General features: G+C 36.2%; 3 protein-coding genes and 2 long non-coding RNA genes across 7 annotated transcripts; all 5 read right to left on the bottom strand.

Moving 5' to 3' along the window:
* Positions 1-17,124: 17,124 nt before the first annotated feature.
* Positions 17,125-45,318, bottom strand: LOC106164169 (uncharacterized). 3 transcript variants are annotated; one of them, XM_086995404.1, is made up of 19 exons: positions 44,169-45,317; positions 40,964-41,212; positions 40,669-40,749; positions 40,390-40,455; positions 39,757-39,813; positions 39,272-39,346; positions 38,085-38,384; positions 28,591-28,730; positions 27,208-28,428; positions 27,013-27,061; positions 25,521-26,206; positions 24,967-25,143; positions 24,334-24,522; positions 23,427-23,774; positions 21,067-21,251; positions 20,757-20,859; positions 20,432-20,590; positions 19,279-20,271; positions 17,128-18,975 (listed from the first exon to the last, which is right to left on the bottom strand). In XM_086995404.1, exons 1-19 carry the CDS (start codon positions 45,100-45,102, stop codon positions 18,550-18,552), a joined length of 6,438 nt encoding a protein of 2,145 aa, XP_086851530.1. In that variant the 5' UTR covers positions 45,103-45,317; the 3' UTR covers positions 17,128-18,549. The 3 variants fall into 3 exon arrangements, with proteins under 3 accessions (XP_086851532.1, XP_086851531.1, XP_086851530.1); XM_086995406.1 differs by lacking the exon at positions 39,272-39,346 and having other exon boundaries at positions 17,125-18,975; positions 44,169-45,318; XM_086995405.1 differs by lacking the exon at positions 39,757-39,813 and having other exon boundaries at positions 17,125-18,975; positions 44,169-45,318.
* LOC106154455 (zinc finger protein 862-like) lies at positions 29,801-32,397 on the bottom strand. The gene is made up of 2 exons (XM_013528803.2): positions 31,474-32,397; positions 29,801-31,137 (listed from the first exon to the last, which is right to left on the bottom strand). Exons 1-2 carry the CDS (start codon positions 32,131-32,133, stop codon positions 29,920-29,922), a joined length of 1,878 nt encoding a protein of 625 aa, XP_013384257.2. The 5' UTR covers positions 32,134-32,397; the 3' UTR covers positions 29,801-29,919.
* A 923-nt stretch (positions 45,319-46,241) lies between the features above and the next one.
* Positions 46,242-46,904, bottom strand: LOC147760038 (uncharacterized). The gene is made up of 2 exons (XM_086994923.1): positions 46,660-46,904; positions 46,242-46,442 (listed from the first exon to the last, which is right to left on the bottom strand). The coding sequence occupies exons 1-2, from the start codon at positions 46,880-46,882 to the stop codon at positions 46,303-46,305; spliced, it is 363 nt and encodes a 120-aa protein (XP_086851049.1). The 5' UTR covers positions 46,883-46,904; the 3' UTR covers positions 46,242-46,302.
* An 18,666-nt stretch (positions 46,905-65,570) lies between these two features.
* On the bottom strand, positions 65,571-67,174 carry LOC147760037 (uncharacterized). Its single transcript, XR_015331143.1, has 2 exons — positions 67,068-67,174; positions 65,571-66,000 (listed from the first exon to the last, which is right to left on the bottom strand). It is a non-coding gene; the product is annotated as an uncharacterized LOC147760037 (long non-coding RNA).
* A 474-nt stretch (positions 67,175-67,648) lies between these two features.
* Positions 67,649-70,226, bottom strand: LOC147760036 (uncharacterized). Its single transcript, XR_015331136.1, has 2 exons — positions 69,116-70,226; positions 67,649-68,048 (listed from the first exon to the last, which is right to left on the bottom strand). It is a non-coding gene; the product is annotated as an uncharacterized LOC147760036 (long non-coding RNA).
* Positions 70,227-72,089: the final 1,863 nt, after the last annotated feature.

Raw genomic sequence — 72,089 nt, 5'->3', positions numbered from 1 at the left:
TATAATAAAAAAACCAATGTGTTAATATAACTTTTACCTTCTCGGATGTCTTAATTCAAAATGACGATTTTTATCATTATCGCACCTGCAGTTCTGCGCTGTCGTTGAGAGTTCTTCACGAAATTTGTCGTCATACAGCAGTCTGCACAATTTTGAATGAAAAATCGACTTAGCATCAGAGTATCCAGTTTGTTCACCATTACGCACTAGGTCTCAAACTCTGTAGTTTATTTCCGTTATCAAATTTCAACAAACAAAACGACTTCAGAATTTAGCACTGCACGCGTCTTTGACACATTAATTTCCACTTGGTGTAGGGGAGTTCAGTTTGTAGCAGATACTTGGCATGACTTTTAATGGGAAAGGATCACTTAAAGTTGCATGAAAAGTAAACGATGTAAATCTTGATATTTTTTTGCAAATACTCAATAGATTTAAAATCGTATTTGAAATTATTTATAAAAAAAATTCTCAGTACATGTTATTGAGCTGTCCCCCTCAATTCTTTCTTCTACAAAAATGGACTGAGCCGCACACATTTGGAATTTGGCACTGGTATCTTTGATACAATTTGGATACTTTTTGGAGATTTGCACATGGGTCAACCAAGTACGCTTTCCATGGGAAACAAATTTTTCACTGCATGGAATGAACAGTGCACGTTCTGGCAATGACACTTTATTTGTATCAGGACACATATATAACTCAAACATATTTCCATTAGTAAAAGTGTCGTGAGACTAGTGATCGTGGAATCCACTTATATTATTTTTCTAACAATTCCATATTTTTAAGCTTGTATATTTTTTAATTTACTACATGTATTTGATGCTGGTCAAAGGAGAAACTATAAAGGGCAAAGATACACTTACAATCTGAAATTGGCGAGTTACACTCATGATAAAAACTATCAAAAATTGAATGTAAAGTTCAATTTCAGTTAAACAAAACTCAGAAATGCATAAATCTAAAGTCCTTTTTAATATAGTCTATCGCTTTCAGGCTTCTATTTGTATGTGTAACAAAAAAGTATCACTAATTTAATTGTGGTTTGATCATTGTTGAGAAGCTTGCAGTACAAATAAAATAAGAAAACTGTTTTCTCTCATCCAATCTGCCATGAACAGGTTATAAGTATGCCAGAAAACATATTGGCACATACAGGCAGAAAAGTTCTTCATCTGTGAATTCTGAAATAATGAGAAATAAAGAAGTTGGCAATAATTGTAATGGAAAAAATAACAATAAATAAAGAGCTAACAGAGCAATTTTAGAATACGCTATAAGGTACGTAGAGTGGTACGTATACTAGGGGAGAGCGGGGTTGGTTGGAACAGTTTTCACCTTTTTTGCGATATCTCAGCAGTCAAAGCTTTGGGGACAAAAATAAAAAATCTGATAGGGGAAAATTATATGCCGCACTCACCTATGAAATAAAACATCAAGTAGGTCTTTTTATTTTAGAGTAATAAATGCTCAAAGTTGCCTCCTAAAACGTTCCATCTCACCCCACCCGCGGGGTAAGTTGGAACAGGCAGTGGGGTGAGTTGGAACAAGAGGGCGAGTTGGAACGCTTGCATATAAATTCAAAGTATAATTCATTTTAAGAGTAGGTTTATCTATATTAATTTCCCAACAAGTGCGTGTTACTTTGTATTCGTATCTCCATAGTTTGTAAGCATTTTTTACAACTGGCCCCATGGCCCCATGTCAAATGTTCCGACCAGCCCCCATGACGTCATGGCCTACTTATGACACTGTATTTCTTTAACACGTGGGAAGTGATTAAAAAAAAACAGCTTTTTGAACATCAAGGTGGTCCTAAACGCTTTGCACAATTTCAGTGATATAATCCTTATACTTTAGTTTACAGCACGATGAATGTCAAAAATATGAAAACTTACTTCGAGTAGCGAAAATAAGTTTTTTTCGAATAAAACTTTTAATGCATTTTCGAAACTTCCACAAGTTTACCAGATGAATGACCATGCCACGTGACATTTTTATGCTGAAGGAGCACATGATCAGTCTTGTGATTTAAGAAATAAAGCCAATGTTCCAACTTACCCGCGTTCCAACCCACCCCGCTCTCCCCTACATATCATACTGGTACATGGTAAACCCATATGGCATTCAATGAAAGTTAAACTAAACATCATGAATTGCGTTTTACTTTAGAAGGCCTGCTTTACAAACGTTATCATAAACCAGAATTACCTTTGTTAAATGTTTGTCATCCTTTACAGTTCTAGAGTTCAGCTACAACCCGCAACAGATCCACATTTATCCGCCTCTCTCACTTCTTTACACGTGTTCACTCCAATTTGTTTACGCAAACTCTTAATACATATGTACTGTAGGTCATATAATCTCCTGCATAAATGATATTAGATTACGTAAATTCAAACCCTTTTCCTAAGGTAAGGCCCTTCAAAAATGATAAATTCTCATTAATAAAATCATACAAAAGTGGCCCAATATTCCAAATGCATATCCACAAGCACAAGTTTGCCTTTTGCGTATCACGCATCAAGAATAGGTGAAGGTCGTTCATAAAAATACTCACTGAAACTAGTTCATGTCAAATAAAGACGAACACGCTAATTCACACGTGTCTTTTTATTCTCATACATCTGTAACTACTCACAGGTGGCGCTTTAGGCCAAGACGTATATGACATCTTCCCCCCAAAGATAACAACTAATAAAGTGTGGAATTAAATGTCTCTAAACCTTTAAACATCAAGCTATTACATTTAACATACAATCAACATTTTTTTTTCAATAAAGTTCATAAAGTTCACTTGCATTAAGCATGCTTATATGTAACAAACAGTATACAGAAAATCTACAAGTCTAAACATTCAACAGGTTTTACAATTCTACCCGATCTTGTTTGCAATACATTACTTGCACTTTCAGTTGTGTGAATGTTGTTGCTAACACCGTGCATACCACTTTCATTGCTTGTACTGCCACTACATTCAACAGACTTACTAGCATGTACAGGAGTGGTAACATGCTTTTCAGCTAGTTCTGGCATAACACTTAAATGTCTCCGATTTCTACGGAGTTCTGCACCCTCACTCGTTTTCACCACATATGACCTGATATGGAGTATCTGTTTTTCCCACAACCTGAGCAGGAACCTCACTCCACAGCTTTTCTTTGTCAGTTTTAATTCTAACAAAATCTCCTGACTTTAACTCAGGAGCTCTAACTACCCCATGCCTATCATTATAATGTATCTGATGATAACTCTTTGCTAACTCGTCTTTGAACCTGACTTGTTCACTATTAGGCCATTTCGGTTCTAGTATCTTCGGAAGACAGGGAACAGTATTTCTCAGATTTCTTCCCATCAACAATTGAGCTGGTGAATACCCAGTTGCTGAATGTGGAGTTGACCTATATGCTAATAAACCTAACATTGGATCTGACTGACTAAGAATCTTTTTACAAACTTGTACCGCCCTTTCTACATGCCCATTAGCCTGTGGGTAATGCGGGCTTGAAGTTGTATGAGTGAATCCATACTCTTGAGAAAACTCACTAAATTTCTCAGGAACAAATTGTGGTCCATTATCAGTAATGAACACCTCAGGTATACCAAACCTGGCAAAGATATTCTTCAACTTTGCAATCACTGCAAAACTAGTGGTGCTTGACAAATGCACTAGTTCAATGTATCTCGAATAATAATCACTCACAACTAAGAAACTCTTTCCTTTGTGATCCATCAAATCTGCCCCTAACATTTGCCATGGCCTATCGGGGAGAGGAGTTGATTTCATTGGTTCTTTTCGAGCTGACGGCTTGTGAATCTGACAATGTTCACACTTACTGACTTAACTATCAATATCTCGACTAATACCAGGCCACCATATACTACTTTGTGCTCTCTGCCTACACTTTGTAAGACCTTGGTGACCACTATGAAGCCTTTCCAACATATCTGACCTCATTTTTCTTGGTATGACAATACGGTCATCATAAACTAACAATCCATCATGCACTGACAAATGTGCTCTGGCACTGTAAAATTTCTGTGCGACTGGATTTACTGAATCTACATACTTGGGCCATCCATTCAATGTGTATTGATAAACAGTAGATATTTCATCATCAACAGATGAAACATTTCTAATCTCTGATAATTTCTCATCAGAAGCTGGCCAGCATGACTCTACATTATTGATATAAGCATCAATATCTTGTGGTATCAACATTGTTTTGTCTGATGTGTCACTGGAACTTGGAGCACGTGACAAAGTATCAGCTATTAACAACTGTTTCCCAGGGACATACACTGCTTTGGGTGAATACCTCATCAATCGCATTAGCAGTCTCTGACAACGTAAGGGAACTTTGTCAAGATCACGAACATTGATCAAGGGAACTAATGGTTTGTGATCGGTGAACAGTTCATACTCCATGCCTCGCAAATAGCGATCAAATTTCTCTGATACCCAAACTACAGCTAAACATTCTTTTTCAATTTGGGCATAACCACGTTCGGCTTCAGAAAGTATTCGCGAACAGTATGCTACTGGCTTAAGTACACTACCATGATACTGCATGAGTGCACCACCTAATCCATAACTACTGGCATCTGCTGAAACCACTGTAGGTAAGGATGGATCATAAAATGCAAGGACTGGGGCTGAGGAAACTAACCGCTTTACCTCCTTAAAAGCACTATCCTGATCGGAACCCCAGTGCCACTGAACATCTGAACGTAAAAGTTCATTCAAGGGATGAAGTTTCTCAGAAAGCTCACTCAGGTGACTCCCCAGGTAATTAACCATTCCTAGGACACGCTTGAGCTCTAACACATTACTTGGTACTTCCAAGTTTTGTATTGACTGCACTCGAGACTTATCAATACCAATACCAGACGCACTGATATTTTGGCCAAGGAAATTCAACTCTGATTTTCGCAACTTACATTTCTGCATGTTGAGTTTCAGACCCTTCTCGTCCAGTCTGTTTAAGACTTTAGGAAGTCTTTTGTCATGTTCCTCTACACTCTTGCCAAAGACTAAAATGTCATCTAGATACACTACAACACCATCTAGACCCTCAAGTATTTCACACATTTTCCGATGAAATATTTCTGGAGCTGAAGTCACCCCAAATGGTAGTCTTTTGAAACAAAACCGTCCCTTCGGTGAGAGAAATGTAGTAAGTTTACTACTATCACTATCCAACTCACACTGATAGAAACCACTTGCAGCATCTAGACTACTAAAAAATGATGCACCTGCAAGTTGACTAAGTACTTCCTCTTTAGTAGGGATCAAGTATTTCTCTCGTACAACTGACTCATTCAAACGCCTCAAATCTACACATACCGTACTAGGATTAAGAATGTGTACATTTACCCCGTGGACCATTTGAAGATTACACTGCAATTAATGCGGTGGAAAATACAATAGAGAGAGTGTATAATGATAGGGTCGCTAAACAATTGTTGACGGCATATAGTGACTAGCCTAATTCCCTGGTCGCCTGGGTAGCCACGCCCCCTTAGAGTACTTCTGTAAACAAACGGTCTCCCGTAGCGAACTATCCTTTTGTTCAACAGCTTCGCCCGTGCAGCTGATAATGTATGTAGTGACACTATAGCTAACTGCATATACATTTGTGCTAGCTGTTATTTGATTCATTCTGCTGTGTCGGATGTTGTGGATCAGCCCACTGGTCCGTTGACTTATGTTTTTCTGAAGATTGGTGGTGCAGATTTTGAGTGCTTAATTATTTACCCTCCTCTAACAAGAGAAAGGGGAAGGGAGATAAAAAGAGAGAGTGTCAAATGAAACGGGTAATGAGTAATACAATACATTAAATAAAGGGACTCGCGGTGGAAGAAACGATAGACTGTTTTGCATCAAGGTATGCCATTATAATCCGACATGGCCCATAACATGATCCATAACATGACTCATTGTTGTGTGCCTTATATTTGTGCCGACTTATATTTTACTCTCGTTCATTTCGTGAAACTATTTCCTTGAATAAATTTTGCCTGTATAAATTAACTTTGTGACATGAAGTAATTAATAAAACGCGCCTGTTGAAAAGGGGGCTTTTCGTAACTAATAAAGGTTCACTATTCAGAAAAATATCGTCGCCGTTCGGCGCCGCTACCTTCAGGAAAGCTTACCCTCCGCGTGGATCACCGGCATTTTTGATTATCTGACAAATTAGGGCAATTTACGTTTTAGCTAATAATTCTGAATTTACTAATATTTTGGACTAAATTCGATGTCAGATTCATAGCAATAACGGAGAGCCGCTAGAGTAACTGTTTAATTTTCTAAACTAATCAAACTAGAACGCGTGGCGATAAAATGTGTAGCTAGATCTTGTAAACACTCAGCGAAATGCACCTAGTGACTATATTCAATGTGCCGTCACTTAATTGCTTTCTCGATTTCATTAATTGACGATAGTAATTGCAGATAACAAGGAAGAGGAAATGCTGAAGACAAAACAACGTCGGGTCTTTGTGTGACTTTCTCCCTAAACACTTTTTATGTTGCTGTTAAAGAAAAAGGAGTCTAGATAGCGATTATTTAAACCACTGCTGCTGCTTTTGCAGGTAGACTTCCTCGTTTATCATTTAAATGCTCCCCTCCCCCAGCAGACCCAACTTGATGCATGTACGTCTTGGTAGCTATAGTACAGATCTTGGTTCAAGTAATGAAAGGTTTAAGCACAAAACGATAATTTGAGGCTATTTTTTCATTCAAGACAAAATAAAGTATCTATGGTGTGTGACAATAGGGACTTTACAAAGCTTAATTTGTCCTTAAATATATATTCCAGTAGCATAGGCGAGCGACGTAATTGTAACCTCAACTTGAGGTATCCTCGATGAAAGCGGAGTACAAAAATTAACTTTTTTTTAAAATATCGATTACAACATGCTGTACAATATTATTGAGACTAAAGGGTTTAATGGACTTCTTTGCCTTAAAAGCAATTCATTTCAAAATTAAAAGAAACAGTTTTTTCGGGGAGCGCGGGTAGACAGTTTACGTCAGGTGATTCGTTAAAGTCGAGGAGTGTTTCACTATCAAATGTGTAAATCATATATGTCATAAAACACTATAAGAAAGTTTTTTGTTACGATCTGCAACATTTGTTCATTTATATAGCAGGGCGAAGTTAAAGCCAGAGGTAAATAGAACCTAATACCGTAATCCTCCTCGTCCATTTATTTAAATCGTATCAAAACGTTTGATACACAATGTTCATTAAATTCATAATTTTGGCGATTTATTAAAACCATATTGGTACATAAAAGTTTAAGATTAGCATAAGTTAAGCAACAACCAGTATGAAGAACAACACCCTTTTTAAATGAGGCAAGACACCCTCTTCACACTGATTATAACCTTGAGAAAGACATTATGCAACTTAAGGCAAAGGAGTTATGCAAAGTTCTTTCAACTCGTGTGTGAATACAACACATTCTTTGTCATTTTTACAAGACAATGGAGGCGAGCAAGTAGAGTAATTACAATATACAATAAAAAGGACATTAGTATAGAAAGCTTACTCCGGGTCAGCCCTTTGCTTGTTCGAATGAAAGAGATAGATATCGCGCCGCGACTCCCTTTATTAAACCTTCGTGTGTTTGTGTAAAAGTGTGAAAGACAGGCAACGGTCTTTAGTCGCTGTTGATATTGTTCGCGATTAATATTGAAGTATAACTCCTTCACCTGCATGTAAACGTGTTACTTTTCCTCATGTTCTCTATATTTCTTTTAGGTGGTTGAGACAATGGGATGAGATCGATAAAAGTAAAGGTTAATCTAAACAATTAGATGCGATTTTTGTGAAATGACTTATTAAGTGATGTGCATGTACCTAGCATGTTTAAATTCTTGAATTTCTAATTTGTTAAATCTTTCATACACGGCCTAATATATGTATTACTCTCAGGCCTTCGATATTATTGTGTTACACGGGACTCCTGGAAACCTGAAGCACAGGTCTACGGAGTCTTGTTATCCTTCATGCAGTTTTATGGCTGGGATGAACACTGCGAAGTAGAAACAGGCTTTACTTAGCTTTACTTGATGCACGACAGTTTAAACAAAACCAGTCTGCAAGGCTTGCTTTGATTTGGCGTTAACCTTACACTGGTTCTAAAAGAACAAATATAAAAATGTTCGATGGATTAAATGCCGGCTTCGTTATATTTTAACTAAATGCGTTCATTTGCACAGTTACACAGATAATATTTTTAAGTTGTCTGTCGTTCAGCACGCATTATAGGCGAGTAGCTAAATAGTGACGGTGATCAATCCAAGCTCAATCTTGGCAAGTATCGTTTACAAAATAGATCATGTTGAATAAACTTAATTACGCTTTAATAAATAATCAACACACGGTTCGGTTATTGTCACTTGAAAGCTTTCGATCAAAGACGTTCAATGAAATCACAAATCATTTGACGATTAAAAAATGGACATGTTCAAGGGGCAGTTTTTGTTTCAGCTAAAGGGACTTCAGGTTCAGGTAGAGGGTTTAGTTACGTGTTTCATCGGATGATAGCATCACGCCCTAGGTCTAAGCAGATGAATAGAAGCTTTTTTATCCAAACATCCTATTCCTAACTACTGAGTTAGGACAAAGGTCTAGTAACATGCACTGTAATTACTATTAATGGATCAGATGCATACTTGATTGTTTTTCCTCTGGTGTCGCACGTATGCATCCTTTCTTGAGTGATCTAAAACAAGTCGCTAGTGTACCATGTTTCTCACTGTAGCAAAATATGTTCGACATGGTGTTTCTGAACGGCATCCGGAGACACAGTAATTGTAAAGGCATGCTTTAAGCTTGTTCGAGAGATAATGACAGTCGGGTTTAACAATAGATAGCGAGCTATAGTAAGACCCCCTCCTCTTTAACTGATGATTTACACTTTTAATTGACCGTACTTTCGTATATTGTATGACCATACAGCCAGACTTCCCCCTGTTGCACGTTGTAGTTGGATTGTCATTGCGCCTATGTCAATGCACCTCATTTAATTTCAATATTATAATATAAGCATAATATAAGTAATATGTTATTTCCTTATTCCTCTTTCATTATCATTCATGTTTTATAAATACTTGAACGCTTGAATGCAGATATTTCAAATTAAAACGTAAGTACATAAATAAATTATACATTTATAAATTAATGCAATAGGAATTTTTTGAGACAGATTGATGCTGACGCTCATGCATTTCAACCAAACAAACAATAATTAGTTCAATTTTTGACTGCGGAAATTTCATATAGGATGAAATAACTGACAACAAATTTAACTAGCAGTTTGTTAGCAACACTAAAAACCAGCTGCGCGTGCCAAACTAGTGAACAAAAGGACAGTTCGCTTCGCGTGGCACACCTTAGCATGGGTTTAGCCTCTTCAAGCTATAATCCTATCGCCGCAACAAACAATAGGGACCTTCTGGCTGATGTATCCTGCTGTTAATTACACCTAGTTACAGCGGATTGTCACGCTCGCGCTGGGCCACAGATACCGGCGTCATGGGGTTCACTCGTATTAAGTATTGTGTTATTCCACCTAAGCTATTGTGTTTGTGCGTTCGAATTTTGAAGGGATTTATACGGCCCTCCATTGTTTGTCCGCCCCCTTCTATTCACAAGATAGGGATTAAAACATTTCGAACGTTGTTACACCGGTGTACAACGGAAACAAAATTATTCCGACCACTGTATGCGCACATCACCATTAGGTTTCACAACTGGAACCATGGGTGCACACCACTCAACCGGGTCAGTTACTTTCTCAATAACACCTGCCTTTTCCATACGTTCTAGTTCTGCATTGACTTTTGGTAACAATGGAATTGGGACTCGTCTGGTTGCACTAACACTATATGCATGGTTTTGCACTATCTTTCAACTTAATATGTACTGGGTCACTCTTAAGTGTACCAACTGAATCTGCCTGTAACACTCTAGTTACTAAACCCATGTCAACACAAGCACTTCTTCCAAGCAAGTTACTCACATTCTCTCTGACAACATGTACAGTAAATGTATACATTTTTTTCTTTAAATTTTGTTTTTGCTACAAACTTGCCAATGTTGGTTAATTTTCCACCTGGACTATTCAACACTACTGTGGTGGGAGAGAGTGTGGGACTTGGCTTTAGACTTTCATACATTGCCTTACTAATTACACTGGTATCTGCCCCTGTATCTATTTTGAAATCTACAGACTGACCATTCATGTCTAGTTTAACATTCCATTCTGAATCATTACTACTATTCTCTGTAAACAATGATCCAAGGAAACATTCTACATCATCAATGTCATCTGCAATAACTTCATGAACACTACCCATTTGTTTACTAGCACTGCTTTTAAAAGTACGAGACACACGACACCAAAGTGTCCAATTCTATGGCATTTATTACACTTTTTGTTTTGTGCTGGGCATGATGCATGTCTGTGGTCTAGTATATGATTACATTGTCCACATCGTCTGGGCTGACCTCTTTGTTGGCTGTTTTGACCTCTGGGTTTACCTCTGGCTTGTCTATTTCCTTTCTCCACTTCACTCACGTTTGCAACACTTGGATTAGTACTGTTTTGTAATTTGATCAGTTCCATACTGCGAACAATCTCTAATGCTGTTTTCAGGGTCAAGTCGGCTTTTAATTGGAGTTTTAATGAGCAATTTCTGTCGGCGATTCCAATTACAATAGCATCTCTTATCTCTTCCTCCTTGTTGGTGAATTCACAATTTTCTGAAAGTTCCACTAAGTTTCTATAAAAAGTCTCAACTGATTCTCCAGGTATCTGTCGGCGTTGACGGAATCTTGCCCTTTCATGAATAATATTCCTTCGTGGAATGAAATACTCGTCAAACTTAGCAATAACAACGTCAAAATTCTCTGCCTCGGGCTCACCTTCTGAATTTTCTGCCGTAGCATCTGCTGTGGATAGCTTAAAGGTAGAAAATATTTGTTCTGCATCCTTTCCCATAGCATAAATCAGAGCAGATACTTGAATTCCCCCTGCCTCCGAGTCCAGTTTAGTGGCCTGCCTATATCGGATGAAGCGTTGGCGCCATTCCGGCCACTCGTTTGGCGCGTGAAACCTAAAGTTCTCCGGAGGATGGAATTTAGCCATTACGTCAATGGATTTGAGTTTCCTCTCTCTCTCTAGTACCCCTAGAGATAGTTCAGTCCGATTTTTCACGGCACTTCTGATCCCACTTCTGACACCATGTCAAATAAAGACGAACACGCTAATTCACACGTGTCTTTTTATTCTCATACTTCTGTAACTACTCACAGGTGGCGCTTTAGGCCAAGACGTATATGACAGTTCAAACTGGATGTATGCGATTCAGCATCGATTTCAGGTTAGTTTCAATTAAATGTGAATAAAATGTGTAACCTTTAACGGTTTTTAGATAGAAAAAATTCATAGTTTGGCAGAGGTATCGAGAAGCGCCATTTTTTTTTCAAGATTTTTAGTTGAATATTGGATTAGGGAACCGTGTGACCATACTAGAGAGTGTGCAAACTATTCCCTTCAAAATCTTAAACTTTGGATGATATTTTAACTCATATCTAAAAATGAAAAAATTCAGGCTGGCAACTTTTTTCTCGCAATATAGTCCCACCCCCTACGAGAGTCATTTATAAACCGATTTTTTTTCATAAATTCAAAATCGTGAACATATTTCATTTTAATTTGTGGATGTTTCAGTAATCCTTTGAAATCTTGAGTAATAACATGAACTTTTCTTATTATCTTTACAAAATCACAACTCAAAACGCCCTGGTTTGTTATTAAAAGGATTTTATTTGCAAGGTACGGTTTTTCACGTCAGCCATCGCAGATGTCCAGAAACGGCGCTACTTCGTGACGCGGACTCACTGAAAAGTTTCAAATAACCGCCATGACGTTACGTTTTTCAGCCAGTTGCCATATGACTGTTTTAGGCTCTTTATTTTCTACAGATCATCAAATGTGTATTTTTTATTTATGCGAGTATTATGTTTGTTTTTTTATTATTATTTTATATAAATTCCCCGTATCTGTGTTGTTTACAGGAAACTAAAATTTGAAGAAGTTAAAATAAGAGGTTTCAGTGTTTATAAAGCAGAGGTAAACGCTCTACTCTCTCTCTGAAGATATCTGGGAATTGAGGCTACTTTAGATATTGGGCAAATGACACATTGGTACCCAGATATAGAGTTTATTGGAATAAGATATTCTCTTAGACTGCATTTGAATTACCTTTTATAGCAACTGTATCACGGTGAACATATGCTTTGCTTTTGGAGGCTAGTGGTCTCTCTGAGGATTGTTTTCTATCAAAATACGTTTTAGCACTGTGATCTGGGCAGCAATTTTGACTATTATGTTGTATTGAAGTGTTATCATTTTCAGTGGCTGACATCTGCAACCCTCCCTTTCTTTAAATAAATAAATTTGCTTTTATAAAGTATCATAAAAGAAAGGCGATATAAAGGCCTATATTTTAAAGATACAAGTAAGACAACTTGAATTAGAAATTAGTTTATTTGCAAGGTCCATATTGTGGTAATTTTGCAAAAGCCACATAATTAACCTAAAACTGATAAATGAAGTCGTATACACACCCGTACAATAGCTATTAAATTAAAACATCTTTCAATCTAAGTTCTCTGTAAGTGACCTTATAGTATCTTAACATATGCTGGATATTGAACCATCTTTCCGTATATATTTATGGTAAGCCATGAATAATCTAAAACTAATTAATGAACTAATATACATAAATGTACATGTATGTTCATATTAGATCAAATACATTCAATATGTTCCGTATTGTAACATCTTTCCATATACATATATATTTATGCTGTTGACATCTTTGAGGGAATATATAAATATACTGAAGAAAGATATGATATATGATGTTCATATTGTTGACTGAATACATTTACTTAACTTACATATTAAAACTTTTTACACATATACAGTGTTAAAGAATACAAAAAAATTTAAATATTCAAATATCTACAACGGGTAATGTAAAACTAATTGATGAACTTTTATACATAAACAAGCAAGTTAAGATATCTGTCAATCTATACTCTGTGAATGAGAACAAAGTATACTATAATATCATACCTGTACCAGACTCGGCACATGATAGAAACCTGAATTAACCGGTATATCAGACCACACTACCCGTTTTCAAGGTGTGTGTCATATTGCATTTTGGAGTATCATACCCCAGAACAAATTTTGTAGGACGACTGCAGGCTCATCCTGTCAGTGTTCTGACTGATACTCCGAAATGCGATCTGACACACACCTTTGAAAACGGGTAGTGTGGTCCGATATACCGGTTAATTCAGGGGCCGGTTTCACAAAGCAGTAGTTAGTTAGAACAACTAACTACTGAACTACCTCGCTAACGAGCAAACTTAGCGATTTTCGAGGGGTGTTTCACGAAGCAGTAGTTAACTTATCGCTAAGTTCAGTCGTAAAGTTCGGTCGTTAGTTCTCTCGTTACTCACCGTAGTCTCGAAACCGTCTGCCGGAAGTGGAACTCTTGCGTAAAAGTGTTACGAAAGCACTAACTCTCCAATTTTTGGTGGCTGAAAATGCATAAGTACGTCTGCTTTGAGGTCGTCGTAAAGGATCTCCACCACCTTTTTGCCGCTCTTTTTGTCACAGCTAGGCGCAACCTCTCGTAAATTGCATCATCGTGTGTATATTCTAATAGATTCTGCCTTTCATGAAAACGTCGTAGTCTACGTTGCCGTCTGGCGGTACGGATAGCAAGAAAAGTAGCCGCCATATTGGATACAAAGACAAACAACAGACAACGGTAACTAAGCAACCTTTTTATTTCACTCATTACGCATGCGTACGATGAAACTCTAGAGTTAGCGACTGGTCTGACCAGTCGTTAAATATCCAAGGCAACAACGAGACAATAACGAGCGAGAGAACTAGCGACTGCTTCGTGAAACGGCACTATAACTAGCGAGAGGCTAACTACCGATCGCTAACTAACTACTGCTTTGTGAAACCGGCCCCAGGACCCTTATGTGCCGAGTCTGGTAGTTGGGTAGGCCTGATAAATATCTGTGGTGCTGTCTTCTTTGAGGGAATATATATTAACATAAAGTGCTTATCAAAACTTTCTACATATATACAGTGCCCTTGTAAATACTAGAGGATCAGAGAGGCGATACCGCCTCCGAATATTGTACCACCAGCTGGAGCAAGCGCATTCGTATAGACCCCCACATACACAAAGTAAGGGACACAGCCACTAGTCTTGTGCTTGACAAGCTGTAAAAATGCAATCAACAAGAATTTTCAAAATATGCAAAAAATATATATAATTTAAAATGGTACAATCAAAGTAAATTCATCGTAAGGTAGGTCAAAGGTCAATTTCAAGGTCACAGTAAATTGCCAGTATATGATTTCCTTTTCAAGTTTAATAGTAACTATGGACCTATCTCTGCCAGTTTTGGAGATAAAAGGGAAGCAAAATTTGCAAAGTTCAGTTCATGGTGAAAAGTAGGTCAAAGGTCAATTTCAAGGTCACAGTAAGATTGCCAGTATATGACTTCCTATTCAACTTCAATAGTAACTATGGACATATCCCTGCCAGTTTTGGAGATAAAAGGGAAGCAAAATTTGCAAAGTTCAGTTCATGGTGAAAAGTAGGTCAAAGGTCAATTTCAAGGTCACAGTAAGATTGCCAGTATATGACTTCCTATTCAACTTCAATAGTAACTATGGACCTATCTTTGCCAGTTTTGGAGATATAAGGGACTAAATGTTATAATTTTGGAGTTACCATAATGTGCCATAAATTTCGTACAGAAAAAATTAATTAAAATAAAGAAAAGGTAATTTTGGTCAAAATTCTTGAAATGGGAAGTGTCTTGAAGTTCGAGATGTTCAAATTTGATGATATAATGTCATTTTTGACCATGAGTTGTCTGCTTTGCCAAGCCATATGTTTTATTTTTCTGGAGTTCCAAATTTATTATCCATTACCGTACTGCACATTTTGCTTTCACCACCAATATGTACTTTTTGATACAGCGTAACTTTGGAGATAAAAGGGAAGCAAAATTTACAAAGTTCAGTTCATGGTGAAAAGTAGGTCAAAGGTCAATTTTAAGGTCACATTTAGATTGCCAGTATATGACTTCCTATTCAAGTTCAATAGTAACTATGGACCTATCTCTGCCAGTTTTGGAGATAAAAGGGAAGCAAAATTTACAAAGTTCAGTTCATGGTGAAAAGAAGGTCAAAGATAAATTTTAAGGTCACATTTAGATTGCCAGTATATGACTTCCTATTCAACTTCAATAGTAACTATGGACCTATCTCTGCCAGTTTTGGAGATAAAAGGGAAGCAAAATTTGCAAAGTTCAGTTCATGGTGAAAAGTAGGTCAAAGGTCAATTTAAAGGTCACAGTAAGATTGCCAGTATATGATTTCCTATTCAACTTCAATAGTAACTATGGACATATCTCTGCCAGTTTTGGAGATAAAAGGGAAGCAAAATTTGCAAAGTTCAGTTCATAGTGAAAAGTAGGTCAAAGATCAATTTCAAGATCACAGTAAGATTGCCAGTATATGACTTCCTATTCAAGTTCAATAGTAACTATGGACCTATCTCTGCCAGTTTTGGAGATAAAAGGGAAGCAAAATTTGCAAAGTTCAGTTCATGGTGAATAGTAGGTCAAAGGTCAATTTCAAGGTCACATTTAGATTGCCAGTATATGATTTCCTATTCAAGTTCAATAGTAACTATGGACCTATCTCTGCCAGTTTTGGAGATAAAAGGGAAGCAAAATTTGCAAAGTTCAGTTCATGGTGAAAAGTAGGTCAAAGGTCAATTTTAAGGACACATTTAGATTGCCAGTATATGACTTCCTATTCAAGTTCAATAGTAACTATGGACATATCTCTGCCAGTTTTGGAGATAAAAGGGAAGCAAAATTTGCAAAGTTCAGTTCATGGTGAAAAGTAGGTCAAAGGTCAATTTAAAGGTCACAGTAAGATTGCCAGTATATGATTTCCTATTCAACTTCAATAGTAACTATGGACATATCTCTGCCAGTTTTGGAGATAAAAGGGAAGCAAAATTTGCAAAGTTCAGTTCATAGTGAAAAGTAGGTCAAAGATCAATTTCAAGATCACAGTAAGATTGCCAGTATATGACTTCCTATTCAAGTTCAATAGTAACTATGGACCTATCTCTGCCAGTTTTGGAGATAAAAGGGAAGCAAAATTTGCAAAGTTCAGTTCATGGTGAATAGTAGGTCAAAGGTCAATTTCAAGGTCACATTTAGATTGCCAGTATATGATTTCCTATTCAAGTTCAATAGTAACTATGGACCTATCTCTGCCAGTTTTGGAGATAAAAGGGAAGCAAAATTTGCAAAGTTCAGTTCATGGTGAAAAGTAGGTCAAAGGTCAATTTTAAGGACACATTTAGATTGCCAGTATATGACTTCCTATTCAAGTTCAATAGTTACTATGGACATATCTCTGCCAGTTTTGGAGATAAAAGGGAAGCAAAATTTGCAAAGTTCAGTTCATGGTGAAAAGTAGGTCAAAGGTCAATTTCAAGGTCACAGTAAGATTGCCAGTATATGACTTTCTATTCAACTTCAATAGTAACTATGGACCTATCTCTTCCAGTTTTGGAGATATAAGGGACTAAATGTTATAATTTTGGAGTTACCATAATGTGCCATAAATTTCCTACAGAAAAAAATTAATTAAAATAAAGAAAAGGTAATTTTGGTCAAAATTCTTGAAATGGGAGGTGCTCTGAAGTTCCAGAAGTTCAAATTTGATGAAATACTGTTATTTTTGACCATGAGTTGTCTGCTTTGCCAAGCCTTATATATTTTTTTTCTGGAGTTCAAAATTTATTATCCATTACCGTACTGCACATTTTGCTTTCACCACCAATATGTACTTTTTGATACAGCGTAACTCGAAAACCGTATGGAATACAAAAAAACGGAGACCACACTTTGTGTTGGGCTTTACATGCTCTACAAAATGCAAAAAAGAATGGGTCTCTAGCGTTAACGGTTCCTGAATTAGAGACAGTTTTCAGTTTCGGTATCTTATGGCCGCTACTCCCGTGAAAATGCACCGATTGACCCCAAATTCACGGAGATGAAAGATGACCTGAAGGGTAACAACTCCCAATAATATTTTTGGTTAAGTCTGTGTGGTGTCTGAATAACAGGGCAATTAATTTTTTTTCCGTAAAAAATTAATTTTTTTGAAAATTTTGGCCCGTTTGACCTTGAAATAAAGGTCAAAGGTCAAATCCAAGGGCATATTTGAAATCTACACATGTGACTTTTGGAAAGCCGTCTGTAGAAATTTTTCCCATAATTCCTTCCGTAGGGTAGATAATTAGCATTTACTTTTGCCATTTTTAGACAAGGGTGCATTGCAATGAGTGCCACACCTAGACCCCAATACCGACAAAGCCCAAATTTTACGTGGAATTAGTTGAGATTATTGGTGACCTAAATTCAAGAGATGGGTACGGGGGCCCTTACCGTCTAGGAGGAGAAGCGGTAACGGTAGCCGTCCGGCGGAGCCGGCGGAACGATCCGGACGGGACCGAAACCATGTGTACCGCCAGCGCTAACTCTGGTGGTACAATAATTTAATACAATACGTCATATAAAAACATCCACCTTGAATAATATCAAAATAATAAATGGACTTACATGCATACACTAGTAAAATTATCAAACTATACTTTACAAACTATTCTTTTACATATTAAAACACCTTCCCACGTATTTGTAGTGTTGCCATCTTTAAGGGGATATATTTACATAAATTACATGGTGTTGACATTATCAGAATATATTTACATAAAATACATATGGATGCTTTTTAACATATATACAGTGCTTTTTACAAATTTTTGTTTGTGGGAATGAACTAAAGGAGTAATTTATAAGCTAGTTTAAACAGATGGGTATAATAGCATATACAGGATCACATGTGGCAATGTAAAAGGTGCAGTGTACCTGTTTCTACTGGTTTTACATCTTGTACATAAAAAAATGGTCATAAACACTAGTGTGTCTTTGATATCCCTCAATGTTGGTGAGACAATGACTTGTTGGTGGTATTATAAAAGTGGAACATAAACAGAGGTTGTAGGAGCTCTAGATCTACTGTAAGACAAATCAACATTGAAGTCCCCTAACAGTACTGATGGTTTCATGGGCCAATGGGTTTTGCTTAAAATTTCTGTCATCTTCCTGTTAAAAGTTAGGGTCACAGTTGATGCTGAACTGCAAATATAAACGTCTTCCTCACTGTAGTTTAACAGCAAGCTTGTTCAAAATCAGTAAATACAGAGAGTCACTTTATTTGTCTGATGTCAATATATGTGGCAATACACCATAGGTTCTTAGTCCACGGTGACCCAAATAGCATAAACAATCTTGACACATACTGTCAAATACTGTACACATAGTTTTAATGTTCTCCAATAGGGTTTTCACCTGTTGCAGGTGTGGGGGGAGCTGACATTCCTATCGCCAACGGCTCTTCACAAGAAGGTCGGCCACTTCCATGTTTCTGTATTTCATCCTCTACGTCCTGGTAGCTGACTTCTAGTTCATCTGCCAGATACCCAAGACCACAATCCCTGAATGCAGCTTTCAGGTGTTTAATTGGCTCTTTTTTAGGACTGGTCGCAAGGAGTGCTTTAAACAAATTTCTACAAGCTTCTTGTGGATTTCTCTTTGCATCATTTTTAAGCTTTGTTGTCTCCTCATCTGGTATTACACTAAACTGATACAGGTAATCTAAAGTTCTTTCTATATGAATGGAAAGTTCCTCAGCAAAGTCAACCACTTTCTCTCTCAGTCTGTTATACTTCATTTCACTCAGAAGTCCTTTCTAGAAGAGAAATATAGTAAGCCACATTTATTTACAACTTCTGTTCATTCAAACCATGACGTTGTGTAAACAACTTACAATTCACTTAATAATCCCAAACAGCCAACCCATTGTCTCATACATTTAGTTCTAGTTCTTACTCTTTCACTTGGAATATAAAGAAATGAACTATACTACAGAGAAAGAATATGTTGAAAAATGGTTTTGGAGTCAAATATAAAAAAAAAAAAAAACATTGTCATTTTAAAATTTAAAAGACTGGTTACTTTATTTGACTATATTTTAGACCATATTATCAATTACCTTGACTTCATTAATCAAGTCTTGTGGAATGTCTTGCTGCCCTTCTCTGTGGCGTTCTTTTAACTTTAACAACACACTGATGAAAGATGCAATGGAACCATCAACTTGTGACAACAAAGAAGACACAACATCAGGAGGACATGGGGTTTCATCTGAAATGCCATACATCTTCTTTACTTGGTTCCATACATCATTTTGACAAAGTGTCTCATTCAGTCGTTTTCTCACATGTGGAGGAATATGTTTATGAAAAGATGTTGTCACATCGTTCTCTTTCATGTGTGTCATTGTTGCCTTTTCTGAGTTATAATATTGGTTAACCAGTTGCAAATTGAGGGTAACATTTGTGTTGCCTGTGTTAGCAGGGAGCTGTCTTAGAACCCCAGCAATCCCATGTGTCACTGCCGTAGGTAATCTTTCTAACTGATTATCCCCATGGGCCTGGTTAAGAACTTGGCTTCCCTTTGTTCTAATAGTCTGAGGGTCAGTAACAAGCTGGTCTTGATCCTCAGCAGCCACAGGGTCCTGTTGTGGGGGTAAAGATGGGAAGTCATGGCCTGATTTCCTCCTTGTTTGAATGTGGTCACCACCTTGTTCCTCCAGGTGGTGGTCAGTGACTGGCCCCTGAGGTAGCCTGCTATGCTGGGATTGTCCTTGTTGATGATAGGGTATATTTGGTCCTGTTGACTCACCAGGCAGTGTCTGAGATTGGAAATTGCCTTGTTGCAACCATTGGTTGCCAAAGGTAGGTTGTGATGATGATTGGTTTTGTTGGTATTGGTCTGATACAACAGTCTTTCTTGTTGTCTGGGATTGAAAGTCATCCTGCTGGTTGTCAAAGTTGGGTTGTAATGATGTCTCCAATAATGTTGACCTTTGCCACTGGTTGCCCACATCAGCCTGGTTTAGAACTTGCCCTCTCTTTGTTTTGATGCTGTGAGGGTCAGTAACATAAGTAACGCCTTGGTCTCGATCCCCAGCAGCCATGTGGTCCTGTATTGTAAGAAAAACTTGGGATTCACAAACTAAATTAACACAATGTGTCTGTAAACTATAATTAACATCATTAAAAAGTAGCTGTATATACTTCCACCTGCTTTTAAAATTGATATTTAACATTGCTTTGAATACTACTGTAACTTCTCCAACTTACTCCTGATAGCTGGAACCACTGTGGTGAGGTGTCATCGAAGTTCTGTTTATTAAGAGGCAAAACAACATCACCCAGGAGCACATTGTGGCCAAACTTGACACTGTGCCAGACTGACAACCACAGGGTTCTTCTTTCCAGCTCATTCTTAGTGATGGTGTACTGAAACAGGATAGTGGGCGACTGTCAGCAGATAAATCACAACATGTACATTAATTAAAAAGCAATTTATTGATGCACTGAATTGCTCACCATGAATGCTTAGCTCGGTACCAACTCATGAAACAGTATTTTCTTTATTTTCTTTACAGTTTATGCTGAAACTTACATCCAGCGATTCATCAAATGTTGGATTCAATGTATTCTTCTTTATCTTTGTTTTTCTCTTCCCACCTCTTGATTTATCTGGCAACAGGTAGGTCTTGACATAGCTGCAACCCAGAGATATTTCAAAATATTACGATCATAAATTAAACAGTGTAAAAATTAGGTGAATGAGTTAAGTTTGACACATTTGGATAACACCATGAATTTTGTTTTAATTGGAGATAAGCTACAAATGGCATGTTTTGCTTTCACATGGTATTAAGATCTCAAATTATACCGTATCTTGCAAAAAACACAGCAAAAAAACTCACAGATCAGATCTATTCTTCTTCACATCAGCTGGAGCAAGGTCTTGGCATCTGTAAATATGTATAATCAGCCATCCTTTTCTGTAGTCATACTTCATACTGAGCAGGATTTTTCCAAACACAGGGATATTGCTGAAGTGATCCTCTTCTGCAATTCTGCAAGGGCCAGAAAGACTTCCTTGGCTTCTCTTAAAGAAGAGAAATGAAAAGGTTGCTGTCAAATGTGCAAACAAAAAGGAGGAAACAATAGATTTTTTTGAAGCAATAACAGCAAAACCAAAGTTAAATTATGCTCAGTAGGTAATTATAACATGGAGATTTGGAATATGTAACTAGCATAAAGCTTCAGGTCCATGAGTGTTTATATCCACACAATGAAAACACCAGATGAGAAAACAAATTTCACAATGTTGCCATAAATTCATGAAAAACCAGATATGCAGACTTATTATCATAATACCAAGGCCAGTCAATTGTTTTGAGAGCAGGACTTGAATCTCAATATGCCAAGTCTCCACTCTAAGGCCTATAATGGCAATATCACAATTTAAAACATGTACCATTAAATTAGGTCACAAGCTTAGACTCGGAACATGTGTATGAGAACAGCTGGAGGTAATGGTGCATGCATTACATAATAAAAGTTGGTTTGATTCAAAAAAAAAAAAAAAAAAAAACAATTATGGAAGGATTGAAAGGTTGTTGGTGAGGTGGAGCCGGGAAAATTAGGTGGTATTAGGCAGCCAATAAAAAATATCCTGATCAGTGAAGAGTCTGGGAATTTTATTTTCCCAACTAACTGGCTACCCTGTAGTATCATTAAAGGACAGTCAAAAAATAAAATAAAATAAAATAAAATAAAATAAAATAAAATAAAATTCAATCAGTCAAAAACTGGTGATATTTTAATCATACATGCATCTAGGGAGATAAGTCTTTGTACAAACAATGGTATATAAATCATAAAAAAGATGCATTAAAACAGGTCAATGTCAAGCATTCCGTACCATATGGTGCTTAACTTGAATTATGCATGATGAGATGTACAATTATTTCACTATTATTGCAAATTTTAACAGACATTTAAAATTACATTGAAAAATGAAAATACTTGAAATCGTTTACATCTTACCCCTAACGAAAAAGTCCTATATGATCTTATAGGATCCTATAGGACTTTTTAGTAAGGGACCAAATAACTGCCCTCAAGAACCCCCCTTATCTGTCATTTTCAAAGTTGATTCAGCTTCCCCTATTTTTTTGCTTAAAAATTACCCCCCCCCCATTTGCTTCTTGCCATTAAACCATGTGACCTCCAAAGATAGCTACCATTTGTAAAATAGATCTATAAACATTCATATTGTACTCCATATCTTAATACCTTATTTATTTGTATCCTTGTATTCTCAAAAAGTTAAGATTTGCCTGGCTTTTTACCTTAAGGTTGTACTATTTTAATATCTTAACATTTTAACTGTCAATATATTTATTAACATTGTACTCAATATATTTATTAACATTGTACTATATATTTTATATCTTAGTTATTTACTTAATTTATCTTATTCTATTCTGTTACCCCTGTAAACATTTATATGGATATAGACTATAAATAGACATGGTTATTATTATTCACTGTTTTCTAAAGAGAGCCACCTTTGCTCTTACATAACCCTGACTATTAAAGATAGCCAACTGGTTGAGAGGCAGTCACTTGAGGTCAATAATTGTAGTGAGTTTACCTCACTGTTCACCTTGGATCTCCACTGCCACTGTTTGTGTTGATGTCATCAATAAGTTCCTTTATCATTTTAACATTAGAATGTGTCTTCATTAAATTATCATTAAATTTGTGAACATAAAACAAAGGGGTTATAGACTGCATTTTGGTCCTAACTTAAGATCAACCTGAAGCTGGGATAACTGAATGGTGTCAACGCTTAGGGCTGAATCACACAATAGATGTAATAATAGTATAAAGTTTCAGTAACTTTGATAGGAGATATTCCTTAACTTATTATACTCTGCAACAGTCCAACAAAATTCAACAGCAACATACAAGCCTTTTGTTGGTATCAAAACATAAAGAGAGTAATCCAATCTCCACAAATACCCCGGTAAATGCAACAGATATGCTGTCAAAATTACTTTTTGGGCTATGTCTTGAAAATGATAAATTGAAAAGAATGCACATTCCAATTCCAGAAATTAAAAACAACTTAAGACAATACAATGAGCAATAACAACTTTACAGTTTTCAGCTATCACCTACAACATTGAAATTATGTCAGGAATAGTCATAAGTTACACACACACACACACACACACACACACACACACTTGAATAATAATTTAAGCCTCACCTGAAGTTTATCTGGGATGTCAATGACACAAAATTGGTTGCTAAACTCCGATTGTGGAGTTTGCTCATTCTGCTCATTTTGTCCCCGTACAACCACCTTCCTTGCTGTTTGAGATTTTAAGTCATACTGCTGGTTGCCAGTGTTGAATTGAAACCTAGGTTGATTCGGTTGGTATGGGTCTTTTTGGTAATACTGCTGGTTTGGTCTCCACTGAAAGTTGTTGCCACCATGCCTCTGTTCTTCACCAGCTCCTGGCAGTGGGTGTGAACTCCATTGTGGAGCAGATCTTAGGCTTTCTGGACCACCAGAATAACTATCAAAATTGTATAAGTCCATAGGGGGGACAACCTGAAAAATAAACCAGGAAGTAATGATTGCATCAGTGGCCTAGCAGCAGTATTTATTTGAAGTAAATACTCAGAGTTAGTAAGGAGGGGTACTTCTATTCTGGTTCTGTTTATCAACACAACAATGGTAACTGAAAAGAAAACCTTCGATCTTACATACATAACCATGGATTTTAGACTACCATTTAGTTGAGAGGCAGTCACTTGAGGTCAACAATTGTAGTGAGTTTACCTCAGTCTACCCCTTGGATCTCCACTGCTACTGTATGAGACAATGTTATCAATAATTTTTCAAATGTCTTTTAATTATATTATATTTAAATATGTGAACATGAATCAAGGTAGTTACAGACCTGACATTTCTGTGTTCACTTGATAAAATTCCATCCGAACTTGGGATTACTAAACGACATCAAAGCTTCAGTTTAAACCAAGCCTATAGCTGGAACAACTGTATTTTGCTACAGTTACTGTAATATCATACAAAGACAATATAACAGTGAGGATATGGTAATGTCTCATCACATTACAGTTACCCAGTTTCCAGCCTATTAACTTACTGGTAACATCCAGTGGATGTCAAACTCTGTAGATGTCAGCTCTTTGATGTCCTTTTCCTGATCCTCAGATACTTCTTGCTTTACGTGTATCTTGCAGACAAAAACATCAAGTCCCTCTGCCATTTTATGGCTCAGGGAATATGTTACATATTCTTTTTTATTTTTGAGCAATTTCACATAATTTATAACCTAGAATGAAGAAAGGGTATTTTTTTTAGATTTTGTTTATTAGCATTCTCTCTTTACCATTATCTAAGACACCATCTTTGATATTTTTACACCAATCTGCCACGATCATCAAAATACATGATCTTTATGCCTAAAATGACCTTCTTAGGGACCGTTTACATGGAGAGTCTATTTTCTAAAAATCTATTTTCTATTCGCAGTATCTTGTAATCACGGTCCCTGTGCCCTGAATATCCTGAGAATTAATTACAGCTTTGAAAGTAACTGGCTCGCGCCGCCAGTAATTACGCCGCGAAGTTATCAGGGCACAGGGACCGTGATTACAAGATACCGCAAATAGAAAATAGATTTTTAGAAAATAGATTTTCCATGTGAATGGAGTCTTATTATAGTGTCCTTATCTTTGTTGCACCACATTGGGAAATATAACTGATAAAAACCAACCTTTCTAGGACAATCTTCATGTATGCTCCACTTTGTATCAAACCTGTCTAACAAAAGGCTGACATCATAGGACTCCTTGTCTTTGCTCTCACTGTACTCACAAGTTAAGAAATGAAACTGCTTTTCCAGAGCTAACATCTCCATTTGGAGAGATTCCTTAGCATTAGTTCTCACAATCTACAACATTCCAACAAAAATATTTACTTTTCAACAGCAACATACAAGTACAAGCATTTTAGGGGTATCAAAATTTACTTTTCAACAGCAACATACAAGTACAAGCATTTTAGGGTTATCAAAATAACAATCTCCCCAAACAAATGCAACAGATATGATGACAAAATGACTTGTTTGGCCATGTCCTAAAATGAAAGAGTTAAAATAACTAAGGGTATAAAATACAGTGATCAACAACATCTTAAACAGTTATTAGCAGTCATTCACAGCATAGATATTATATTAATATATCAGAAATAGTCATACAAAAAAAAAAAAAATATATATATATATATATATATATATATATATATATATATATATATATAAAGTCTCACCTCAACCTCATCTCTGGTGTCATTGACACAGCACACCATCAGTTTCAGCAAGGGGGCAGGTCGAGGCTGAAATGACCCAAACACCAAGGCAGAAAGACGCTTACTGTCACATGACAAACTGTGTTTGCAGAACTGGTTCACAATTAAGACACATTTGGTGTTTGTCAACACAACAGAATTACTACTCAATACTTTCCACTGACAAGGGGCATTTAAGTGAGTTTTTGACTGCCATACGTAAAATGGATTGTCCAGTCTTGAATTCTGAGTTAGATTTTCAGGACAGATCTTTCCCATCTTTCTTTGGCGTGTTCCCGATATGCAGTGATAAAATGACAGGTACACTGGTGTTCTGAAGGTCAGGGCATGTGGTCCGCAGACAACAACTGGACTTGCTCTAGTCTGACACGGTGGCAGCGGTGGCATGTCTTCTTCTCTCCGACTAGTACCAATGAACATTTCCGTAGTTTCAACCAGAGCTCCCGGAGGCACTAACAGGAGTACTCCAACTTCCTTCAGATGAACATGTCCACCTTCTGGAGTGATGGAGAATCTCCTCAGGAATGTATGTTTGAGATCATCTGTCCCTATCTCCTCACTGCCTTGTGAGGTAGAGTGCCTGGTCTGGGGTGATGCAGGTAATTTGAAAATTCTTTCTTCTTGTAACATACCACCATCTATGTTTCCTATAACAATGTTTTGAAAGAAAATGTCAAATTAATAGAACTGTCTTTTCCTGATCAATGTTTAACTGTAATTTATCTGAACAAAACCTACAGGTTCAATAAATAAAAAAAGGTCAACTTCCTCACTGCTATAGTCTGGGCCAAAAATCAAAAGTTATAATGTGAAAAAAAAAAAATAGAATACATTTGGGGCATTCCCAACACCTGTTCAACAAGTATATTGTAAATCTGAATTACCCCAGCATATCCCTGATGTTAGGTCTATCAGTGTTGAAATGTCTTCACGTCAATGGCATGGGAGAAGTTAGTAGAAATTAAAATGTAAAAATAATTATCCCCCCCCCCCCCCCCCCGGCACAGCAGAGCACAATCCACAGTGGTGCACTAAAATTCCAAAATTCCCATGCACATCATTGATGATCTGTCTATCAAATCCCAAAGTTTTGGAAGAATGATATGATCAAGTCAGTTTTAGAACTGAGCCTTTACTAAAATTCATCAGTTCTCCAGTTTTAAAGACAAAAGTCTACTTGGTTTTCCACTCAGAGTTAAAGAGCATGGCATCAGCCTCAGCATGGGCATTGGCAGAAACAGAGCAGGTGAGGGTTATATGTACAAACACAATGTGTCTGTTCATAAAAAGACTTCAAACTGGAAGCAAAACAACAAACAAATGAAATTGCGCAGTGGAAAATCCAACTGTAATAAAATCAAGGTATCAAAGAATTTTTAAACAACACCAATAACTAAGTAATGCTTTTTAACATTTCTATTTCATAAGTGTATAGAGTTCTAAGATAATTTACCTCCAGTAACACTTGGTAATGTTGTGGCAGGTGGAGTAACACTATCCTCCTGTTGAATAAAAAAGACCAGTGATCAGATACTTAGAGTATTCATTTATTTACAAAACAAATATATTTCACAAAGATACATGTACGTAATATTCATGTACAAGTTATAACTGAGCCACACTTCCATTACATATTTACATGACTTACCTTCTCACTTGAGTCTGGCATAAACCATAGTCTGTACACTGAATCCTCAGGTAGCCCACATGCTGTCAGATCAGTCTCCTTCGGATCTATTGCCATCAGCTCATCTCTGACCTTTGGCTTTCTTGGATTTCTGACACACCATTCTAGATGTAAATGTGGGCAGATTGTCTGCTTAACTTGCTGAATTTGCATCAAAACATGGTTCTTCCACTTAGCATATGCCCCTCGGATTGTTCTGTCAAACTTTGTCGTTGGGGGATATAAGGGAATCAGTTCGATGGAAGAGGATTTCGTTGACTTTCTCAAAGCACAACGAGCTCTTCTGAGTGGATCGATTACATATACAGCATAATCGTAGTACAACTCATTTTGAAAGAGAAAAAAGTCATCTCTTCTTCTTAATCCTTTCCTACCTGAAGATGTGTCATTTTGAACTAATTTCACTGTAAGCCGGTTGAAAAGCACATGTGGCATAAAGTTCTCTTTCCCTTGTATAAATAGTGTTCCTTCACTGCCAACCCCAGATTCTGGATTCTTGCATACCTGAAGTAAGCTGGGCACATAGAACTGTCGAGAAGTAGGCTTTCCTGTTGTACCTGGCTTGACGTCCTGTTGCAAAAGAATGTTGAATTGTATCATAACACCAATTACAATGGACTTCAATTCATGGTCATCTCCCCATAGCTCGTCCATAAGTCTTTCATCTAAGATGCCCCTCTTTAATGCAGACCAATAAGGAGTCCCTCTGGCTTTGACATGGTGTTTATCAACTGCTATAATAGACCTGAATGCGTCTATCAGCCATGTTGGATTCAAAATGACAGTGTCTGAAAGATCATCAGTCTGAAAGTGCATAAGATCTCCAACGTCATGATGGAACTGGAGGAATGACTTCAGCTCAATGGCATCCTGCATTCCAACTTTAAGAGCTAAATTTTGCAGCTCCTCATACCTTATCCACCTTTTTCCTCGTTTCTCGGGTGCCTTTCGCAGCTGAAGATCTTCTTCTAATCTAATCCATCTTATTGGATTCTTCTCTCCCCAAGATTTTTGGCTTTCAGCAATTTTCATAATATATCGACGGAGATCAGATATTTCTTGATCTTCATCTTGACATGTGTTGTCAATTGCAAAGAAACGAGGATCAACATGCACACCACTTCTCTTCTGTTGTATATGCTGCCGCAATCTATCAAAGTATGCATTTATTTCTTCTTCATGCTGTAAGAGAATGGTAGAAACAGTTTATCAACACACTGCAAGCTTCAATCACATATTTTATCAGTCAATTGTCATAACTATTTTTTTAAGAACAAACAGTTTAATTTAATTAATTAATTTATAATTATTATTATTTTTGTTTGTTTCAGTACTAATGCCTACCTTTTCTTTGGGAACATTTTCCAGGTATTTGTCTTTATGTGTGCAAGCAATGATTATTCGGGGGGAAGATACCCCATCTTCACTCATGTTTTGCTGTTGCGCATAAGTATGGATTGCGTCTATCCAATAATTAGTAAAGTCTGGAAATATATCAGACACATTTCAAAATGTACTTTACTATCACTTTTTGCTGTTTGATCTGTTTGAGTATAGAAAGCTGTCTCACTAAAATGATGAAATATGAGTATTCTATGGATAATATATATATATATATATATATATATATATATATACTAGTAATAGTGCTTTGTTCCCAAGCAAGCTCTGAAAATGCTATATGAAAACAACAAATACAAAAGTAGACTAGAGGATCAGAGAGGCGATACCGTCCCCGGATATTATACCACCAGCTGGAGTAAGCGCATTCGTATGGATCCCCCCCCCTCCAAAAAGGAACACCATCACCAGTCTTGTGCTTGACAAGCTCTATATAAGGCAATCAACAAGAGTTCTCAAAATATGCAAAAAAATATAACTAAAAATGGTACAATCAAGCAGATTTTCGAATTGACTTGCATTTTCCTACCCTTGATCACTCCTGTATTCTCTAGACAATAGGCCTATTGGTTTTCCTTGAAATGTGTTGTCAGTGGTGCATATATGCTGACAAAAGAGAAAACCTAGGGGCAACAATGGGCACATCTCTGCTAGTTTTAAAGATATGAGAGACAAGAAAATACTCAGTTCATGGTGAAAAAGTAGGTCAAAGCCAATTTCAGTATCATAGTATATGAATTTCTATTCAAGTTCAATAGCAACCATGGGCCAGAAAACATGCAAATAGCAGTTCATCATAAAAAGTAGGTCAAAGGTCAATTTCAATGTCACAGATTGCTAGTGTATTACTTCCTATTCAAGTTCAATAATAACTATGGGCCTACCTCTGTCAGTTTTGGAGATAAAGGAGATTAAAAATTTGCAAAGTTCAGTTCACGGTAAAAAGTAGGTCAAAGGTCAATTTTAAGGTCACACTTAGATTGCCAGTATCAGTGATACAGAAACCTTATGTGAAAAGAGAGACATGTGTCTCCTGTTTCATAAAAATATGAGACACAAGGTTCAAAACAAGGGACACATCATAAACAACATTTTTTGTTTCCATAAAACAAGTTTTATTCTTTAAAAAAAAAAAAAAAAAACATTTGCTCTTTGAAACACTCTTAGGCATGATTACCAGAAGTGCCATTATTAATGTCATGTCAATGTAGTAATGTCAATAAAGTAATGTCATTACACCACAAATGTCATTATTGTCTCTTACATCAATATTCATGAGAAATGCCTTTGACGTTTTGTTTTAAACACACTTAGAGCACTTCTAAAGTCAAAATCCTGAGAAAGGGGGCCATTAAGTTTTATGGCGATCAACATTTGTAAGTTTTCACTGATCAGTCTGTTTCTAAGGCTAGATTTGATTATATTTTGAGCACTAAAGCCACGTTCTACGTCTGCAGTATGCACTGGGAGGGCAAGTGCTATGCCAGCCAATTTGCACAAGTTAGGGAAATTCTCCTTATGAAATGCGTTGATAATTTCCCAGAGTTCTTTCATACTGTCACAACTGTAAGTGTTTGCCAGGACCAATTCCTTCAGTATTGCCCATTCCTGTTTGACCACATTGCCATCAACATACTTGTCCTCGTAATGTTTAATGACAACGTCCAATTCCTTATTTCCAAAAGCAGCTTGGGCATCCTGATTTTGAAACCTGATGCCTCTGAGACCTAAAACTGATAGGGCAGAAACCACTGACTGGTCATTATCTGGAAACCGCTTATCAAGTTCTTCCAGGAGATTGTTGATAAAGGAAGTTTTCGCAGAGTCTGCACCATTCCTCAGTTGTGTAGTGTCTCTAATTTTCACACCTTTGTAGTAGGACTCTGACTGAGAGGTTTCTCCAAGATCTTCTTTTGTAGCCTGTTCATGAGCTCCAGGTGTCTGTAGCAATTCCTGCAGTTGATTTTTCACACCACGAACAGCTGGGGATACAACAGCCAAATCCAGATTTTCTTTTTGGAATATCATGTTTAGATGTGTAATTATAGGGATGATATCCATAAGACAGCTTGTCACAAGAAGAAACTGTGATGTTGCCATGGTTTTCAAGAAACCTTTAGACTGTGGATTGCCGTTTTCAGCAACCTGTTGCTCAAACAACATTGCCAAAGATTGCCAAGAGCGATACAAAGCATCTAGACTGTTATAAAAGCTAAACCAACGGACAGAATGTACTTCCTTTATCCTGATCTTGGGAGCATCTAATACATCCTGTAGAGAAGCCAGTCCACTAATGCGCTTGGCGGAGTGTTTGAACCAGTAGTAGATATTTGTCATGAACTCCTGGTAGGTCTTCAAATATGGCACTCCATTGGCTGCTTGGCTAGACACGAGTGCAAGTTGGTGAGCAATGCAGTGCAGTTGAATGAGCTGTGGATTTGTTTCTCTTTTTAGTCTTGTACCGACTCCATTGTGTTTTCCGGTCATAACCTGATGAGATAAAGATTGAAATTAATTTTTCCATATCAACATCTGATGAACAAACCAATATTTTAGAAAAAATTGGAACTATTAATATTTTTCATTATTAAAAAGTTTCCAAACTATTTAATATTTTGGAATTTTTCATAAATATAACAGACTGACAGTAATAATTATAATCCTGACTAAATAAAATTAATGAATGAAATTTCAAATATTTATTCTATTTATTGTTTCCTTGTAATATATTATATATCCAGTACATTATTTAATTTATTCTATTTATCAACTTCACACCAGTTGTTTTTTATTTATTGTTTCTTGATAATTTTATGCAATACTGACCGATGCACCGTCACTTCCTAGTCCTACTACCTTATCAGGCGGCACTTCAAACTTTGTCAGGAGATTTTTGACAGATGTTGCAATGGTGTCTGCTTTCCCATCCAGTATTTCACAATTCTCTAAGAAAATGGTCTCTGGTTTACAGCCTGATGATATCCTCGCATACACACTCAGTTTTTTTGTACTAGTAATGTCACATGATTCATCACAAAGCACAGAGATATAGTCTGCATCTGTCAGCTTTTTTCTCATATCTCGGAGAATCACTTCGTATATACTCTCTTGAAAGTCTTTGGTAATAGTGTAGGATTGGTAGCTTTTTGCAATTGGCGCAAGATCACTGCAGCCTTGCTGTATCAAAAAATCAACAAAATCTGGGTACTTGGATGTTGCTATGTCCTGCTTTGCCAAGAAATATATTGTTCGTAGAGCATGGATTATGGCACTGTCGTTCTCACTAAACTGATTTTTTACCATTCTCGATAGAGTTGACCTTGAGATTTCATCTTGTACCGACTGGCGATGGTCAGCTGCTGAAGCATGCCGCTCCAAAGTCGTGGTTCTGAAGTTGCTACAGCCTTCGGTAAAAACGTTCTTTTTTGGCTTTTTACACATAGTGTGCAAAACATATGGTTGTCTTTGTTTTCTAGCCATGTCCATTAGGATTTCCAAGCTTCATTGAACACTCGTTTTACACGTTTCCGAGGCAAACAAGCAGCCGACTGGTCACGAGGTTCAGTTTCACTGTCACTTTGCTCCGCCATGTGCGAGGAGGAAATTTGCGGTGAATGCAAGAAGAAGCATGATTCGCTGAATTCGCAAGCGTTGCTAAGCGCTATAACTGAATTTGAAAGGTGCGATGTGATTGGCTGATGAGTACCACTCAGTTTCAGGTGATATTGCGCACTCACTGAACGACTTTTACTTTGTTAAACTGTTTGGATCATTCCTGATTTTTATTAAATTTGACTACGGTAAAGTGCCATGAATTTCGAACGGCTCTTGAATTTCGAACGATCTTAAATTCGGCCGTCTGGAGTTTTTTCTGGACCATGAATTTCGGCCAGTAAGCACTTTAGCGCGATCTTTATTTCGTGAATTTCGTACACCTTAAAATCGGCCACCGGGCTATTCTCGCGCTTGTAAAGATCTAACAGTCGGCAATGTTGCCCTAGCGTACCTTTACCTGAGTACTACGTGTGCGGCCCAAGGTGCAAGATAACGATCAGTACAGTTAGTTTAGGACGCTAAACAACATCGTCATATGCATTCATTCAGATAACAGGAGAATCTATTAAGAGTTGTACTGTCGGGCTGTTGTTTCTTTACCGCAGTATTCGGTGTGAGATAGCGATCGGTAGTTTTGCTGAGGCGCACAATAGCATTGTTAACAGTAGAGACTTCAGTAACAGAACAAAAGAGCAATATTAAGAGCTGCAATAAAGATTACCATTATTGTTTTTAACCCTCCATCCCTCCCCATTGGAATTTATAATTTTTAAAAATATTTTTCAATTCATTTGTACATTTCAAGGGACCTCATTAGCGGAAGATCGTCAGCGGGAGATCGTGAACGATCTGAGCGAGACAAGAAAGCAATAATGGTAATCTTTATTGCAGCTCTTAATATTGCTCTTTTGTTCTGTTACTGAAGTCTCTACTGTTAACAATGCTATTGTGCGCCTCAGCAAAACTACCGATCGCTATCTCGAGAACGATCTCCGGCTGACGATCTGCCGCAAAGGAAAGCCACTGAACGAGTATGAGCTTTCTCGTTTCACTCGGATTGCGACGCTGATGATACGAAAATTGCGTTCTCGTCTCGTCCTTTGGCTAACGAAGTCTCTTTAACAAATATGAAAATTGCCTCCTGGTCTCTCTCGGATTGCGAACGATCTCTCGCTGAAAATTTGAAATTTTCCTTTTTGTCAATCAGCTTTGTCAGTTGCCGTGCGTATGAAGGTCCGGAAGGTGTCCCCTTTCACAAATTGGCCTGTAGTTTGCTTAGTGTTTTGTACCGCATGAAGGTCACTCTTGTCACTGCTGCATACGGCGTGGAATGTGTATCTTAAAGTTCATAGAAACATTTCATTGTGTTTTGTAAGCATTAGAAAGTAGTTTCGTCGTGACTGAATATCAGCGTACACTACAAAGTAGTACCATTCATCTGTGACGCATCATAAAAGCTACAGTAGGTACGTCAAATTACTCTAAGAAAATTTCTTACAACGTCCACGGCTGTCCCGACAAGCCAAGACGTCATTAAAAAAAAGTCGCAAGCCGTCTAGCCGTCTTTGAAAATACAGGTCGTCCGGTGATTTCAGCGGCCGTCCAAATGACGGCTGGACGGTTCGCTGGGAAAAGCCTTGCTCATAAGGGTATATTTATTTAACTAGGGGCTTATTGACATCACCCAGCTTACATGCGGGTGCATGCCTCCCAAAATTATATTAAAGGATAAAATTGTAACATATCTAAGTATAATTGTTTGTAAATTTTGTAAAAATTGCCCATGCCACCCCGTTAGTTTGGAGGGTTACGCTGGATCAAGTCCGTGTCAAAATTCTTTGACACTTTGCAGGAAAAATCAATCTTCCTTTGTTTCACTGGCTCCTTGTTTAGCCCGATAATCAGATTTATCTAGTGCCCCCAGGTTTGCTGGAGCAGCTCTTTGAAATAACACACAGGTAGATTTTTATCTGAGATAAATATCGCGTTCGATACACTCAAGACAAAAGCTACCCGTGAGCTGAAGGGCACTTTACCCTCTAATTAAGAGGTAAAGCAAGTTCCAGCTAGATGGACGATTAAGATCGGACTTCAGATGGTAACTAGTATTGTTTACCTCAGTTCTGTGAAAGCAAACGAGAAGGGTGTCAGAACAATGGTGCATATATAAATTATACAGAGGATTTGTACATTCAGGTGACGTTAACTTATAATCGAAGGGGATTTTCGATAATATTCCTTGAAAAGAACACTAGATTTATAGAGAATAATATCATGGTTGGCCAAAAAATTATATACGCACAGTGTATCCGTGCGTATGCCTGGTTACGCCCCTGTCGCAAACCAGCAAACCATATCCTGCTGACTACGTGAAAATTGCCTTCTAGCATGGACAAAAAGTCCAAGCTTCTATGCTTGCTCGGATCGCTGACGATCTCTTGCTGACGAATATAGTAACGAAGTCCCTTGAACTAGTGTGGAAATTGGCTTAATGTCGCGCTCAGATCGCTCACTATCTCCCATTGACGATCTTCCAGTCCCTTGAACGAATATAAAAACTGCCTTTTCGGTTTACTCTAGATTACCTATCTCTCGCGTTTGTTTGAAGATGGTTTCAATGACAAAACGTACACGCTTTTCAAATGCGTACATTGACGCAACTATGCGCCAGGAAATCAGTTGCTGCTGCTGGTTAAGATTGGGTTGCCTGAGCGAAAAAAAAAACGGCCCTGCACCCCCCCCCCCCCCCCCACCACACCCACCCAAACCTAGTATATTTGATCGCAGACAACAATCAGCGGTCATCTTGGTCGCAGCGCACGACGGAGAGAGACCGTAATTCACAGTTCGGCTGCCGTGGCGAAGGCTACCTGTGCGCCGCACATACCGATCTGCGGTCGTAGTGGCCTCCCCGCACGGAGGAGAGGCCGTAGTGCCGAGGCCGGCTTCTGCAGGGAAGGCTACGTATGCGTCGGAGACACCGACCCGCGAACGGCGAGATGAGGACGCATTCGCGCGTAAAGCTCCGCCCGACTTTTACGGTAAAGGCAACGAACCTGGTCGCGGAAGACACTTATCGCAGATGAAGGCTACCTGCACGTGCGCCATAGACCCTGATCGGCTGTCGTGTCGGTTTCAGTGCACGGAAAGGAGCAACGGTAACACTAACACCCCATTTCCATAGATTAGATCGACCTACTTTAGATCGACCTAACTCCCTGGGGGTTCACGCTAAATAGCTGTCAGCCGGGCGGACACGAAAGTTAATTAACCCTTACAGCTTGTAGTAGGCGGGGACGGACATTTAAGGGGGATTATCTGACAGTAATCTAGTGAGACTCCCCGCGGTGATAGATCGATCTAAAGTTGTGGGAATAGACCCTAAGCTTCCAAAGTAAAGGTTATCTGGCCGTGGCAGACGCTAATCGTCGGCCGTCTCTCCCTCCGTCCACTCCCGTTCTGAGCGCCAGGATCGTTTTTGAAAAACGACACTAGTTTCTGGCTGCCAGAATCGCTTTTGAAAAACGACACTACTGATAACGATGCTGTTTTGCGGCCCTAGACAACAGTACCGCTCTATCTATGGGCCATACACAGTGATCGGGTGAAAGTACGTATATATTTTTGGTCGCAATTACCGACACTCACACATCATACACTATGGTAACTCTAAATAGATCGTCGGGAGAAGATAACAGAAGGCCTAGCGATGAACAGACAACTTCCGGTCAAAATTGACAGAATTCCATGAAATTCGAACTTTCGGAAGTTCTGAGCACCTCCATTTCATGAATTTCGGCCAGAACGATCTTTTCCCAAATTTAATTATTTTCTACTGTTCGAAATTCATGGCACATTACCGTATATGCGTATTTTTCTGATTTCCTGGTCGCAAAGGTGATGCTATTTATGCGACAATGGCCTCATGTTTTGTCGCATTACGATCGTTTTTATGAGACAATAATGAAATTTATGGGTCAAATGTCGCAAAGTCGCGCCGTTTCTGTATCGCTGCAGTATATGACTTCCTATTCAAGTTCAATAGTAACTATGTACCTATCTCTGCCAGTTTTGGAGTTAAATGGGAACGAAAATTTGCAAAGTTCAATTCATGGTGAAAAGTAGGTCAAAAGTCAATTTCAAGGTCACATTTAGATTGCCAGTATATGACTTCCCATTCAACTTTAATAGTAACTATGGACCTATCTCTGCCACTTTTGGAGATACAAGGGAACGAAAATGTGCAAAGTTAAATTCATGATAAAAAGTAGGTCAAAGGTCAATTTCAAGGTCACATTTAGATTGCCAGTATATGACTTCCTATTCAAGTTCAATAGTAACTACGGACCTATCTCTGCCAGTTTTGGAGATAAAAGGAAAGCAAAATTTGCAAAGTTCAATTCATGGTGAAAAGTAGGTCAAAGGTCAATTTCAAGGTCACATTTAGATTGCCAGTATATGACTTTCTATTCAAGTTCAATACTAACTATGGACCTATCTCAGCCAGTTTTAGAGATAAAAGGGAAGCAAAATTTGCAAAGTTCAGTTCATGGTGAAAAGTAGGTCAAAGGTCAATTTTAAGATCACATTTTGATTGCCAGTATATGACTTCCTATTCAAGTTCAATAGTAACTATTGACCTATCTTTGCCAGTTTTGGAGATAAAAGGGAAGCAAAATTTGCAAAGTTCAGTTCATGGTGAAAAGTAGGTCAAAGGTCAATTTCAAGGTCACAGTAAGATTGCCAGTATATGACTTCCTATTCAACTTCAATAGTAACTATGGACCTATCTCTGCCAGTTTTGGAGATATAAGGGACTAAATGTTATAATTTTGGAGTTACCATAATGTGCCTTAAATTTCGTACAGAAAAAATTAATTAAAATAAAGAAAATGTCATTTTGGTCAAAATTCTTGAAATAGGAGGTGCTCTGAAGTTTCAGAAGTTCAAATTTGATGAAATAATGTCATTTTTGAACACAAGTTGTCTGCTTTGCCAAGCCTTATGTTTAATTTTTCCAGAGTTCAAAATTTATTATCCATTACCGTACTGCACATTTTGCTTTTACCACCAATATGTACTTTTTGATACAGCGTAACTCGAAAACCGTATGGAATACAAAAAAACCGAGACCACTTCCAGTGTTGGGCTTTACATGCTCTACAAAATACAAAAAAGAATGGGTCTCTAGCATTAACGGTTCCCGAATTAGAGACAGTTTTCAGTTTCGGTATCTTATGGCCGCTACTCCCGTGAAAATGCACCGATTGACCCCAAATTCATGGAGATGAAAGATGACCTGAAGGGTAACACTTTCCAATAATATTATTGGTTAAGTCTGTGTAGTGTCTGAATAACAGGGCAAAAAATTTTTTTTTCATAAAAAATTTCATTTTTTTGAAAATTTTGGCCCATTTGACCTTGAAGTAAAGGTCAAAGGTCAAATCCAAGGGTATATTTGAAATATACACATATGACTTTTGGAAAGCCATCTATAGAAATTTTTCCCATAACTCCTTCCGTAGGGTAGATAATTAGCATTTAATTTTGCCATTTTTAGACAAGGGTGCATTGTAATGAGTGCCACACCTAGACCCCAATACCGACAAAGCCCAAATTTTACGTGGAACGAGTTGAGATTATAGGTGACCTAAATCCATGAGATGGGTACGGGGGCCCTTACCGTCTAGGAGGAGAAGCGGTAACGGTAGCCGTCCGGCGGAGCCGGCGGAGCTGGCGGAACGATCCGGACGGGATCGAAACCATGTGTACCGCCAGCGCTAACTCTGGTGGTACAATGATTTGATGATACACTTGTACAATTGAATATTAATTATATACTCACTAACTGATGCACAATTGTGAGCTGGTGGATGCCTTACCAAGAATAGTTCCTGAGAAGTGTTCAGCACCATGCCATTGGTCGTCAAGCCTGTCTGTTAAAGCAAGGCTCATATCAATGGCAAGAATGTAAATAGCTCTGGAAGAAAGGAAAGTGTGGTGGGTGTTGTAATACACACTTTGCCCTCCAAAATCCCAGACTGCTAGACGAGGTGGTGGATTTTCAATGTCGTATGAGCTTTCTGTCAAATGTGTTAAGACATCAGGCGGGAGCTCCATACTCTCCTCTGTTTTTGAATAGGACAAAGCCTCCTTGGAACTACTAGGGCTGGGCTGATGTTCTAAAAATATAAATGTACACAGTTTACATATTTCAGTATTAAAAATGAATACACACAAATCTAATCAATTACTTGTATGAACTACAGTATAAAAGCTAGAGGGGTTTACACAGTGATGGCTGATCATTTCAACAGAGACATAGACTGGGTTCCCATTCCTAGATTGATCTAACAGGATCGGTCCATCTCCAAGGGGTTTCTCGCTATATTGCTTTAAGCTTAAGCAGCTTAGATGTCTCAAATGCCTACTAAAGCAGCTCAGGGATAATTAATTACCACTGTCAGCTTCAGTAGGTGTGACAGACTTCTAAGCCACTTTAGCTAATTACAATTTAGCAAGAATCCCCTAAGAGATAGATCAATCCAAAGTTAGTATGATAGGGTCTGGGAATGGTCCTATAATTTTGAAATAAATGACAATTTCTAATGTACCATTTTGGTGCTTCTACTGTATAGAAAAGAAATATTAGGGTGTCTGCTTTTCAGCTGTGTTGTTACCATTAAATATGAATGTTCTAATTTTAGAATTTGTTACTTAAAAATACAGTATCTGCTAAATTCATTAATTTCAAGTTTGAAATGATGAAGCCATTACCTTATGCCATAACATACTATGCTAATGTGGGTGAGACGCATTGAGAATTAAAAAAAATCGCCATATTTATAGTAGACAAGGATATTTTAACAAAATTTGTAGTACAGATAGATACTCAGTAGAAAAATGCATGGTAATATGTCTTGTCTTATTGTTATACTACTTTTGATTCAGGGGAAGTAGACTACCTGCTCCACTGTGCATCCTGATCTGTCATTACATATTGATGGCAATTAATTATGGGTTAAGATAATTGCAACAAATTTCTAAGATGTGAAAAACCCTACTGTACCCCTTTCCTTGTCTTGTGTTGCCGAAATTTGTCCACCTGTTGATAAAGTGTTCTCATCTTCAAGTTTTGGAGCAACTTGCCATAAAAAGAGAGAAACAATGCAAATTAAATACATGTTTATATCTTTTCTACTTGTGCAGTGTGCATCTTTATGCATAAACCACCAAAAGCCTATAAAATCAAGATCTCATATAACTATGCAACTTGTAATCTTTATGCTCCACCATAATACTCATGTGCCACTATTGGGCTTGATTTGGTCTTAAAGGAGGAAATTGCTTGACCACTTACAAGTAAGTAGATGTTAGATCATTTTAAATCTTAAAAGCAGATTCAGTCCATTTTAATACTACTGCTGTAATGATTAAGATCATGTAAGATCACTTGTGTTCTTAATTTGCACTTTAAGACTAAATCTAGCATACTAGTGTGCCCCGTATTTTAATGATTTTCTTTTCTTCATATTTGTATAATGTTTGATATACCTGCTATAATTTTCTCTTGAATAACATCAGACTGCATTTCTGGAGACTTCGATGTAGCTTGTCAAGAAAAAAAGTAAAGGACTAATGTATCTGTGTGGTACAACATATATATAACAAGATAAGATGATGTGGGTAAATGAAATATTCAGTACTTATTTTTTCTTACAATCAGTATGCATTTTGATCCATCACTGCTGTTTGTACTAAAAGTGGGTTGTGGTGTAATAGTTAAATAACAAAATGTAATAATAAATAAATAAATAAATAAATAAATAAATAAAATGGAAACAGACTAAGGATTGTTTTAAATGGCATTCTGACACACAAAGATATCATCACAATGGGGATTCTTCTACAGAGTACTTCAAGATAACATTATTCATGATCACTCCAAAGTATTTGCTTAGACTGTTTTGTCATAATATCCTTTTTTTAAAAGAAAGAACCCTAAGAAACATGTGAATGAACACTAACAAACATATGGTTTGATCAATTTTTTTTTCTTCTTTTCCAATTGTTTCTTCTTTTTGTTTATCACATGTATAGAAACTACTGACTTAAGCTAACTCATGTTCCCGCAAGTTTTATATCACTACATCTCTATATTAAATTTTTGAGTGTCACAGTACTTACATTTCTCCACTTTCTCTGATGTTGGTACATTAGTTGCCTCCACAACTTGGCTCAAGGGTTGTAACTCTACAGTAATTCATTAAAAAATTCAAATTAATCAAATTATTCTAAGAATATGCATATCATATATTTATAATATTATCTTAAGTTTTTTTTATGATTAAATACCTTATTGTTTCAAATTAGAAAATGTTTCTGCAGTTAATCATCTCGACACTTTTACATATACGGTAAACATGTTCTAGTTCTAGTAGTTAGTTGTACACACACAGGAATTACCTGCATGACTTGCCCGGATTTCCTCATGTATCTTTCTCGTGTTAACAGCAAGCAAACGTGATATTGCTGGCCCATGACACTCTATAAATTAAAATAATAATTTTACCATTTGTCATGAAATACAAAGAGACTGAGGTAATCTAGTTGCTGTTCATAAATAATAAACAAGGAGGAATTTAAAGAATTGTCCTTGCAGATTAATAAATCTTCAAGTCATATATTAAGAGTTGAAATATATGAAGTAAATGAATTTCAATATTGAAACACTTTTTAATTCTTGTACAGTTATTCTTACCGGCTTCATCTGAATTCCAACCCTCCTTTACAAGAACATAGTCAGTTTCTATACCATTAGTGATTGGATCATTATCTTCATCATATTCCTTTCCGAGTAGCCGTTTTCTCAGGCGTGTTTTACCTGCACCGTAATGACCCAGTAGCATCACCCTTGCCCTCTTCACTCTTTCAAAGCCATCCTTACATGCTCGTTGATATGCTTCTTGCAGTAGTGGGTCTTGTCTATTGATTTCCTCTGAAAACTGACCTGAAACATTAAACTGTATTTTTAGTCATAGTTTTGCTACAAAACTCAACCAAACAACACTTTATTGTTTCAAATACAAAGTGGATATTTAAAATGGAATATTTCAGATCCACATAAAAAATCTATATATATAAATAAATAAATAAACAAATAAGAAAAAGATAAAGATGGTGTGAAAATGATTAAAAATGTTTAACAAGAAATGCAGTACTAGTATGCAGCCATGCATCTGTCATTCCAATAGCTGGTTCCAAGTTGAACCTCCTATGTCCCCAAATCTCTAAAATAATTTATTTTCTATTTTAGTTTTATATGGTAGTTATCAGTGGCATACACATCTGTAATGTATCAATACTGGTATCTGGCAGGACACATGCACTGTGCAGATGTTGTAAATTGTACTGTTATTGCACAATAACATCCTCAAATTAACAACACAGAATAACAATTCTAATGATATGACTAAATGGAAAAGAAAACAGAATTTCAGCAGATGAATCACAGGGACAGTAACTTTTAAAAACCATCAGATGTAAAAATTGTAGCTAGTAGATGATGTGCTGCAGCAGTGTAAGAGATTTTGTTTACTAGTTAAAAAAAACATTGCAACAGCCTTGATTTATATGTGAAGCATAATGATAATACTAAGAAATGGGAATCAACATTTTAAAATGTTTTTCTCATGATTAAATAAAAAGATAAAATAAAAAATAAGTTCTATTGAAAACATCATTTCAACAAGTATTTCATATAGCAAGAGATATATGGTGCAGTTGTATCAGTTTTGTAGGCGACATTGATGTTTGTTTAATTTAGACTTGAAATGGCAATCAGCATACATATACATTGTACAATGCTAAATATCTGCTTGGCACAAACATTTGTTGAAATGGTTTAATAACAAGTTTATTTTTGTTTTCATTTGATGGTGTTTGCATCATAACATGGTGAAATGTATCATGATACATGTATTATGTATCACTATTATGATTATTACATGAAGTTTTTTTCTTTAGTTAATAACTTATCAACCTACAAATACATACGCCATTGTACTGAATCTGCCTGACTTATAGACTGTTCAGAATAAATTTTATCAACACCCATTTTTTTTTTTAATTTGGAGCAGACCAAGTACATTTAGAGCAGGGCAAGCAGATTTACAGACATATTGTACTTGCCTGATGGGCAGGTGTCTCATTCTCACTCATTATTCTTATGGGTTCAATGGAAATTGGTCACTAACAGTAAAAAGTTTCTCCACTCTACATACATTTTTACTAACACGTAGCTGTGTGCTTACTATAAAACTTAAAATGCATGCCCTTACAGAACATAAAATGTTGCCTAAGTACTTCCGGAGTATAGCAGGAGTACTCCAGCAACATAAAAATGTTGCCGGAAAGTATCCCCACAGGCTAGCCGCTAGCGGCTTGTCTGCGGCTTTATACAGTGCATGTTGCTGGAGGTAAGCCACAGGGTTGCTGGAACCTAGTCGCTAGCGGCTACATTCTGGCAATATATGCCTTGTATGTTGCCACAAGGTAGCCACTAGCAGCTTATCTGCGGACACAAATAGAGCATGTTGCCGGAGGTAAGCCGTAGGGTTGCCGGAAGCTAGCCGCTAGCGGCTACACTCTGGCAATTAACATATACACACTGTACATTTGCATGTAGACATACACTTTTCTTGTATTATGTATGATATGACAGCATTGGTGTTTATTTATGATTTGTTATTTATTCCTATAGCAGGATGCTTTATGGTTTATTTTGGCTATATAATCAGACAATCCAGAAGTGTCAACAGCCATAAAGTTGTTCTGTTTGAAATAAATCATACTCAGAAATGTTCACTTTCAAGCATTCTAAGAAATTGTTCTTATTTATATGGTTTTTAAGAACATTTGGAATTGAACCTGTAGTGCATGCATATTAGGCATTATATATATATATATATATATATATATATATATATGTTCATGGTGACATATTCTTTCTCATCTATGTTTAGTGTGTATGACATAAATATGTGGGTCCATCAGCATGCAGTTTAAAAGTTCCAAAAAGGTGGTCAAAACCATTTCATCAACGTTTTTATCCAGTATAATAATAATAATAATAATAAATAAATAAAAATGCATTTAACTTTTTGTGTTACATAAAAATGTGTTTAGTTTTGTATATTTCATTATAATTTGCATGCTGTGACAGTATGAATGCATGTACTATTTTTTTGTATTCCAAACCCAAGGTCACTGTTGTGTATGAATACACTACTTCCTGTGAAAAGTAGTTCCATTTCATGAAAAATGGTCGTCTGCTAGTTTTATTTGCAAAGAACAATCCACAAAGTCAGGAAAATAAGGTATTATCCAAAGTACTTCAACATTTAATTTATTTGTGTGTGTTAACAACAAACTGGTGATGAAATGTCTTTGAATCTAGAAGTGGTAAGACATCAAGAAATTTGACAAAATACATTTGAGAATTTAGGTATATCTAAGCTTTCATGAACAGCTACAAGATGAAGAATATGAAGAATTGGACTGTTCTGTTGTGAGATTTGAGTTGTTCTTCACTGACAAATGGACAAGAAGTTCAGGGATTAAACAATGTAAGATGTTTTTCTTGTGACTTAATAAAAATACAAATAAAGCATACTATAAATTCCCTTAAAAAGAGTTCTTCATCATTATTCAAAATCCTAATCACTATAATGGGTTCATGGAAATTGGTCAGTAACAGTAAAGTATTAACTATAGAAAATGTCTCCACTCTACATACATTTTTACTAAAGCACAGCTGTGTGCTCACTGAATTTAAATATGCTTTAAAAGTTTTTTATTGAAATTAAGGCAAGCATATTCATGGATAAAAACATTGTAAGACTAATAAACTTTAAAATTTTTTACATAATAATCATATCTACCCACAGTTAATACATGTTACTCACCTTGTTTCAGTTTAATGTACTGGAATGTCTTAACATTGCCCGTCATATCTCCCACCACCAGTTGACCAGTAGCAGGGTTGATGACTACTGCCCTGGGTAACTTCAACCCATCATCCTCAGTGACAATGTATCTGATAAACTGTCCCTGTGGACTCAGTGCCACTATCCTGTTGTTAACAGTGTCAGCAATGAAGATGTGACCATAGCTGTCTGTGCACACTCCTTGTGGAAAACTCAGTTCACTGCCTTCTCTGCTGCCATACTGGTACAGATGATCACCAGTAGGTGACAGCACATGTACACAGTGTCCCCACATGTCTGATATCACAATGTTATCATTCACACTGTTCACTGTGATGTACTCTGGGTATCCACACATACTGAGTGGAATAGTGTTCAGGAGCTGTCCACTGTCTGCATGGAATGTGAAGATGGACTTCTTTACACTGTCACAAACCATCACATGACCTTGTCTGTTCAGTGTAATACCCAGTGGTGACTCCAGTAGACCCTGACCCATGGTTGTCACCTGCTGACCTCTGGTGGAGTACACTTGGACACATCTGTCACCCTGTGATGTTATATACAGGTGACCAGTCTGTGACACAGCCACATCACATGGTTTGTTTACTTTAATGTCAAACTTAAATTGTCCTTCATGTGTGAATACTTTTGTTCTGTTGTTTCTTCTATCCACAACAAACATGTGTTCCTTATCTATGGCTAACCCAGTTATGTCAGTTATTCCTCTATCATCATCTTCCAGTTTAGCACTGAAGGAATGCACACATTCTGCCTTGTCAAAGAAAACATTAGGATGTGTAGCTAATGTTGTATTTGTTTCCTGTCCAGCTAATGGAGGTTGTGTCTGTACTGTCACCTGTCCTGATCTTGGATTTACACCTCGTCTAGACTGCCCTAACATGGCTTCCATTCCGACAGTAGATCCTGTAATATTTCTGTCAGCGATTGCTAAACTTTATGTTCACTTCTGGTGCTGCAGCTTGGAGATCACAGTAACATAAACACTTGCTCCATATACCTACAAGTCGGTCAGATCATATCTCTTTCTTTGTCAAATATGTTCAACATTATCCCACAATCTCCGTCCTGTTACTTCCTATTTGTTGAAGAAAATGGCGCCTCATTCATATAGACCATAATCCTTTGCGCAACACGACTTCCGGTATTTTTTTCATAGCAAAACTATAGACGCGCAAAAGAAATACCGTACAAAGGTAACTGAAAAATGATTATTTAATATCAGATAAAACAGATATGCGTAAAACTAATATTTCTCATCACAATTATCACCTGTAACAGTGATTTTTATTTTATTTTATTTTGATTTATTTTTCTTTTATTTTTATTTATTTATTATTATTATTATTATTATTTTTTTTTTTTTTTTTTTTTTTTTTTTTTTTTGTTACACACACTGGACAATAGAAGTGAACCAATACTTTGGGGAGATAAATGACTCTGGAATGATATGCTCCTGGTATCATTTTATAAACATCAAAATTCACACAAAAAAAAAATAAAAAAAAAAAAAAAATACAATTCCATAGTACAGCGGTTTTATACTCAATAGTCATATTAAGAGTAGACCCAGGCATTATAACTTTCATTACTCTGCAGGGGGTGACACTTCTTTTGTCCAGTGTGTTTATTTACCTCATTTTTTCCTAGTTTTGATTTTCCTCAATTTTCTGCCGCCATCCCTATCATGCGCATTTTTGAGCCACAATTTGATGCATGTCTTATTCAGCCTCCGTAGCTCTCGATCTACCTGCATCTGTGAAAATATAAAAAAACTTAACTTAATCCTCCTATCTTAACAGTGCTACATTGGACAGTAAACAAAAATGGTTCAAAAAGGAGTTACAAAACGGAATGGTCTCACCAAAGGACAGAAATAGGTTGATATGCGTTTATCCTTAAGAGAATATATGTAAAAACCTTAAAAAGACAAAGTTGTTCAGAAGAAACAACCTTTATATTTTGAACTGTAACTTTACTGTACTTCAGGATCATAATAATACAATTAATATGTAAAAATATATCTGAGCAAACATTATTTGATCATTACGAAATGCAAACATTCCATTGCTTTTGTAAAGGTCAGGTTTTTTTAGTGCAACCTTTCCGCACTTCCCAATCCAGTTACACTGGCATGCAATATGTTAGTTTTAAAAATAGTAGACATGATCCTATCTACACTGTACCATTTCCTAAGAGGAAAACCCTCCCAGTGTGGCAAGGTGGTTTGACCTTTGAAATAAATATAAAATATTCTTAATAAGTAAAGCACATTTATATATAGGCCCTATTCATACAACAAATGATACGTGTTCAGATTAAAATGTCATATTAATCATTTATCAAATAACCACTATTTTAAAAATCAACTTATTATATTATTTTTTCCATATGTAGCTTCAGCACAACAATCACTACATTAAATCACACTATTATTTTTTTTACTTACCAGTAATTTCATTATGCTTATCTTTAAGTATGTTTTCAACCCTTGCCACATCTTCTCTAGTCTCCATAGGAAATGCAAACTCGTCAGTTGAGACAATATTGTCATCAGGACTTCTGTTCTGTTTCAATCTTTGCTCTAACCTTGTAAGAACAATAATGTTATTCTTCAGCATAGCTTTTATCTGCAGGTGGGTGGTGAAGATGAAACGATCTCTGAAAACCATAATACGAATAATTTATCGGTAAAGAAATCTGATTGGAATTAATGGAAATACCTTAAAATGACTACCAAAACGCACAAAATGCACCATGTGCACTTCCTTATGGCTAGTCTTAATTTAATTAACACCGAATTGCCTTTTAAAAAACATGAAAAATCTTAATATGACAAATATGCATATGCCAGATATTGGTGGTCAGAACACAAAACAACTTGAACGTAAACTGTATTATTTCTTCAGATATTGGTCAGTTATAAACGACCAATTTTTCCATATATTTTCTTATTCATCACCTTTCTACATGATCCGTAGGAATGGCTACTTCACCATCTTTATAATTTTTAGTTAACCTGAATAAAAAAAATACTGTTAGTAGTAATTTATCTCAGCGAGAGTTATTTATTTATTTATTTTTACAAATTTAAGCGAGTCTCTTGAGAATTTTAGCGAGCCGGACCGCCTCGCTGCTGTGAATGCAGAGGAGACCGTGATGTGTAAATCTTTTGAAATAAATACTATTTCAAGAGAAGATCCCTGGCTTCATATATATATTAAAAGGACAAAAAGCTCGCAGTCTTCAAACTAATTAAATTATTATCACTTAACAATGTCTCACAATTAAACAACTTCGGGAAATACCTACAATGTGCATCGGAGCTAAGATTAGCGTCAGTATAATGAATTATTGTTATTATTATTATTATTATTATTATTATTATTATTATTTGTATCAGTAGTAGTTTTTGTTGTTGTGGTAGTTCGTTGATATGACTTTATATTGTCACTGTCACATTCTGATGAGCCGTTGGGGTCAAGGGTTTAATAAATTGAAATAAGAAATAAAGGTGGCGGCACAACTACCAAACTGAATGAACAATTAGCCGCATCTGTCTCGTTGGAGTGCAGCGCAGTTTTCAAGCATGTACATATGTCAGACGTTTTGCCGATATTTTAATAATATTCCGCTAGGCGGGACCACATTAACCTAGGTTCTAGATTCCGGTATTGCCAGCTCGATCTTGATTTCATATATAGGCCTAACCCATAGTAGTAATACCAGGTACTAGTAAAAGCGACTCCACCACAAGGTATATTTAGCCAGCTAGCTTTTACGTTGCTGTGACACTCAGGGTAGACCACATAAGAAAAAGGGCCAATGTTCACTGGTAATATTCTAAGGTTTATTTTAAGGTACAAACTTTACTTTTTCCAATTGTTATCAATATAATTCATAAATCTGTTATGGGTCTTTTCCATTTAATTTGTTATTAAAATGAAATTTACGTAAATAAAAGCCACAGAAAACCCTTCATAACACATTGATTAACCCTCATCCACAAGGAAATGGAACCCTACGTAAACCCTGAAACCGGGCCTCAGAGGCCCGGTGTACCATGAAAATCTGACTCCCCCCAAAAAACATTCAAAAATCTAATTTAATTTGAGTAAATGACTATGATCTTGTAGTATGCATAATGGAGGACACATTGGCACTTTTTGTTGGTTTGCAGGTGAAAATTTTCATGAAAAAATAAAAAAAATTAAAGATTTGTATTTTACCACCCAAGGACTCCCCTATGAAAAAGCTATTTATTTGACATTTGATGACCATTTCAACATCTTTTCTTTGAGGATACTTTATGAGGAATATATTGAAAGCACTTGAAAGTTTAATGGTTAAAAAATTGGGTGAAAAAAAATAATAATAATAAAAAACACATTAAAAAATAAGAAAAATTAAAGATTTATATTCTAACACCCAATGACCCCCCTATGAAAAAGCTATTTATTTGATATTTGATGATCATTCTGACATCTTTTCTTTGAGGATACTTTATGAGGAATATATTGAAAGTACTTGAAAGTTTGATGGCTAAAAAATTGAGTGAAAAAAATAATAAAAAAAACACATGAAAAATAAGAAAAATTAAAGATTTGTATTCTAACACCCAATGACTCCCCTATGAAAAGGCTATCTATTTGATATTTGATGATCATTCTGACATCTTTTCTTTAAGGATACTTAAAGAAGAATATATTGGAAATATTTGAAAGTTTGAATGGTAAAATACTGGGTATGCTTCATAAGAAGAATTCAGTAAAAAGGCGATGGGGCCAATTTCTTGAGTTAAAAATGTAGCATTTTGACATGGAAGTGCAAAACCTACAGGTAGTAAGATGAATATTGTTTTAAAAATATTCACCAAAATTTTCACCACCAAACTTTCAAATAATAACAAAATGTACATCTCTGTGCAAACTATGTAGAAAACAATGGTATGGTGACTGAATATAAAATAGGTCCTTTTCTTTATGGGAATCCAAATCTCATGGGTATAAAAATGAAGATTTTCATGATTTATTTTTCACTCACTATTTTATCATCAAACTTTTAAATATTTCCAATATATTTTTCATAAAGTATCCTAATAGAAAAGATGTCAGAATGATCATCAAATATCAAATAAATAGCTTTTTCATAGGGGAGTTATCGGTTGATAAAATGCACATTTTTAATTTTCTATTTTTCATGTTTTTTTTTAGTTTTTTTCACCCAATAGTTTACCATCAAACTTTCAAATATTTCCAATATAATCTTTATAAAGTAAATTAAAAGGAAAGATGTAGAAATGATCATCCAATATGAAATAAATAGCTTTTTCAAAGGGGAGACAATGGGCGGTTAAGTGCACATTTTTAATTTTCATATTTTTTTCATGAAAGTATTCACCTGCAAACTTAAAAAAAAAGTGCCAAAGTATCCTCCATTTTACATACTACAATATCACAGTCATATACTCAAATAAAATAAGATTTATGAACATTTGTGGAGAGGGAGTCAAATTTTCATGGGGAGTCAGATTTTCATTATGAAAATCTGACTGGGGGAGTCAGATTTTCATGTTACACCAGTCACTTGCTCGCTTTACCTCCACCTGGGTGCATGAGTATACACTGTGTATGGAAAATGCGGAAAAATGTTTTTTTTTCTCAAAATGGAAAGTTTCGCAAAGGTAGCGCAGTCTATCAGGTATGTAATAATGATAGATTGAAACTGATATCTGCATATCAGGTGACCAAGGTGACCGAATACTCATAAATAATAATTTCTCCAGGTCTTGAATCTTTCACAGGCAGATTTCATTGACCATACTGATAGTCATAGCACACATGATATTGCTTGTGTAAAACATTTTATAGCAAAGCTATTTGAGGTAACATGGACTTATTTATCCCATGTGGAAGTAAAATTATCAAGCGACCGGGCCTCAGAGGCCCGGTTTCCAGGAAATGGGACTAACTTTTGGAAAAGTTAATTTCTACATATGTTGTAAATTATTTCAAAACTAATTATTTATCCATTGATGGGGTATAAGTTGCTTGAGGATTACATGAAAGGAACAGGCTCAAAACCTCATGGAAACGAAGAGAGAGCAAAAGATACATGGGTCCGGGCCTGCGAGGCCCCTGAAAGGTGATTGAGGGTTAACTACATTTTTATTTTAAAAAAAATGTATACACTTTGAAAATGTATACCTTTTGATTGACTCGATCTTTTCAAGAGGCAAAAAGTACCAGACTTTCAAATACAAAAAACGAATCTTATAATCAATTTTTTTTCATACCTATAGGCCTATCTTATAGGGCTATAGTAGGCCTAGGCGGAGCCTTCGCGTTTTGTTTCTTCCACTCAATAACAATGTTCTAATTTCCAGAATTTATTTTTTTAAAAGCTGTTTTATAAATCAACATTTTTCCTACATGTAGGCCTACATTGAAAAGATCTGTCAATCAGTGTATTTAAATATTAGTAGGCTTACCTATTTTACATGAAATATAGTGAAATCAAAGCCCAGTGGCAGCAGTCAGGCGGAGTAGAGTGGTCGACGCAGACGTCACGTGCAGCCGTCGCCTGCAGTAGGCCTACGTCACGTAAATTTTATAGGCCAATGAAATGCTTGGAAATTGCGCACTCCCAAATGAGTGAACAAAGGTAAAAAAACACTTCCGCCGAAATGAGGTAACGTTATTACAATACGCATACGCGTATTTGGAAAATAACAATTACGATGAGAAAATGTGGTCTATCGGGGATCTATCGGTGTGGGGTCGCATCGATGCGCATAATACAAAAAATTACTAAGAGGGATTATCGGTGCGGGGAGTATCTACATGACCCTTGGAGGCTGACTGCATTTGACCACGTGAGTGTGTTAGATGAGTTGAGAGGAGATTACGTTCGTGCTTGTTTTGTGCTGGTTTGTTTTGTTCTTCAAGTCCGACCTAAGTCCGATGTCCATTTTTTTCACACCACAGCCAGGTCAAGTTCACCAAAAATTCCAGCAAAATTCCGCCCCGCCTCTCTCTCTCTCTTATCTTATATGGGGATATTGTAGTGGGATATTTAACAGATACATGTATGTCGAGGAGACACAATTTTTACAAATTTTTGTAAGAGCAAAAGAAGAAAAGTATCATAAATATTAATCATTTAATAGGTTTTCGGCTTTGATTCCTTAACTCATTTTTTCATTTCTATATAAGATTATACAATTTAAAAAAGAAAAGAAAAGTCGGGATATATTTAACAGATATGTCTAGGAGATGGTATTTTTTAAAATCTTTGTAAGAATGAAAAAAAGACAGAATCAAAATTATAAACGTAAAAGATTTCTTGGCCTGTGCCGTTTTCTCCTAGATGTAGGCCTAACTGATTCCAGATGGGTGAAGAGATCATTATAGAAAGCGAAGGCAGGAGTTAACAGGGATTCATGCCCCCCTTCCCCGCGGATCCAGGATTCTTTGAAAGGGGGGGGGGGGGGACGCAGGGAGAGATACAGGTTATTTGCAGGGGAGGGGGGCGTTTTTAGGTAATGGCCCAGGAGCGGGGAGTGTTTTGTAGAGTAACTTGAGTTGATTGACATGCTCTTATGGTATTTATAATGTAATGTTAGTAATTGACAGGAGCGGGGAGTGTTTTGTAGAGTAACTTGAGTTGATTGACATGCTCTTATGGTATTTATAATGTAATGTTAGTAATTGACAGGAGCGGGGAGTGTTTTGTAGAGTAACTTGAGTTGATTGACATGCTCTTATGGTATTTATAATGTAATGTTAGTAATTGACAGGAGCGGGGAGTGTTTTGTAGTGTAACTTGAGTTGATTGACATGATCTTATGGTATTTATAATGTAAGGTAAAGGCCCCTAAAGTTTGCAAGAGCCTTAGAGGTAGAAATAGAAATGTTGAAAGCGGCGCGAGTAACAACAAGAAAGCAGTTAATAAATAATAAGAACGACTATAACTTAAGTCGTATTTGCTACCTCGGATGTCAGCAAAAGACAGAAGTCAATACCATCGTCACATTTAGTAGGCAACCTTGAATAATGTTGAAAAACTAATAAAGCTTCTGTTTTCCCTTAAAGATGCATACAAAGTCAATTTTTTGTCACAAAAACCAATCAAATGCCAGCATATAGTTTCAAGTAGTATAACTAAGAGAATTACCAAAAGGCATTGTTTAATTTTACCCGAAAACGATGTTTGAACAGATTTTTCTGCTGGCATTCTAAGCTGTATGTCAATGGGGCAGGAAAGTAGGTCACGGAAGTAGGTTAAATTTACAACCATAAATTTAAAGAAAGGAGCAGTCTAAAGGTCTTTTATGGCTGATCGAGTGATCTATTAATAATAATAATAATAATAATAATAATAATTTATTTTTCTATGGCGCATTCCATTAAAAATCTCAATGCGCCTTACAACATTCACTTAAAAGAGCTAAATAACATAATACTAATATAAGAACACATATTACAATTTTAAAGGACTAAGAACTAATTTAAAGAACCAATTATTCATATTCTAAAATGATAAGAACCTAAAGTGACAACATTTAAAATTAATCATAAAATTACAGTACACCTTATTAAAAGCTAAAATTAACTATATGATAGCTACTGATAGGCTATTCTAAAAATATGAGTTTTCAAAAGCTTTTTAAAAGTATCTATGTCACCTGCTGCCCGTATTTCAGAGGGTAAGGTGTTCCAAACTTTGGGTGCATATATCATAAATGCCCTTTCACCGTAAAATTTACCAGCTTTTTTCTCTAAGACACTGTGTTCTAAAAGTAAATGACTAAAAGTTGAAGACCTGGTAACTCTTCCATGCTGATGTTGCTTCATAAGTTCTGAGATATAAAGTGGTTTATTCTCAGTGACTGCTTTAAAAATGACACATAAAATTTTAAATAAAATTCTCTCTCTTACTGGAAGCCAGTGAAGTTCCATCAAAACAGGTGTTATATGCTCTCGGCTATTCCATCCCATTTTAGTTACCAGCCTAGCTGCAGAATTTTGAATTAATTGAAGTTTGTTCAGGTGATTTTTGCCTAAACCATATAAGAGACTGTTGCAATAATCAAGCTTAGAAGTAATGAAAGCATGGACTAGTTTTTCAGTTGAAGTTTTGTCCAGTAAGTCACGTATCTTACTAATTCGCCAAAGTGAGTATGATGCCGATTTGCAAATTTCAGAGATCCGTCTATCCATAGTTGCATACTGATCAAAGATGACACCTAAATCTTTCACATAGCTAGATGGATTGATGTTGACACCACCGATACAAATATCAGATTTCATTGCATTTCCCCTGTCTGACTTAGACCTTGATGTAAACTATTCAGTTTATCCCTTGGCATGTCGAATTTATTTGAGTCATATAAGAATCTATTAGAAGTGGTTTACATGTGTTACTCGGAATCCACACTCCACCGATGCTCGGTTCGTATGTACCTTTAAGATTTTGATCACCTACCTCGCATATCAGGAAAAGACAGATAACCCATAACATCTTGATTTTATTTTACTCGACAGAATGATAGCATACAAGTAATGACTTGCTACAACACAACCATCGAGTTTGTGTACTGGTTTAAGAGACCATTCCCAGACCCTATTGTACCAACTTTGGATTGAACTATCTCCATGGGGATTCTCACTCAATTGCAATTAACTTAAGCGGCTTAAATGTCTGTCACGCCTACTGAAGCTGATAGGGGGTAATTAACTATCGTTTTGCAGCTTTGGAGGGGTCCCAGACATCTAAGCAATTAAAGCTGTAAGCAATTTAGCGAAAACCCGTGGAGATGGATCGATCCTGTTAGATCGATTTAGGTATGGGAACCTAGTCTTATATGTACTGACCTGGCCAAAGCAGGGATGCTAATGCAGACCTTATGTACTGGTATAACACTTAATGCTGCCAGCAGTACGGAGCTTTGTTAGTATCATATTAACTTTTTATTTTCATTTAAGTTTTATTTTATGGAATTTTCACCGCGGTGAAAATAATTTTCACCGCGGTTGAAAATAATGTTCACCGCGGTGGTAATTCCTGGCCATCTCGGCCCGGGTGATGAATAGGTAATGAGAACCTTACATTTGCCAGATGCCGTCACGGTGCATGCTATTGTTACATACACACAAGGTTGATGGATCTGTTCGTGGGGCCACTGCCGTTAACTTAGGTTTCCCATCTATATTTACCACCTATATAATTAAAGTCCCGCTTGCAGTTTTATGCAAAAGGAATCCCATTGTTATTACTAAATACTTAACGTTATTTTTGGACAATGTATTTTTAAATATTTGTGTGATGTGTTTGCCCATAGATCTTATCTTAATAGATGTAATCTCGGTTTCTTCGGAGAGGTTTCTTTCTACCAATATCCCCAATAATACGCAAGTTATTATAAAGGGAAAAGCGACGTACAACATTGCAGCATTTCGGTGGTTTTTAATCTATTCGAATACTGCCCGCTTCCTCCACATTCCTGGGATGATTGGCACATAGACCGGTTAAACCGCGTGCATGTGCATGTGCTTGTCTTTATCAACTTCCTTCCCAGACATCTGGTAAATTTTGGATTCGTATAACCTACATGTATGCATCACCCGGGCCGAGATGGCCAGGAATTACCACCGCGGTGAAAATTATTTTTCACCTCGGTGAAAATTAATTCCCACCGCAGTGTAAATTATTTTTCACTGCGGTGAAAATTATTTTCACCGCGGTAGAAATAATTTTCACCGCGGTGAAAATTCCATAAAATAAAACAAATGAAAATAAAAAAAGTTAATATGATACTAACAAAGCTCCGTACAGCAGTGTGTGCAGTGGGGGCATTAAAAGGTCAGTGGGGTTTGCAGAGGTCGGCGCGTCGCAGAAATAAAAAAAAATTCAACATGGGTTCCAAGACAAAAACACTGTTTGCTGTCCTCCTCACTGTGACTGCCGTCTACATCGCCATCCTCTACGTGGATGATTTCAATCCTGGTGAGCATCCATATCTAAGTCTGATGTACATGTTCATATAGTCTACTGTACTCTACCATGTGGACACGGGACTGACACTTGTGATCAGTATGTGAGTAAACGATTAAAGACTTAAGGCAGACCAACTTAGTTTGGTGAGGCTGAAAATACGCCAGTCGATCATATTTTTGTGTACCACTCTCTCTTTCTCTCCTAAAGTATGAAATCCATGCGTTAGCATTCCATTTTAATTGCCTACGTGTTGGCTGCAACCTGCTAACACAACCATTGGATATCAGTATCCGAAAAGAAGAGAGATAGCGCATGGATTTCGTGCTATTTCTATCCTAGTCTCCAAAATAATATTTACGTCTGCCCAAGATAAAGCCACATAGAACTTTGTTATGGCATATGATTTTTTAAAAAATATATATCAAATTGCCATAACCACAATATCTACACTATAGCTAATAAGTCCCCGGTCACTTTAATAGCACACGCTGTCTACATCAGACGCGCTAATGCGCACGTCCCCGACAGTGTTAATGATAGGGGGATTACGATGGACAGCGCATGTTGCTCACAGCAGTAGGCACTGCCGCCGAAGTTAAACCGGTAATTAAGTCTTTAACTTGACTAAGCATGTTTTGCTTTGTAACTTGCGTCCTTCAGTCTTGCTGTTGCGGAAGCGCCGGCGGGACATATCTCCACCTTGCCGATATTTATCCCGACTCTCGACTTTAAAAGTATTATTGGTTTTGATTTTATCAAAGTCTTATTATATCAAAAAACCTGCATATTTTCATACGTTAAGAGAATTATAGAAACTGTAGAAAAAGCTACTCGTACATCAGGGATAAAAAACAACACCTTGCAGCACTATTACCTATTATTCATCACCAGAAGTTACTGTTTCACTTTTTTCTCCCAAATTACAAAGTCTGATGACAACTGAAAGCCTTTAGCCATACCTCAGGGCAGTGGGAGATAGTCTGGATTTGATTAAATGTAATAAAAGTATATTTTGAAGAATTTTCCTAGCCTTCGGCAATTTCCGCAAAGCTTCGGCATGCGCGGCAATACAGAGCTGTCGATATCTGTAAGCGTGAACAATAGAATTGGTGGAACAACGGTTAAAGTCGTTGGGTCGTCTGCAACCTACCCGACAGGAATTCGTGTCCCTGTCGGTAATTTTGAAGATTTTGAAATTGTCATTATTATAAATATCTATTAATATATAAAACAGTCGTGGCTAATTGTTTTTGCAACGGAAAGCACAGTAGGAAGGTTTGTTGTTATTGTTAAAGTTATTATTACTGGGGACATAAATTAGTATGCTAATCTCTTATCATGGTATAATGATTGATACGATGGGTATCAAATAGTTTTCCTTTGATATAAACAACAAAAGAGCGGCCTTCCAAATATCTTTGCTGAATGTTTATAACGTAGGTACTATTATGCGCAAAAATATTGATACATGACGCAAACGACATTTACTAATTTTGGTAATATCAATTTTAATTAAAATTTAATTTAATTGAAATTAAAATTTGTCTAAACGTGCATATTACCATTCACCTTGTTTAAAGGGTTCGCAACACTTTACATTCTAATACATTTTGCCAATTTTCATGTTTGCTAGTTTATTTTGATTTGAGAGAAAGCGAGAGAAGACCCTCTACTAGGGCCGCAAATTAATTATGAGTATTTTTCTTCAGTGCAAGAGACTGTGTAATGAAAAATCAATCTGTAACTCTGGTATAGGGTGGCCTTGTGTGTTTAATAATATACAAGTAGGGGCAGGGGTACAGTTTTATAGTACAAATAGTCATTTTATACATCTTATTGATCTCATCGTCGGGTCATTGTTTACAATAGCGCTTTGTCGCTGTGCGTACCTTTTTGCATTTGAGTTAGATTCAGTCAGTAACAGCTGGTGATTTTGTCTTTTTTTGCGTTTCATTGACAATATTTTGGCCACCTAAGTAGGGAAATGTGGCTCTTTGTTTTGAAATGACATTTCCATTGTTCCTTTGAACATGCAAAAGTCAACACACTTACGTCAACATACTTACTTTGTAATACCAACCCAGGGGAAGAAACAAAAGCCTCATAAGGTGTCGTCATTCACACTGTAAAAGGTGTTAATATCATGCTTCTATTGTTTGCCCATGAATCATTATGACAAATTTGTAGGGTTGCCAGATCACTGGCGCTTCATTCAATTCTCTATATCTGCCCTGCAGCCTGGGATGAGTGATACTTGACTGACCTTTGTTTACATCTGGAGATTTTCTTTATAATTCGATCAGTGTGCATAAATTATGATATTTTCCATCAGGAAAAATACGTGATAATGTTACGATTCTTATTTTACGGATACATAATTACAAAAATTAATTCCTGATTTAATACCCCCTATTTCAGCGCCTATTCCTGGCTGCGTTAATTATGGGGGGTTGGAAAGTAATGCGTTAGAACGCAGGAGTGATGATTGCTACTCTTACCAACGGTGCATCACCGATCAACTAATCTCAGCCACCTGAAGCAGAATCACCAACAAAAGACAAATTGGACTACATCTGCCTTCTTGTTGAGACATCTTATGTAAAAAAGGCGACCCTTACGAAAATTTCCTATAGGATCCTATAGGATTCCTATAGGATCCTATAGGATCCTATAGGAAATCTTATAGGATCCTATAGGGCACCTTTCCTATAGGATTTCCTATAGGATCCTATAGGAAATTGTTGTAAGTTAAAATCTTGAGAAAAATACATATCTTATAAACAAATATCATTCTAAACAAAAGATATTTGATATAGGTCAATTTTATCAGTGGAATTGTCAATTATATATCACTGTTAAAGCAAAAATGCTTTTTATTGTTTATAATGCACAATCTTATAGTCATCTATAGGATTCTACAGAAATTCTTTAATTTCTATTTTAAAGAAATCTTGAAAATTTGATCATTTGTAAAGTAATCTTTTATGGAGAAATATTTTATCATTAGGAATGTTTTTGTACCAAATCATTGAAGCTGAAATTATTTTTTAAAATTTATGTTCAGACCATTACAATAATTCCTATAGGATCCTATAGGAAATCTTAAAGGATCCTATATGAAATCCTATAGGAAATCTTATAGGATCCTAAAGAAAATCTTATAGGATCCTATAGGAAATCCTATAGGATCCTATAGGAAATCTTATAGGATCCTATAGGAAATCTTATAGGAACCTATAGGAAATCCTATGCTTATTCATATAGGAAATTTTTATAAGGCCGGGTTGAATGAAAAAAAAAATGAATCTGGTCTAAATATCAGTATATAATTTTAATTTTTAATTTATGTTCAGACCATTACAAAAATTCCTATAGGATCCTATAGGAAATCTTATAGGAATTTCTATAGGAACCTATAGGAAACCCTATGCTAATTCATATAAGGAATTTTTATAAGGGTGGGTTGAATGAAAAATAATGAATCTGGTTTAACAGTATATGATTTTGATTTTTAATTTATGTCCAGAATATTACAAAAATTCCTATAGAATCCTATAGGAAATCTTATACTAATTTCTATAGGAACCTATAGGAAATCCTATGCTAATTCATACAGGAATTTTTATAAGGGTGGGTTGAATGAAAAATAATGAATCTGGTTTAAATATCAGTATATGATTTTGATTTTTAATATATGTTCAGAACATTACAAAAATTCCTATAGGATCCTATAGGAAATCTTATAGGAATTTCTATAGGAACCTATAGGAAATCCTATGCTAATTCATACAGGGAATTTTTATAAGGGCGGCTTAAATTAAAATAATGAATCTAGTCTAAATATTAGTACTAGTATATAATTTTTATTTTTTATTTATGTTCATACCATTACAAAAATTCCTATAGGATCCTATAGGAAATCTAATAGGAATTTCTATAGGAACGTATAGGAAATCCTATGCTAATTCATATAGGAAATTTTTATAAGGCCAGGTTATATGATAAATAATGAAACTGGTCTAAATATCAGTATATAATTTTAAATATATTTTCAGACCATTACAAAAATTCCTATAGGATCCTATACGAAATCTTATAGGAATTTCTATAGGAACCTATGCTAATTCATATAGTGATTTTTTATAAAGCTGGGTTGAATGAAAAATAATGAAACTGGTCTTAATATCCGTATATAATGTATTTTTACTTTTTGTGTGATCATATTCACTTACTTCATATTTTTTCTATTATATTGAACGTCAACCTTATCTAATCGGATTTTACTTGACCTTGGCTGTTTTAAAAAGTGAAAATGCAATCCTGCCTAATATATAAAATATAATGTAAAAGTATAAGTGAACATTATGGGTATAGTAATGTCCCTCATAAAGGATGGAAAATGGGGACAAATTAAAATAATATAAAGATACATTATAAACCATGCTCAATCACTTGTAAGGTTTAACAGTCAACTGATGTTAGCTAGAGAATGCCCTACTCCACCAGCCATAACCACATATTCAACAACTGTGAATTTCTTTTGTTAGCCTGGCACCTATTATTAGGTCACTACTCCTGTAGCTATTGTTACACTAGTAACAGTAACCGCCTATTAGGTGTTATCAGATGTGTGGTATCCTGTCTAAGTCTTTCCCTTACGAAAATTTCCTATAGGATTTCCTATAGGATTTCCTATAAGATTTCCTATAGGATCCTATAAGATTTCCTATAGGATATCCTATAGGATCCTATAGGAATTCCTATAGGATCCTATAGGAAATTGTCCCTTTTTCCTATAGGATCCTATAGGAAATCCTATAGGATCCTATAGGAAATCTTATAGGATCCTATAGGAAATCTTATAGGATCCTATAGGAAATCCTATAGGATCCTATAGGAAATCTTATAGGATCCTATAGGAATTCCTATAGGATCCTATAGGAAATCTTATAGGATCCTATAGGAAATCCTATAGGAAATCTTATAGGATCCTATAGGATCCTATAGGAAATCTTATAGGATCCTATAGGAAATCTTATAGGATCCTATAGGAAATCTTATAGGAAATCCTATAGGATCCTATAGGAAATCTTATAGGAACCTATAGAAATTCATATTAACTGCTTTGAATATTTTTACAGCTTTTTATATACAGTAGTAATAAAAATTAAGTTTCCGTTGTACGACGTTTTAAAAACGTCAGAAACGTTTTAATCCCTATCCTATGAATAGAAGTCGGCGGACAAACAATGGAGAGCCGTCTAATCCCTTCAAAATTCGAACGCCAAAACACAATAGTTTAGACGTAATAACACACAATACCTTAGGCGAGTGAACCCCATGACGCCTGTTTCTGTGGTCCAGCGCGAGCGGGACAATCCGCTGTGACCAGGTGTAATTAACAGCAGGATACATCAGCCAGAAGGTGCCTATTGTTTGTTGCGGCGATAAGATTATAGCTTTAAGATGCTAGAACCCATGCTAACGCGTGCCACTCCCGTGGCCACCTATCCTTTTGTTCACTAGCTTGGCACGCGCAGCAGATCATGTATTAATTAATTGTTGCAAGAAAACTGCTAGTTTAATTTAGTATCAGTTATTTTATTCAATATGAAGTGTTCTGTGGTCAAAAATTGAATTTGATATACATGTATCAGCAACGTACATCAGCATGATCAACAAATCACCCCGTCTCAAAAAGTTTAAAGATGCTCCGTACACAAATTTCCATCATCGCTTCCTGTGTAAAAATAGATAACTGTTTAGAAATAACAAAGAAAGAAACATTATTAAAACAATTTTTTCACATTACAAGCTGACGTGTTGCCTCAATTACTACATTAAGTTACATTTTATATAAAATAAGAGAGCGAATCCGTCAAAGGATAATAATAGAAAGTCTTAATAAATAAATAAATAAATAAATAAATAAATAAATAAATAAACAGGCCCGCAGCCAGGGGGAGTTCGGGAGGTTCGAAAGACCCCCCTTTTGCTGAAAAAAAGTCCACTCTGGGTAAAATTTGACATAATTACATGGAGATTTTCCGGTAAAAGGTCCACTTTGTCAGAAAAGGATCCCCCCCCCTTTGAAATTGCTGGCTACGGGCTTGATAAATAAATAAATTATTTAAAGAATAAAGTAAATAATAAGATGACATTAAGAATCAAATAAAAAAGATAGATAGAAATTAGATGGTATAAATCATTAAATAAAAGATAAATTATTTTAAATAATTTCATAAATAAATTTTGATTTAATAATCGCTGTGAAGTCTACCCATTATCAGGGCCACAGATAGATTTTCACTAGTTGCCAGTATAGACAGATATGTATCTGTTTATTTGATGGGACTTTTTTGCACGCGCGTTAGGGGAACGAGCATATAAACTAATTTCTTTTAAGATTAAAGTGAGTGTCCTATCATTTGAAAGCCAACAAAATATTTCATTCCACATTAGAGAAATTAGCCTCATAATTACATTTGTAAATTATAACCGGGTGTATGTAACTCTTCGCTGTTCAGTAACAGTTATAAAGGAAAGTTAGATTTTGCTTGTATAAAACACACTTTTTATTCTGATAAAAATCGACTGCGCACGAAGCATAATGATATTAGGCTTTCGATGATGATTGTGCATGAAACATCAAGTCATTTTTCCTTTTCATAATAGTGCTGGGCACCCAGGTGTTGAATCTTTTACTCGACGTGCATCTCCTAATATTGTATAGGCATGATTTCAGGTTGTTCTGGAGCGATGACGATTGCGTTCAAAATGGGTTGTTTGCAGCATAAGTGATGTAATAAACCTAGCTTACTAATTAACTATTACCAAGGTAAAGCAGGGCTATAGGTTTATCAGCCTAAGATTTATTCAATATGGGCAGTTAACTTGGACCAGTCTTGTTTCATTAACTTTGCGAATGAAAGTCTCCGTCGTTAACGTAAATTTCCTATATGATTTTACATCACTTATCTGATTTAACAATCTTATTGCTTAGGTTTTGTTTAAGGTTGCATGAGAACAGATAATGATCGCGTTTAACAATAGATTGAGGGCTATAGTAAGTCCTGCCTCTTTGGGCGATGTCTAAGACTGTTAATTCAACGTACATAAACATGTAGTGTGACCACAGTGTCAGCCATCCCCCTTGTTGCACGTTGCAAGCGATTTGTCTCATAACTATGACAAGGCGTTCTTTTTTCTCGTTGTTGTTTTAAAACGGACCACTTTGTTAAGGCTAATTGCTTAGCTCATTGCGCGTCATATGTACTTAGCTCTTTGCGCGTCATATGTAAACGCTAAGATATGAATGTTATACCGGGTAGTTGATTGTTTTGCCCGGGCGCCGCACTTATGCTTTCTTACTAGAGCGATCTAGAACAAGTCGCTAGTTTGCCCTGTTTGTAACTGTAGCAAAATATGTTCGACATGCCGTTTCTGCACAGCCAGAGACACAGTAATTGTATAAGGCATGGTTTAAGCTTGTTCGAGAGATAATAACAGTCGCGTTTAACAAAAGATAGTAAGACCCCCTCCTCTTTAACTGATGTCTTACACTGTTAATATTGACCGCACTTTCATATATTATGTAATACACTGACAGACTTTCCCCTGTTGCACGTTGGCGTTGGATTGTACTTGTGCCTCTGTCAATACACCTCATTTAGTTTAAATATTTTTACCGCATAAACCTTTGTGGTTTAGAGTTATAAGTTTAGTAGTAGGAATAGGATGGTTGGACAAAAAGCTTCTAGTCAACTGGCTTAGACCTAGGGTGTGATGCTGCTATCATCCGAGGAAACACCTACACTGAATCCTCTTCCTGAAATCCCCCTAGCTGAAACAAAAAATGCCCCTTGAACCGGTCCATTTTTACAGGGTCGAATGATTTTTGATATCATTGAGCGTCTTTAAACGAAAGCTTTTAAGTGACAAAAACAGAACCGTGTGGTGATTGTTTATTAAAGCGTAGGTTTATTCATCATGATCCATTTTGTAAACAACACATGCCTAAATTTTACTTGGATTGATCATCGTCACTGTTTGGCTACTCGCCTATAATGCGTGCTGAACGACAGACAACTTATAAATATTATCTGTGTTACTGTGTATTTGACCAAGTTAAAATAGAACGGTGTCGGTGATTTAATCCATCGAACATATTAATATTTCTTCTTTTAAAACCAGTGTTAGGTTAACATCAAGTCAATTTAAGTAAAGCTAAGTAAAGCATGTTTCTAGTTCATCCACGCTATATAAATACATGAAGGATAACAAGTCTCTGTAGCCAATTAACTTTCACAATGCCCTGTGCTTTAGAGTCCCATGTTATACAAGCAAATGAGTATGGCCTGAGAGAAATATAAATATGAGGCCGTGTATGAAGATGTTTCAAATAATAAGAATCAAGAATTTAAACATGTTAGGTACATGCACATCATTTAATAAGTCATTTCACAAAAATGGCATCTAATTTTTCAGATAAACCTCCACTTTTATCGATCTCAACGCCTTGTCTGATGTTTACATGTAGGCGGTATACTCCAATATTAATTGCGAACAATATCAACAGCGACTCGAGATCGTTGCCTAGCTGTCTTTCACACTTTTACACAAACCCATGAAGGGTTAATAAAAGGATTCGCGTTGCGACATCTATCTCTTTCTTTCGAACAAGCAAATTAAGGGCTGACCCGAAGTAAGCTGGCATAACTAATTTCTCTTTGACTGTACAAGGGTATATTGTAATTACTCCACTTGGTCGCCTCCATTGTCTTGTAACAGTGACAAAGAATGTGTTTTCACACGCTAGTTTACATAACTCCTTTGCCTTGTGTCTTTATCAAGGTTATAATCAGTTTGAATAGGTTGTCTTGCCTCACTTAAAAAGGGAGTTGTTCTTCACACTGGTTTTTGCCTAACTTATGCTAACCTATTTTGTACAAATATGGTTTTAATAAATCGCCAAAATCATGACACTAGTGAACATTGTATATCAAACGTTTTGATACGATTAAATAAATGTCCAATAAGGATTACGGAATGAGTTACTATTTACCTCCCCCCACGCCCCCCCTCCCCCCCCAAAAAAAAAATCCTCTTTTGATTTCGAAATGAATTTGTTTTTAACGTAAAGAAGTCCAATACCCCTTTCACGACTCAGTCATTGTACAGCATGTTGTAATCGATATTTAAAAAAGTTCATAACTTGGACCGGAGTTTGATATACAGTGTACTGTAGCTACAATGGCATTCCTCAAGTTGGGTCTGCTGGGGGAGGGGGCATTTAAATGATAAACGAAGAAGTCCACCTGTAAACAGCAGCGGTTTAAATGATCGCTATCTCGGTTATTTTTCCTTTGACAGCATCATAGAAAATGTTAAGGGAGAAAGTCACACATACCCACGGCGTTGTTTTGTCTTCAGCATTTCCTCCTTCCTGCTTACTGCAATTATTATCGTCAATTAATTAAACCGAGAAAGCAATTAAATGGTGGCACATTGAATATAATCACTATGTGCATTTCGCTGAGTGTAAACACGATCTAGCGAAACATTTTATTTCAGAATAAATTTATATGTGATTTCACCTCTGTCGTTTGTGTTATTTCAAACAAAACGATTTCCTGAAAGACCAACTTTAAAATGTATGTCTATTCAACAAAATAATGTAATTTAATACAACTATGAGTAATGTATTTAAACTACGGCCGTATATGCGATGGCCATGTGGGATTATAATTGCATACCTTGATGCAAAACAGTCTATCGTTTCTCCTACCGCGAGTCCCTTTAATTAATGTATTATATTACTCTTTACCCTTTTTATTTGACACTGTCTCTGTTTCTCTCCCCTTTTCCTTTCTCTTGTAAGAAGGAGGGCAAATAATTAAGCATTCAAAATATGCATCACCAATCTTCAGAAAAGAATGAGTGAATGAACCATTGGGCTGGCCCACAACGTCCGACACAGCAGAATAAATTAAATAACAGCTTTCACAGATTTAACTGCAGTTAGCTGTATAGCGTCACTATATACATAATCCGCTGCACGCCCGAAGCTGTTGAACAAAAGGATAGTTCTCTATGGAAGACATTTTGTTTACATAAGTACTCTAAGGGGGCGTGCCTAACCAGGCGACAAGAGGATTAGGCTAGTCACTATATTCCGTCAAATTCGTTTAGCGACCCTATCATTATCACACTCCCTCTATTGTATTTTCTGACGTTATAATTGTATCTAATCTTCTTACGTTAGATGGAATAAATGCACACATACATAATCTTATGACTGTATTGTTGGATCTTTGGCAAAATTGGTAATAGGCACTGGTCCCTCAAAACAAAAGAGAATATCATGTTTACATTCTTTATTCGATATGTATAAATGTATGTACATATTCCACAGTATGGTATGCAACCAGCCTACTAGAGAACTGTTTTATAGATTTTTGCAAATTTAATGGTGTTGCTACTGCTTTTTAATTATAAGTTCTATAAGATATCACAAGTATCCAATATGTCTTGTCAAGCTGTGGCGTCACTGTCTGTTTCTTGTGTGAGTTTGAACTCCTGCCAGAATGAGTGGCTAAAACCTCCCTTGGCCAGACCATGTCCATTGTCAGCATACTGCTTTAGTCACTTAATAATTGAAGAATTTCAGACAAAAGTCTTTTGCACATTGTTCAACTTTACTGTGATAAGTCTTTTGCACATTGTTCAACTTTACTGTGATGGCCTTCTTAACCTCTGCCTGAGTTGTGTTGAACCATTTGCAGATGTATTCTGAAAGATAGACATTGTGAATTTCAATTAATTGTACATATCTACAAAAATGCAAAATGATGAAGGAAAATTTTTCTAATGAGATCAATAATAATCATTGCACCAATTCTATTTTGAGCAATTCATAGCCTTTATTAGTTTACTGAATTTTTTTCAAAGACAAGGTATTAAAGCTGGATAATTTGTAAAAAAAAATTTATATATATATATATAAAAAACATGAACATATTTCATAGGACCAAGTCCACAGGAACAATCAGAAACGCATTTTAAAATGCAGAAATTTGCATTGGAGAAAACTCTACTCTGGTTAAATATGCAATTGGGCCATTACAGAGCTGCCAGGGCCAAAAAAGTCCCAAAAACTATAAGAAAACTCATTTCCGAGGGTAAACAGTAATTCCCTATTCTCACCAGTCTTTGCTTGACCTAAATCATCAGTCCAAACCACAAAAAAGCAATCCCCAAGTTAAAATTTATAGCTTTTGTGTAAGCAAAATGGTCAGATTTTCACAATGCACATTTCATTTCCGTTATGTAAAGGTTAGCAAAAAATATTTTTAAACAAACTGTGGTGTTTACTTCACATTAAGGGTTGAAAGAAATTAAAGGGAAAGAAAACTTGGCAAATAAACGATCCTGAAGAACGTGTGAGGTAATGAAATTTGCCCTGACAGCCCCTCTAACATGTTAATTGTATGTTATTTATTAGCATGGGTCTTCCTCAGTTATATATCATGATGGTCCCTTGGAGGCAGTTGTGGATAACATTAAATAGATAATTTTTAATAAATCACAAACCAAAAGTTAAATGAAATGTCTTTTTTTTTTTAGATTCAACTGCATTTAAAGAAATATGAACAATTGATCACAGTTTTTATCCTATAAGAAATAAAGAGACTAAACAATGATTGCATTATGTATCCTTTTTTCTTCATTATAATATATAACTTGTTTAATGTAATATATATATATATAATGTTTACAAGGTACACTACAAATTAGATCAATTAATTATCTCATTTTCAATTTGATTAGATGATCCAATGCATTACTGTAATACATACCTTCCTCAATCCGATTTTTCTACACTCTGTACCCTTCCACTATGCTCCTGAATTTAAACTGTCTTGATAGCTGTATACTCATTTGCTGCTTGTCTCAAAGCAAACAACCCTTACGAAAATTTCCTATAGGATTCCTATACAGTAGGAAATTTCCTATAGGATCCTATAGAATTTCCTATAGGTTCCTATAGGAAATTGGCCCAATTTCCTATAGGATCCTATAGAATATCCTATAGGATCCTATAGAATTTCCTATAGGTTCCTATAGGAAATTGGCCCAATTTCCTATAGGATCCTATAGAATATCCTATAGGATCCTATAGAATTTCCTATAGGTTCCTATAGGAAATTGGCCCAATTTCCTATAGGATCCTATAAGATTTCCTATAGGATCCTATAGAATTTCCTATAGGTTCCTATAGGAAATTGGCCCAATTTCCTATAGGATCCTATAGGAAATCTTATAGGAACCTATAGAAATTTATATTAACTGTTTTGAATATTTTTACAGCTTTTTATATATTGTTGGAACTTAGGCAAAATTGGTTATAGGCACTGGTCCCTCAAAACAAAAGAGAGTATCATGTTTACATTCTTTATTCAATATATAAAAATGTATAAATGTACATATTCCACAGTATGCTATGCAACCAGCTTACTAGAGAATTGTTTCATAGATTTTTGCAAATTTAACGATGCTGCTACTGCTTTTGAATTATAAGTTCTATAAGTTATCACAAGGATCAAATATGTCTTGTCAAGCTGTGGCATCACTGTCTTTTTCTTGTGTGCGTTCGAACTCCTGCCAGAATGAGTGGCTAAAACCTCCCTTGGCCAGATTGTGTACATTGTCAGCATACTGCTTTAGTCACTTAATAATTGAAGAATTTTAGACAAAAGTCTTTTGCACATTGGTCAACTTTACTGTGATAGTCTTCTTAAACTCCGTCTAAGTTGTGTTGAACCATTTGCAGACACAATCTAAAAGAAAAACATTGTGAATTTCAATTAATTGTACATGTCTACAAAAATGCAAAATGATGAAGGAAAAATTTTCTAATGAGATCAATAATAATCATTGCACCAATTTTATTTTGAGCATTTCATAGCCTTTATTAGTTAACTGTTTTTTTCAAAGACAAGGTATTAAAGCTGGATAATTTGTAAAAAAAAATTTTTAAGAACTTGAACATATTTCATAGAACCAAGCCCACAGGAACAATCAGAAACGAATTTTAAAATGCAGAAATCAGCAGTGGAGAAAACTCTACTCTGGTTAAATATGCAATTGGGCCATTACAGAGCTGTCAGGGCCAAGGGCCAGGGCCAAGTCTCAAAAACTCATGGAAAACTAATTTCCGAGGGTAAACAGTAATTCCCTATATTCTGACCAGTCTTTGCTTGACTTAAATCATCAGTCCAAACCACAAAAAAAGCAACTCCAAGTTAAAATTTATAGCTTCCGTGTAAGCAAAATGGTCAGATTTTCACAATGCACATTTCATTTCCAATATGTATAGGTAAGCAAAAAATATTTTTAAACAAACTATGGTGTTTACCTCACATTTATGGTTGAAAAGAAATTAAATGAAAAGAAAACTTGGCAAATAAACAATCCTGAAGAACATGTGAGGTAATGAAATTTGCCCTGACAGCCTCTCTAACATGTTAATTGTATGTTATTTATTAGCATAGGTCTTTCTCAGTTATATATCATGATGGTTCCTTTGAGGCAGTTGTGGATAACATTAATAGATAATTTTTAATAAATCACAAACCAAAAGTTATATGAAATGTAATTTTTTTTTTAGATTCAACTGCATTTATAGAAATATTTTGATGAGCAATTGATCACAGTTTTATAAGAAATAAAGAGAATAAACAGTATTTCTTTGTTGGCTAAAAGGGAAGCTATATTTTATAAATTATAACTTGTTTAATGTAATATAGATATGATGTTTACAAGGTACACTACAAATTAGATCAATCATCTCATTTTCAATTTGATTAAATGCCCAAATGATCCAATGCATTACTGCTATACATACCTTCCTCAATCGATTTTTCTACACTCTGTACCCTTCCACTATGCTCCTGAATTTAAACTGGCTTGATAGCTGTACACTCATTTGCTGCTTGTCTCATATAAACAAAGACTTAGACAGGATACCACACATCTGATAACACCTAATAGGCGGTTACTGTTACTAGTGTAACAATAGCTACAGGAGTAGTGACCTAATAATAGGTGCCAAGCTAACAAAAGAAATTCACAGTTGTTGAATCTATGGTTATGGTTGGTGGAGTAGGGCATTCTCTAGCTAACATCAGTTGCAGGCCCGTAGCCAGCAATTTCAAAAGGGGGGTTCTTTTTCTGAAAAAGTGGACCTTTTCCCATAAAAATGTCATGTACCTGGATCAAATTTTACCCAGAGTGGACCTTTTTCCAGCATAAGGGGCGGTTCTTTCGAACCCCCCGAACCCCCCCCTGGCTACAGGCCTGAGTTGATTTCCTATAAGATTTCCTATAGGATCCAATAGGAATTTTTGTAATGGTCTGAACATAAATTAAAAATCAAAATCATATACTAATATTTAAACCAGATTCATTATTTTTCATTCAACCTGGCTTATAAAAATTCCCTAAATGAATTATATTAGCATAGGATTTCCTATAGGTTCCTATAGAAATTCCTATAAGATTTTTGTAATGGTCTGAACATGAATTTAAAAAAATCAGCTTCAATGATTTGGTACAAAAACATTTCTAATGATAAAATATTTCTCTATAAAAGATTACTTTAAAATGATCAATTTTTTTCAAAAATTCTTTAAAAAAGAAATTAAAGAATTTCTATAGAATCCTATAGAAGACTATAAGATTGTGCATTATAAACAATAAAAAGCATTTTTGCTTTAATAGTGATATATAATTGACAATTCAACTGATAAAATGGACCTATATCAAATATCTATTGTTTAGAATGATATATGTTTATAAGATATGCATTTTTCTCAAGATTTTAACTTACAACAATTTCCTATAGGATCCTATAGGAAATCCTATAGGAAATGTGCCCTATAGGATCCTATAAGATTTCCTATAGGACCCTATAGGATCCTATAGGAATCCTATAGGATCCTATAGGAAATTTTCGTAAGGGTTAATACTAAAATTTTCCCTGATACAAAAACCCCTATTTGAGCGCTTATTCCTGACTGCGTTAATTACGGGTGATTAGAAAGTAATCTATGAGGACGCAGGAGCGATGATCGCTACTCTTACCAACGGTAAATCACCGATTTACTTGACTCCGCTACTTCGAGCAAAATCACACACCACCAAAAGACAAATTAGACCACGTTCGTCCTCTTATTAAAACAAAGAATGTAAAAATGTGATGTCGGTCAAAGAAGAGGCCTAGACTACGTGCTTCATGGTTTATTAGATAGGCCTATTCATTGGATTTTTTTATTTCATTATTATAGCTTCGCCTCGCGAGACCCTTTTTTATATATTTAAAACACAGCACCCCACTGGTTTCGCGATCATGAAGAAAGGGAGTGTAGCAAAGAACCTCATTAATGGTCGTAATAATAGGTGGTTGCATTGTAGGCCTAACCTTGTTCATTTTAGTCGACAGACTAAGCTAGAAGAAAGAAAAGATCATTATCGCCTCTCTTTACTTAGGAACAATAAGGATGGCTAGTGGCAGCATTTATAAGTTCTTTTATTTAGAAACTTTCCGATCCTTTGTCTGGGACTGCGTCCGAGAAACGGCGATAACGACAGAGACGTCCTCGAACATTTTGGACTCAGTGCAAATAAAAAAAAAAATCCGTTAAGAAGTAGCCTTTAAATGTCCTGGCAAATAATTTTGCGATGGCTCAGAGAGTTCTAGAATGAATGACAAGCAACGACATTAGGGTTAATAATAGACTAAAAACTATCAGAGTGTAGGCCTGTCTTACTTCATTTCTAAGGCCATCTTGTGATACGAGTCATGCTACACTACAAAAGAGGGGGTAGCAGTGGATGATTTAATACAGGGATACCATCGATAGTATATCAATAGAAAATCGCAATCCTCAAATGTTTTTTAATTCATTAAATATAAACGGTCTTTTCTCGTACAATGGGTCTGGTAAAGTTGTATTGGCCTATCAGTTGGAAACACGTGGTTCGTCTACAATTGCAAATGGCGGAGGTGCCGTGTAGTTATTGTCGTAAAATTAGCTGGATACGGTGCAAGTGAGAAAATTATTCATTAAATTTAGTTTTCGAGCGTCAGCTTAATCTGGTAAAATGCGAGACGAAAAAAATGATAGATAGAGCCTTATGACCCACTGTAGAATGATGCCGAATAATACATCAACGACGTAGTTTTTCGGCAGATAAACGTGTTTCCATTCTCGGCTGACTGAGGAAAGGTTTGAGAGAGCATTTAAAGAAGAGGCGGTCGAACCAATAGTGAGTAGGAAGTGTGCTGCAATCAAGACGAACAATACCGATCATAAGTGGACAGCTAATAACCCCTAATTAACCCCGGGTTACGCGCTGCTGTGTTGACTCCTTGCTGGGAAGGGGTAGCGGCCTCCTACTGCTGTGCGTAATCAAACATTGTCTTCTAACATGCGGCTACACGACGGTTTCATTGTATTAATAAAGTAATACCTATTCATAAGGAAGGGGGCGGATGGTAATCTTACGAGAATTAAATCAGTTATCGATCATACGCGTACCAATAGTCGTGTTTTTTTTAGCTATACGGTACGTTGTCTGCTTAAGATAAAGCCACATATTTGTCATTACATATGGATTAAAAACAGGCCTACCGGTGCGATATTTAATTACCAGATTTGTAACAGAAATCAAAATGATAATAGGCTGATATAAGCATATCGGTTTTATCACAGCCATGGTGAGAGGCAAGAGAGTGCTCATTACCGGGGCGTCCTCTGGAATTGGAGAACAGGTGGCGTACCATTTCGCCAAGAAGGGAGCAAACCTTGTTTTGACGG

Source organism: Lingula anatina, chromosome 9 (assembly GCF_051362555.1).
Source record: "Lingula anatina isolate TDL-2025a chromosome 9, LinAna3.0, whole genome shotgun sequence".
Classification (NCBI taxonomy): domain Eukaryota; kingdom Metazoa; phylum Brachiopoda; class Lingulata; order Lingulida; family Lingulidae; genus Lingula; species Lingula anatina.
The sequence above is the reverse complement of the archived record's forward strand: the minus strand, read 5'-3'. Positions and strand labels throughout refer to the sequence as shown.

Excerpts from the sequence above, each read along its gene's own strand:
- LOC106154455 (XM_013528803.2), bottom strand. The coding sequence starts at position 32,133 with ATGGACATGGCTAGAAAACAAAGACAACCATATGTTTTGCACACTATG. Across the intron at positions 31,138-31,473 it reads TAGGAAGTGACGGTGCATCG|GTTATGACCGGAAAACACAA; the intron begins GTCAGTATTGCA and ends TTATCTCATCAG.
- LOC106164169 (XM_086995404.1), bottom strand. The coding sequence starts at position 45,102 with ATGGAAGCCATGTTAGGGCAGTCTAGACGAGGTGTAAATCCAAGATCA. Across the intron at positions 27,062-27,207 it reads TGCCAGACTCAAGTGAGAAG|GAGGATAGTGTTACTCCACC; the intron begins GTAAGTCATGTA and ends TTTATTCAACAG. Across the intron at positions 21,252-23,426 it reads ACATCCCAGATAAACTTCAG|AGAAGCCAAGGAAGTCTTTC; the intron begins GTGAGGCTTAAA and ends CTCTTCTTTAAG.
- LOC147760038 (XM_086994923.1), bottom strand. The coding sequence starts at position 46,882 with ATGGTTTTCAGAGATCGTTTCATCTTCACCACCCACCTGCAGATAAAA. Across the intron at positions 46,443-46,659 it reads TAAGCATAATGAAATTACTG|GTCAAACCACCTTGCCACAC; the intron begins GTAAGTAAAAAA and ends TTTATTTCAAAG.